Source organism: Heptranchias perlo, chromosome 16 (assembly GCF_035084215.1).
Source record: "Heptranchias perlo isolate sHepPer1 chromosome 16, sHepPer1.hap1, whole genome shotgun sequence".
Taxonomy (NCBI): domain Eukaryota; kingdom Metazoa; phylum Chordata; class Chondrichthyes; order Hexanchiformes; family Hexanchidae; genus Heptranchias; species Heptranchias perlo.
In genome coordinates, this window is record NC_090340.1 from 44,882,633 (window position 1) to 44,954,721 (window position 72,089).

The 72,089-nt window shown below is 42.2% G+C and overlaps 1 protein-coding gene across 1 annotated transcript; it reads right to left on the minus strand.

Annotated features, from left to right (window-relative positions):
• Positions 1-13,734: 13,734 nt before the first annotated feature.
• Positions 13,735-30,959, minus strand: dhodh (dihydroorotate dehydrogenase). Its single transcript, XM_067998061.1, has 9 exons — positions 30,822-30,959; positions 29,198-29,410; positions 25,741-25,940; positions 25,130-25,212; positions 22,411-22,598; positions 19,658-19,771; positions 19,078-19,231; positions 17,429-17,588; positions 13,735-16,585 (listed from the first exon to the last, which is right to left on the minus strand). The coding sequence occupies exons 1-9, from the start codon at positions 30,840-30,842 to the stop codon at positions 16,453-16,455; spliced, it is 1,266 nt and encodes a 421-aa protein (XP_067854162.1). The 5' UTR covers positions 30,843-30,959; the 3' UTR covers positions 13,735-16,452.
• Positions 30,960-72,089: the final 41,130 nt, after the last annotated feature.

Consider the following 72,089-nt stretch of genomic DNA (forward strand, 5'->3'; position numbering starts at 1 on the left):
GGTTTCTGAATAATAACAAATCACTTGACCTAACTATTGCTGTTGGCTCATCAACCCATTTATAATCAAATCTGTTTTATTTTCTAGCTGTTTTAAAACTCAGTTGAGTACTTGAGACAGTGATATTCAGTAAATCTTGTGTTTTGCTCATTTTTTCAAACTGATGATAAGCTCCTCCTGGTATCCTCATCTCACCAGGTTCTAAAACATTTAGATATGTGGTTTTGAACATTATTCTGCTGTTATGCTTTATATATTATTTTAATTGTCAGTATAAATATGTAAATATGGTAACTCTTCCATCCATGTCTATTTCTCAAATAAACCCCAGGCAGTTCTGCATTTCCAAGAGTGTTAGTGGCCCATACATTAACCAGCTCATTGTTTCTTCAAATCTCTTGACCCAGAAAATGGAATGGCATTGAAAATAGTTTCCATTTTAATCCTACATTGCTGGTATAGATTTTGTAGAATTTACAGATAGGTTCATGATTCCTTATGGTTGAATAGCTTGCCAACGCTCACTAAGACCAAGGATGGACGCTTGGGCAAGATACTGGAGATCCACCAACCTATATAAAATTGCTCTCACCAAAACGATCACCATTCAGGAGAGAGGGATACAACAAAAACTCTAGTGGAGAGAAAGTTAGCTTTCAGTCCTTTCCCAATTGTGCAAATTTGTTCCAATTTATTAATGGGTTAAAACTGCAAAAGGAACAGTTATTAAAAATCCTTAGATTTTTAAAATGAATTGATCTATGATTGTCCTATCCTTCTGGTTAGAGGTTCAATTCTCACAGCTGTTCCCTGCTTTTAGACAGACTGGAAGCCTGAGGCTCAATGCTTCTACTAAGTGTCTACCATCTGTGACTGGAGCAAAAGCAACAGTGGTTTAAAGTGTCCTATGAAGTGACCTATGTGATTTCTCATTTTATTTTTTATTGCCCCCACCCATGCCACTTAACAGTCACCAGTAAGATGGTGATAAGACAATTGGCTCCTAGACTTCTGCACGTGCCCTTCCTGAATTAGTTACCACAGTTTTAAAATGTCAGTCATGGGTCAGTGGTAGCACACTCACCTCCGAGTCAGAAGGCTGTGGGCTAATTGTCCGACTCCAGAGACTTGAGCACATAATCTGGGATGACATCACAGTGTAGTACCGATGCAAAAGAAAATCGGACAGAGTGCAAAACTAGCTGCCGATTTACTGTTTTGCGTTACCACTCAAGATGTATTTATACCCCATTATGTCCCAAGACACCAGCATAAAGCCTTTGTCCAAAATTCCTTTGTCTGCTACTTTGGCAAAGTGTTAATACATTTATTATAAACTGGTTAGCACTTCTGCTAAAATAGCAAAGAGAGAAACCTGAGATGAGTGTGTCCCACAGCACAATTTCAAGGTTAAAGAAAATAAGAGGGATGTCTTGCACTGGCTGCAACAGGTGTTAAGTGACCTCTGGAAGAGTATTACTTACACCAATAATGCTGAGACTGGGCTGCCAACTTGAGTCACTTGATTACCACACTGATGAACTAACATGATAAATTATCACGAGCGATAAAAATCTCACTGACTGATTATGTTTGCATGAACTAGGTCATTGTATTGTCGCCTAAGGGACTCTTACATTTTTACTTTATGACTGAAAAATCACAGAATTCAGGATGACTTTTGCTATGCAGTCATGTTTCAGTATCTGCCTCCTTTACTAGGAAGCAGTTCTGTCTGTCACTCTCCAGAGAGTGACTAAGAGAGTGAGGTAAGTGGTTCGAAAAAAATTCTTTACAGCAAACTCCTTCCCACTGCCCAACAGGTAAGATCTTCTTTTCCTGTTGGCAGGTCAAAAATAACAATAATAATGTGCGCTTTTAATGCCAAAAATATCTTAAGGTACTTTGCAGAGGGGGAGGGGGGAAATAGACAAAAGGAAGAGTGTCTATTGACACCACCGTGTCAGCTGATGAGTTGGAGATTTGGCGGGACTTATAGCAGTCTATTTTACAGCAAACAAAATGTACTTACTCAGCAAACAGAGTCTATTTAAAGAGGCTCTACGAACTACAGCAAAAAGAACTTATGACCAAAACTACAGCAACATCCCCCGATAGAAGCAGGGTGATTTCTCCAGCAAAATGCAGTGATTGGAGGATAGTTACATAATACAAATTATGTGCGTAAAATAAATCACAACCACTTACAGCAGTGCGGTCTCCAGGCGTAATTAATGGGGGAATAACCCAATCATCTCCATTCTGGCCTGGAATAGTGGTGTCATTATATGCAACCCAAAAAGAATAAAGAAACACATCCTAAGTCATGGTGGAAGAGTTTGAAGATGTGACCAAAACCTTGGTCGAAATGATGGGTTTTGAGAAGGTTTTTAATAGTAGAGCAATGGTTTGGGGAGTAAAGGCTCTGCCACGAATAGTGCGGCAAAGGGACAGGGAGAATGCACAAAGGTCCAGGGTTGGAGGACCAAAGGTGTAGGGATATAAGCCTGGAGGAGGTTGCAGACACAGGGTTGGCCAAGGCCATTGATAGATTTGAAAGTGAAAACAATGATGGTAAATTTAATACACTGGAGTTCAGGGAGCCAGTGTCGGCCAGTGAAGACGGAGATGATGGATGAGCAGGACACCATACAGCCGAGTTTTGAACAAATTGGAGTTATGGAGGGTAGAGGAAAGGATGCCTACACCTAAATCCAGCATCAATTCACTTAACAGCCTATTTATTGAGAGACACAAGTCAGGCTAGAAGGCCTTTCTGAAAGAGTAATCAACTCTCTGATAAACTCACACAGAGATTTTACCCGATAAGTTTACACCAGTAAATGGATAGTTTTTAATACTTCATGTACTGAGCAAAGAGTTGACCATATCTCATGTAATATTAATATGATTCAGAATGATTTACAGCATTTATTTGATTTTTACTTAAAATCAAGTTTGATTAGAGCTCATGTTGGCTTAATTTGGCTTTTCACAAACCCGTTTCCTTTGCGGCTTTAGTTCAACAATTGATGTCACATTTAATAAAGGTGATTGGGAAGTTATGCCTGGTTAGAGCTCAATTAGTTATGAATTGGGACCATAGTTTTGAACTACAAAAATTGGTGAATTCATCTTTTAAACCCGTGAGTTTTTTTTAATTCATTCATGGGATGTGGGCGTCAGTGGCAGGGCTAACATTTATTGCCCCTATCCCTAATTACCCTTGAGAAGGTAGTGGTGAGCCACCTTCTTGAACTGCTGCAGTCCATGTGGTAAAGATACTCCCACTGTGCTGTTAGGTAGGGAGTTCCAGGATTTTGACCCAGTTTCGATGAAGGAACAGCGATATATTTCCAAGTCTTGCGTGACTTGGAGGGGAACGTGCACCTGCTGCTCTTGTACTTCTAGGTGGTAGAGGTCACAGGTTTGGGAGGTGCTGTTGAGGAAACCTTGGCAAGTTGCTGCAGTGCATCTTGTAGATGGTACACACCGCAGCCACGGTGCACCGGTGGTGGAGGGAGTGAATGTTTAAGGTGGTGGATGGGCTGCCAATCAAGCGGGTTGCTTTGTCCTGAATGGTGTTGAGCTGCACTCATCCAGGCAAATGGAGTGTATTTCATCACACCCCTGACTTAGGATCATAGAATCATAGAAAGTTTACAGCACGGAAGGAGGCCATTCGGCCCACCAAGTCCGTGCCGGCTCTATGCAAGAACAATCCAGCTAGTCCCACTCCCCCGCCCTATCCCCGTAGCCCTGCAAGTTTTTTCCTTTCAGGTACTTATCCAGTTCCCTTTTGAAAGCCATGATTGAATCTGCCTCCACCACCACCCCCCGGCAATGCATTCCAGATCCTAACCACTCGCTGTGTAAAAAGGTTTTTCCTCATGTCACCTTTGGTTCTTTTGCCAATCACCTTAAATCTATGTCCTCTGGTTCTTGACCCTTCCGCCAATGGGAACAATTTCTCTCTATCTATTCTGTCTAGACCCTTCATGATTTTAAATACCTCTATCAAATCTCCTCTCAATCTTCTCTGTTCCAAGGAGAACAACCCCAGCTTCTCCAGTCTATCCACGCAACTACAGTCACTCATTCCTGGAATCGTTCTAGTAAATGTTTTCTGCACCCTCTCTAAATCTTTCCTAAAGTGCGGCGCCCAGAACTGGACATAATACTCCAGTTGTGGTTGAACCAGTGTTTTATAAAGGTTCATCATGACTTCTTTGCTTTTTTACTCTATGTCTCTATTTATAAAGCTCAATATCCCATATGCTTTTTAACTGCTTTCTTAACCTGTGCACAGATACCCCCAGATCCGTCTGTTCCTGTACCCCTATTAGAATTGTGCCCTCTAGTTTATATTGCCTCTCCTTGTTCTTCCTACCGAAATGTTGAAGCCCATGGAATAAAAGGGGGCAGTAGCAGCATGGATACAAAATTGGTTAAGTAACAGGAAGCAGAGAATAGTGATGAACAGTTGCTTTTCGTTGCTTTCGGAAAGATTTTTCTGCTTTAAATTTAATCTGCCACGTGTCCGCCCATTCCATCAGCCTGTCTATATCCTCTTGAAGGCTATCACTATCCTCCTCACTGTTCACTACACTTCCAAGTTTTGTGTCATCTGCAAATTTGGAAATTGTGCCCTGTATACCCATATCCAAGTCATTAATATATATCAAGAAAAGCAATGGTCCCAGTACCAACCCTGAGGAACACGACTGTACACCTCCCTCCAGTCTGAAAAGCAACTGTTCATCACTATTCTCTGCTTCCTGTTACTTAACCAATTTTGTATCCATGCTGCTACTGCCCCCTTTTATTCCATGGGCTTCAATTTATATGATAAGCCTATTATGTGGCACTTTATCAAACGCCTTTTGAAAGTCCATATACACCACATCAACTTCATTGCCCTCATCGACCCTCTCTGTTACCTCATCAAAAAACTCTACCAAGTTAGTTAAACGTGATTTGCCTTTAACAAATCCGTGCTGGCTTTCCCTAATCAATCCACACTTGTCCAAGTGACTGCTAATTCTGTCCCGGATTATCATTTCTAAAAGTTTCCCCATCACCGAGGTTAAACTGACTGACCTGTGGTTGCTGGGTTTAGCCTTACACCCTTTTTTGAACAAGGGTGTAACATTTGCAATTCTCCAGTCCTCTGGCACCACCCCCTTATCTAAGAATGTTTGGAAGATTATGGCCAGTACCTCCACAATTTCCACCCTTACTTCCCTCAGCAACCTAGGATGCATCCCATCCGGATCGGGTGAGTTATCTACTTTAAGTACAGCTAGCCTTTCTGGTACCTCCTCTTTATCAATTATTAGCCCATCCAGTATCTCAACTACATCTTCTTTTACTGAGACTCTGGCAGAATCTTCTTCCTTGGTAAAGACAGATGCAAAGTACTCATTTAGTACCTCGGCCATGACCCTCTGCCTCCATGACTAGATCTCCTTTTTGATCCCTGATTGGCCCCATCCCTCCTCTTACTACCCGTTTACTGTTTACGTGCCTATAGAAGCCTTTTGGATTCCCTTTTGTGTTTGCCGCCAGTCTATTCTCATACTCTCTCTTTGCCCCTCTTATTTCCTTTTTACTTCCCCTCTGAACTTTCTATATTCAGCCTGGTTCTCACTTGTGTTATTAACCTGACATCTGTCATAGGCCCCTTTTTTCTGCTTCATCTTGCTCTATCTCTTTTGTCATCCAGGGAGCTCTGGCTTTAATTGGCCTACCTTTCTCCCTCTTGGGAATGTACCTAGACTGTACCTGAACCATCTCCTCCTTAAAGGCTGCCCATTGTTCAATTACTGTTTTGCCTGCCAATCTTTGATTCCAATTTACCCGGGCCAGATCAGTTCTCATCCCATTGAAATTGGCCCTCCTCCAATTGGGTATTTTTACTTTAGAGTGGTCTATGTCCTTTTCCATTGCTATTCTATACCTTATGATACTATGACCGTTGTTCCCTAAATGTTCCCCCACTGATACTTGCTCCACTTGGCCCGCCTCATTCCTCAGAACCAAATCCAGCAATGCATCCTTCCTCGTTGGGCCACAAACGTACTGGTCAAGAAAGTTCTCCTCAACACACATCAAAAATTCCTCCCACTCTTTGCCCCTTATATTATTACTATCCCAGTCTATATTAGGATAGTTGAAGTCCTCCATTATCACTATTCCATGGCTTTTGCACCTCTCTGTAATTTCCCTGCAAATGTGCTCCTCTATCTCCTTCCGACTGGTTGGTGGCCTATAGAATAGTAGTGTAATGGCACCTCTATTGTTTCTTAACTCTAACCAAATAGCTTTTGTCCTTGACCCCTCCAGGACATCCTCTCACTCCAGCACTGCAATATTCTCCTTAATCAATACTGCCACCTTTCTTTCCTTCCCTATCTTTCCTGAACACCTTGTATCCAGGGATATTTACTACCCAATCCTGCCCTTTTTTGAGCCAGGTCTCAGTTATCGCCACTACATCATATTCCCATGTGGCTATTTGCACCTGCAGCTCTCCAACCTTATTTACCACATTTCGTGCATTTATGCACATGCACTCTAAACCTATCTTAGACTTTCTTGTACTCTGTCTTAGTCTGTTCCCATCTTCTACCGTACCATTTCTTGCTGTAGTGCTATCTTTCTCTCCCAATCCTTTGTGCACCTTGTTTCTCCTTTCCAATGTTACAAACGACAGCACCTCCCAAACCTGTGACATCTACCACCTAGAAGGACAAGAGCAGCAGGCACAAGGAAAAAACACCATCTGCACGTTCCCCTCCAACTCACACACCGTCCCGACTTGGAAATATATCGCCGTTCCTTCATCATCGCTGGGTCAAAATCCTGGAACTCCCTACCTAACAGCACTGTGGGAGAACCTTCACGACACGGACTGCAGTGGTTCAAGAAGGTGGCTCACCACCACCTTCTCAAGGGCAATTAGGGACGGGCAATAAATGCTGGCCTTGCCAGTGACGCCCACATCCCGTGAACGAATAAAAAATAAATCCTGGTGCCCATCCCCCTGCCAATTTAGTTTACCCCCCCCCCCCCCACCAATCCCACAGCACTGGACATTGGCCCCACCTCTGTGGAGGTGCAACCTGTCCGGCCTGAATTGGTCCCAGTGCCCCAGGAATTTAAAGCCCTCCCTCCTGCACCATCTCTCCAGCCACGCATTTATCTGCTCTATCCTCCTATTTCTACACTTGCTAGCGTGTGGCACCAGAAGTAATCCGGAGATTACTACCTTTGAGGTACTGCTTCTTAATCTCTTTCCTAACTCCTTAAAATCTGCCTGCTGTACCTCATCCCTCCTTCTACCTATGTTGTTGGTACCGATATGGACCACGACCTCTGGCTGTCACCCTCCCCCTCCAGAATGTTCTGCAGCTGCTCAGTGACATCCTTGACCCTGGCACAAGGGAGGCAACATACCATCCTGGAATTACGTCTGCGGCAGCAGAAATGCCTGTCTGCTCCCCTAACTATAGAATCGCCTAACACTATTGATCTCTTGATCGTTCTCCTCCCCCCCTGTACAGCTAAGCCAACCATGGTGCTGTGGTCTTGGCTCTGGCTGCATTGCCCAGAGGAACCCTCTCCCCCAACAGTATTCAGACTCATTAGAGAGTGAGAAGCCCTCAGGAGACTCCTGAATTACCTGCCTGGTCCTCCTTGTCTGTCTGGCAGTCACCCAGTCCCTCTTTGCCTGCACTTTCTTAAGCTGTGGGGTGACCACCTCCTGAAACGTGCTATCCATGTAGATCTCAGTCTCGCGGGTACACTGCAGTGACGCCAGCTGTTGCTCAAAGGTCTGAAACCCTGAGCTCGAGCTCCTCCAGCTGACGACACTTCCTGCACCTGTGGTTGTCCAGGACATGGGAAGTATCCTGGAATTCCCACAAGATGTTCATTCCATGGGAATAAGGTGCCCTGCCATGCCTCGATTTATTAGATTATTAACTAAACTTAACAAAAATAAACTTAAAGACTTTAAAAAAACACTCACCAGCTACTCAGCAATCAGCTCCTTCCCTTGTGCTGATGTCAATTTGTTTTTTTCTCTCTCCCTGATGGGCGGAATCCTTTTTATGGGCCGTTCCCTCTCCTCTGCTCCGCTGCCTCAGCTGCTCTCAGGCCTCCGACTCCCGCCTTTTTATGGGCTGCTTCCTCTCCTCCGCTTCTCCGCCTAAGCCTTGTAGATAGTGGAAAGGCTTTAGGGAGTCAGGGGGTGAGTCACTCACCGCAGAATACCCAGCCTCTGACCTGCTCTTATAGCCACAGTATTTATGTGGCCGGTCCAGTTAAGCTTCTGGTCAATGGTGACCCCCAGGATGTTGATGGTGGGGGATTCGGCGATGGTAATGCCGTTAAATGTCAAGGGGAGGTGGTTAGACTCTCTCTTGTTGGAGACGGTCATTGCCTGGCACTTATCTGGCGCGAATGTTACTTGCCACTTATCACCCAAGCCTGGATGTTGTCCAGGTCTTGCTGCATGCGGGCACGGACTGCTTCATTATCTGAGGGGTTGCGAATGGTACTGAACACTGTGCAATGATCAGCGAACATCCCCACTTCTGACCTTATGATGGAGGGAAGGTCATTGATGAAGCAGCTGAAGATGGTTGGGCCTAGGACACTGCCCTGAGGAACTCCTGCAGTAATGTCCCAGGGCTGAAATGATTGGCCTCCAACAACCACTACCATCTTCCTTTGTGCCAGGTACGACTCCAGCCACTGGAGAGTTTTCCCCCTGATTCCCAGTGGGTTAGTGTGAACTAAAATTCCTTTCATGGAATGGTTACTTTTGGTAATCATTTCTTCACAGAGTTGGTGAATTACAAGCTCTGATTATAGATATGCTATGGTTTCCTGACCACTAGTTATAAAAACTCATCCGAAATTTCTTCCTAAAATTACCTCCTGTTTAGGATAGGAGATTATCATCCCCTCCTTGCAAACAGAAGTCACACTGTCGACTTCATTTTTTAGATGTGTATAGAGTTCTACATCTTTACATCAAATGTACTGAATCATTTCATAACTGTTAGCTTATGGTTCAACAACTATGGGTAAGCCATTAAACAAACAGCATATCGCAAAATTGATGGTGGAATGCATTCTCCACTGCTACAGCCTTGTGGACAGTAAGTGGTATGAAGGCTCACTTCACACACTTTTCCTAGTTTTGTTCAATCATATTACTATTGAAGTTGCCTGTAAGGCTGCTATATAGAAAAATACACCCACATGCCAAAAGATTACTCAATGCATTTGACAGCTTCTCAGGATCTCCCCTTGGACATATTTGTTGTCTCAGTCAGTGCTGAAAGACCACTACTCCTCCTGAATGTTTCTACTTTGGTATACTCCTGTGGTGGGTGGTGGGTGGAGAATGCAGAATGAAGAAGAAAGAGGGATGACCTACTTTCTATAATGTCTGCTTCATTCTTGAAATTATGCATTCTCCACTTGCACCACTCCCTCCATCCACCCCCACAGGCTGTGAGCAGAGTTTGTTTAAAATCATGGTGTAAAAACATAAGAACATAAGAAATAGGAGCAGGAGTAGGCCAATCGGCCCCTCGAGCCTGCTTCGCCATTCAATAAGATCATGGCTGATCTGAACCTAACCTCAAATCTAAATTCATGTCCAATTTCCTGCCCGCTCCCCGTAACCCCTAATTCCCTTTACTTCTAGAAAACTGTCTATTTCTGTTTTAAATTTATTTAATGATGTAGCTTCCACAGCTTCCTGGGGCAGCAAATTCCACAGACCTACTACCCTCTGAGTGAAGAAGTTTCTATTCATCTCAGTTTTGAAAGAGCAGCCCCTTATTCTAAGATTATGCCCCCTAGTTCTAGTTTCACCCATCCTTGGGAACATCCTTACCGCATCCACCCGATCAAGCCCCTTCACAATCTTATATGTTTCAATAAGATCGCCTCTCATTCTTCTGAACTCCAATGAGTAGAGTCCCAATCTACTCAACCTCTCCTCATATGTCCACCCCCTCATCCCCGGGATTAACCGAGTGAACCTTCTTTGTACTGCCTCGAGAGCAAGTATGTCTTTTCTTAAGTATGGACACCAAAACTGTATGCAGTATTCCAGGTGCGGTCTCACCAATACCTTATATAACTGCAGCAATACCTCCCTGTTTTTATATTCTATCCCCCGAGCAATAAAAGCCAACGTTCCGTTGGCCTTCTTGATCACCTGCTGCACCTGCATACTAACTTTTTGATTTTCTTGAACTAGGACCCCCAGATCCCTTTGTACTGCAGTACTTTCCAGTTTCTCGCCATTAAGATAATAACTTGCTCTCCGATTTTTCCTGCGAAAGTGCATAACCTCACATTTTCCAATATTGTATTGCATCTGCCAAATCTCCGCCCACTCACCCAGCCTGTCTATATCCCCTTGCAGGTTTTTTATGTCCTCCTCACTCTACTTTCCCTCCCATCTTTGTATCATCTGCAAACTTTGATATGTTACACTCAGTCCCCTTCTCCAAATTGTTAATATAGATTGTAAAGAGTTGGGGACCCAGCACCGACCCCTGCGGAACACCACTGGCTATTGGTTGCCAGTCCGAGAATGAACCATTTATCCCAACTCTCTGCTTCCTGTTAGATAACCAATCCTCCACCCATGCCAGAATATTACCCCCAATCCAGTGATTCTTTATCTTGAGCAATAATCTTTTATGTGGCACCTTGTCGAATGCCTTCTGGAAGTCTAAATGCACTACGTCCACTGGTTCCCCTTTATCCACCCTGTACGTTATGTCCTCAAAGAACGCAAGCAAATTTGTCAGACATGACTTCCCCTTCGTAAAGCTATGCTGACTTTGTCCTATTAAATTATGTTTATCCAAATGTTCTGCTACTGTCTCCTTAATAATAGACTCCAAAATTTTACCCACCACAGATGTTAGGCTAACTGGTCTATAATTTCCAGCCTTCTGCCTACTACCCTTTTTAAATAAGGGTGTTACATTAGCAGTTTTCCAATCTGCCGGGACCTTTGCCGAATCCAGAGAATTTTGGAAAATTATTACCAAAGCATCCACAATCCCTACTGCCATTTCCCTCAAGACCCTAGGATGGAAGCCATCAGCTCCAGGGGATTTATCCGCCTTGAGTCCCATTAATTTACTGAGTACCAATTCCTTAGTGATTTTAATCATATTTAGCTCCTCCCCCCCTAGAGCCCCCTGTTTGTCCAGTGTTGGGATATTCTTAGTGTCCTCTACTGTAAAGACTGAAACAAAATATTTGTTCAGCATTTTTGCCATCTCCATGTTTCCCACCATTAATTTCCCAGTCTCATCCTCTAAGGGACCTATGTTTGCCTTAGCCACCCTTTTTCTTTTTATATAACTGTCGAAACTCTTGCTATCTGTTTTTATATTTTTTGCTAATTTATTTTCATAATCTATCTTCCCTTTCTTAATCAATCATTTCGTTACTTTTTGCTGTCTTTTGAAGACTTCCCAATTTTCTATCCTCCTACTAAGTTTGGCTACCTTATAGGTCCTTGTTTTTAGTCGGATACTATCCTTAATTTCTTTACTTAGCCACGGATGGCTGTCATTTCTTTTACACCCTTTTTTCCTCAGTGGAATATATATTTTTTGAAAGTTGTAAAATAACTCCTTAAATGAACACCACTGCTCATGTACCGTCTTACCCTTTAATCTATTTTCCCAGTCCACTTTAATCAATTCCGCTCTCATGCCATCATAGTCTCCTTTATTCAAGCTCAGTACGCTTGTTTGAGAACCAACCTTCTCACCCTCTAATTGGATATGGAATGTAACCATGTTATGGTCACTCATTCCAAGGGGATCCTTAACTAGGACATTATTAATTAATCCTGGCTCATTACACAGGACCAGGTCCAAGGTTGCTTGCCCCCTTGTAGGATCAGTTACATACTGCTCAAGAAATCCATCCCTAGTACACTGAATAAACTCTTCCTCAAGGCTGCCCTGCCCAATTTGATTTGTCCAGTTAATATGATAGTTAAAATCCCCCATAATTATAGCTGTTCCCTTATTACATGCCCTGACTATTTCCTGATTAGTACTTCTTCCAGCAGAGTTGCAACTATTAGGAGGCCTATATACTACGCCCACTAGTGTTTTTTCCCCCTTATTATTCCTTATCTCTACCCAAACTGTTTCATTATCCTGATCCTTTGTCCCAATATCATTTCTCTGTATTACAGTGATTCCTTCCTTTATTAACATAGCCACCCCACCTCCCCTTCCTTCCTGCCTGTCCTTCCTGATTGTTAAATACCCTGGCATATTTAATTCCCAGTTGTTGTCACCCTGCAGCCATGTTTCTGTAATGGCCACAAGATCATACCCATACGTAGTTATTTGTGCCGTTAACTCGTCCATTTTGTTACGAATGCTACGTGCATTCAGATAAAGAACTTTCAAATAGGTTTTGTGACACTTAGTTCCTGCTTTTTCCTTTTTTAACACTTTACCTTTTACTCCATACCTTCTGTCCCTTCCTGACACGCTTTCCTCTGTCTCCCTGCTCAGGTTCCCAACCCCCTGCCACAGCTTTGATGCTGGGTTAATCGCCTTACGACTTCTAGTTTTTATTTTATCTGTCGTGCCTAAAATACACTTTCTTTCTGCTGCTCTATGCTTTTCCCTTTCACTTGTTCTTGAACAACTGTTTGTACTATTTGTATTGTAGATTTCCCCTGGGTCTTCCCCTCTCTTGCTGCTCTCAACTTTATTCCCTTCTGACTCCCCGCTCAGGTTCCCATCCCTCTGCCACTCTAGTTTAAACCTTCCCCAACAGCACTAGCAAACACCCCGCGAGGACATTGGTCCCGGTCCTGCTCGGGTGTAACCCGTCACGCTTGTACAGGTCCCACCTTATATGTACCTATATATATCCGAATACTGTGGCACAGGCCAAAATAAATGGAGGATCAGGTACGCTAACTGCCCTTTTATTGGAAGTACAAGTAGGCAATCACGTATCAACAACAACTATGTAACCCCTTGGACTGATTCCAATCTTGACTTTGAGTTTCATGGTGATTCAGTATCTTGTATTACCTGGCTTTGATGTACAAAGTAAGCTGTAAATAAATATGACTAAATGGTTTTAGCGATACATGTTGGTCTGTTAGTTAAGCATTTTCCACCTTTTGCAAAAGACAGGAGAACATAATGCTGCTCGATACTGCTTGAAGTGGTCGTCACATCTGGCAATGGGCAATCAGGTCAGCTGTGAGCCATTGGGACTCAAGCTTGAGGCTGTGGGAGGCAAAGGGGATAAGAGACTGGGATCTGGTGAGGGTGAGGAAGTTGATGGGGACGCAAGGCAGTTCTTGAGCAAGGGGCTGATGTCATGTGGGTGGCAGACCAGAGGACAGAGAGCTGTAGAGATTATTAGGGAGAGAGCTACAGAGATTATTAGGCAGAGAGCTACATGGTAATGTTTTTCAAGATCAGAGGATGAAGGTAGAGTCATTGGAGGAAACTAATATGTGTGTGTGTGTGTGACGCACGTACGCGCGCGTGCATGAATTTTAAACGTTTCTATCTTTGGTGAAACATGCATTCTCAGTAAAGTGTAAGGTTCTCATCATTTGCCTTTGACACATGCCATACCTGAGCAGTGAGGGATAGTTAGTATCCTTGGAAGCAATATGAAAGACATCCGTTCCCCAGCTTTGCTATCTGTCACTTTAATAAAGACACACATTAAAAACAAAAAGAAACATATTGGACAGACTGTAATCAAATTGAGGACGCTTTGCTTCAGCCTGTTGTTGGCACAAGTTCCATTCAAGTCTGTGACATGAGTCTGATAGCAAGGTATTTAGTAAATGTCAGCTAAATATGCATTACCCTAATTAACCAATTTATCCATGTCCTTGCCAATATTTACAAGACCTCATTAGCTATTTATATAATCAGCAATTCATATTTCAAGATCACCTGTCGCTTCCATCTTTTGTAATTGTGGAAATCTTAACCAAATTATTTTAACCTATGCTAACTTTTCCCAGATGCTCCTCAGAGTCATCATATGTAGTTATATGAGAGGTGGCAATGGTGTTGATGCTACGAAATTTGCTAGTGTGCTAAGGATGTTTTTTGGGTTATGTTGCAACATTTATAACTGACATTTAAAAAAAAACATCACTTTTGGCCCAGCAGCAACAGAATCTAATTACCATTGATAGTTCTTGATGCATAATTAGAGTTGTCAAGTTTCTATATAAATTGCCAGTCCACAGATAACTACCATCAGTATTTCTGGAATATATGTGAAGAATAGATCAACCTAAAGCAGTACCAGGATCCCTGTCAAAGCACATATCTAATTACCAGCAGAGTATATTGAAGTGCTGTCAAAATATTCTGGAATTATCCACCTTCTGTTCTAAAATGATTGCACATTGATTCTTCTTTCAGACCGATTGGTGAGACATTATGCTTCAACAGGGGAACCACTGACATTACTTCACATAAATCGCTGCAGAGGAGTCTAACATTTCACTTATCTTTTACCTAGAGTTTTAAATGGCAGCAGGCAAGAGACAGAGAAATGGTGCGTGGATTTTTTTTTAAGTGGATGGTTTATTTTATTCTAAAACTAAATTTCAGGAATTGAGTAGCTGACTTACATTTACGATATTGTTGTTTGTTTTACAGTGCCTGGAAGACACTTATTTTTGGGGAAAGGAACGAAAATTAAAATCACTTTTTATTTTCTTAGGAACAGGAGTCAGTTATTCAGCCCTTCGAGCCTGTTCCACCATTCGATGAGATCATGGCTGATCTGTACCCTAAATCCATTTACCTGGCATGGCTCCATATCCCTTAGTATCTTGGCTAACAAAAGTTTATCGATCTCAGATTTAAGATTATTAATTGAGCTAGCATCTACTGCTTTTTGTGGGAGAGTGTTCCACATTTCTACCACCCTTTGAGTGAAGAAGTGTTTCCTAACTTCTCTCCTGAATGGTCTGGCTTTGATTTTAAGGTTATGCCCTCTTGTCCTAGACTCCCCATCAGCAGAAAAGGTTTCTCTCTATCTGCCCTATCAATTCCTTTCAAAATCCTAAAAACCTCAATCAAATTACTCTATATTCCAGGGCTTACAAGCCTAGTTTATGTAATCTCACCTCATAATTTAACCGTTGGAGCCCTGGTAACATTCTGGTGAATCTGCGCTGCACTCCTTCCAAGGCCAATATATCCTAAGGTGCAGTGGCCAGAAGTGTACACAGTACTCCAGATGTGATCTAACCAGGGCTTTGTATAGCTGTAGCAAAACCTCCTCCCCTTTATAATCTAGCCCTTTAGATATAAAGGCCAAAATTCCATCAGCTTTTTTGATTATTTTTTGTACCTGACCCCTAAATTTCTTTGGATCCCCACTGTTCGAGGCTGCTTCCTTAGCCTGGACCTCTCCAGTTGGGCCCACTACCATTTATCTGGTGGCCGGTATGCCTCATCTCATTCAGCTCGAGTCCAACTACTACAGCGACTGAACCAGAGAAGTGGGAAATCCTGGTGCAGGAAATCTGCCCCCAGCCCCAGCCCCTTGGCAAGATTTGCCTTGTGACTGGAGATTCCACCCCTTATAAGGCTGGCTGCAAAACCCCAGAAATGGCAGAGACCTGGCACAACTGGGTTGCTGCTGGTTTCCAGTAGGTTCTGTTGGACCCCCACCTGAGTTATGGCAAAAGGCCAGTAGAACCCCCCCCCAGATTTACAAGGACACCAAGTACAATAGAAAAGGTTAATCCTGAGCACCATTTCAAGTTAAACTACAACTGCAGGACAAGGAGACAAGTTGAGGATTGCTATAAAGTGATTAGTGCTTGGAATGGCCTTCCACATACAATGGTGGATAAACTCTGGCTGCTGTAATGGGGAGAATCACAAGTTTCTATTGAGGTATGAGCTACATCAGCTTCTCTCATCTGCACTTGTCTTTGTGATATAATTGTGACATATCGTTATTTATTTATGGAACTGCAGTAAGTTACATCCACAGATTTATTTATGTAACTATGGTACAAGGAATACAAATTTATTTACCATCTCCCTGTGGTGGGTGAGGAGTACATTATTTATGTAGTCAATCTATTTTTCAAAATGTTTGGTCACACGAGACCCACTTCTACATTTTATAATTCCTTGGAGTGACTTGGTGGTCCAGACACAACAGATTGTAAACTGATCTCATGACATTAACTGGCACAAAGCTTCAGTCTTTAGTGATCACCAAGAGCTTATCCCGATGTTGCTGTGAAGCCATTAGGTCTTCTCATTCTGCTTGGTCATCAGTTTGAACACCAGCAGTAGATGTCAACTATCACCTGGGTTCATGCCCTAATCATCTCGTAGCTCCTCTTTCGTCAGCACGTAACTACGCAGTAGGTGTCTTGATTGCAGCAGCAGGTACAACTCGAACGCCGTCCTTTACGAGTGCTGGTAGCTGTTTCTCTTGAGGCCTGTGATCTGCACCCACTGCTTCAGCAATACTGGAAAATCCTTGTTCCCTTTCAAGAAAAAAAAACTGAATATGAAGTATCACTATTGATGAACTGAGGCTTTGCTTACAGAAGCCCTCTTAGCCCAAGGCTGCAAAATCATGTGTGTTGAAATAGGAACAATTTCAATCATTGGAATTTGATATATGAAAGAATATCTGATTGAACCCATTTATCCCTCGCCTGTCCCAAATAGTATGACAAAGATGGCAGTATTTGATTATAAGATGCCTGTCTTTGCACAGCACCACCCCACAATGATCCATTAGAAGTAGGGAGCTCAGGGGCATGAAGGACTGAGCCCATGACTCGGCAGAGGGTTATGAATCTTTGGAATTCTCTACCCCAGAGGGCTGTGGATGCTGAGTCATTGAATATATTCAAGGCTGAGAGATAGATTTTTGGACTCTAGGGGTATCAAGGAATATGGGGATCAGGCAGGAAAGCGGAGTTGAGGTCGAAGATCAGCCACGATCTGACTGAATGGCGGAGTAGACTCGAGGAGCCATACGGCCTACTCCTGATCTTATTTCTTATGCCGCACACCTTGTGTCAGTGTAGCACTGGTATAATATTGATATTGCCTTCATACTAGTTACAACTGATAACGTAAATGAGTTTCTCATTTCTCTTGTGTAGAACTCCACTGCAACCTGCTTCACTAGTTTCAACAGATATTCTGCTCCAATAAGTTTACATTCTCAGCAAATGTATTTTCCAAAGCCGGAAACGTTCCTCTCATCCAACAAACAGTTCATGCCAAAATCATGAACGTAGTTTGTGAGAGGGCCTGGAGCCATTTTTTGTGTTACTGCAAGGTGAGCAGAATTTGGAACAGTAGTGCACGCTTACTTTAACAGCTGCTCCAGTTCACGTTTGATTTTGTTTACCACAGGGGGTCCTTGATATGTGAAGACCGTGTACAACTGGATCAAAGTGGCTCCTGCGCGGATCTTCTCAAGGACATCAGCTCCGCTGCTGATTCCACCCACCCCAATAATAGGAACTCTTCCTGGAGAAGAAAACATCAGCAGTAAGGTCCCTCACATTCGACTTGTACTAGAGGGGGTGGTAACTATGTCACAAATCAAAGTAACTAAAGACTGACAATACTCCACCACTACAGTGGGCCAGAGATTTTTTAAAAATTATATAAATTCAACAGTACAGGGGTAAGTATATTTTCCCAAATATATCAACCACCAGTAGAAATTTCTTGTGTGTATGCTTATACAGGTTAAAGATAAAGGAATTAGAAACGGACTACTGAGTCCATCTATTGAACAGCTGAGCCATATAGACCAGGAAGGACCCAGGTTTGATCCTCTGTCTGTGATAAGTTAGCTGATCTCAACTGTGGTGATGGTAAGGGAGTTACAATTGGCCTCATTGCCCCTGGGGTCGGGGAGAAAAAATCCCATTCCTCATCACCATAGTGACCCTTGCTGGAAGCATAAGCACACGGATGCCGCGTCAAAGCCAGTTCTGATGTCCCCATGGTCAAACCTTCTGATACACTTTGTCAAGGACCAATCATGAATAACAGCCATTTGAGCAAAGTTTTGGAGGACACCTGGCACCTGTAGAACTGCACCCCAATGTGGAGTCAACATTTTCAGGAGAAGGGAGAAAAATGGCAGAGAAAATGGACAAGACAGAAAAAAAGTATCCCTTCTACTGCCCAATCCAATGCTATTTCCCACCTGTACTATCGTGTTATTCCATTACCCACATCCTCAACTCTTAGTTAGAGGCAGCTGGATTAGTTCCAATTGTGTGAAATTGAGAGAAGTTTTCCATACCATTTCATGAGCCCTTGTAAACGGTTGGTGAATTCCCAAATTTCACTTGTGAACCTTGCCCAAGTTGAAAGAGCAAACTTTAATCTCTCACTCTAGATTGGATTTCAACTTAGACCCCAGAAGTGAAAGGACGATTTAATATGAAGGTTGTGTCCAACCTGAGACAATAGTAAAAGTGACCACTAAAAGGGCACTTTGGTGGAGGATGAGATGCTGAGTTGGAGTTTCCATGGGCAGCTCTAATCCAACTTTACTCAGCTGCCCCAGCAGTACATTGAGATACTTTCTTTGTTGACCTGTTGCTGAGGACATTGCAATCTTCTGTGCAGAGCATGCTCTGTGAAGGCTACTGTGAAACTATATCATTTAGTTAGCCCACAGAACCTCCGTACATATTACTGCATTACCAAGGATTTATTAGGCCCCACTGCAGTTTAAAATAGTGATTTGATGTTGCCCTTTAAGTTCATTATTATGATTTTTAAAAAATGAAGTTCAACGTGTTCTTTAAAAAAGTTTGCTATTTGGAGCAAAATCATGAAGTTGTGTACAAGCAGAGCGAATCTTTCCCCTTTATATTTATTGGTGTGTCAGTACCAGAGTTGAAGCCCCAGTAACAGGCCTCCTATCCCCAGTGTTGAATTTGAACTCCCAGTCACTGTGTCCAATCATTTGTGATTCAGTGTGGCCGAAGAATACCTTTGGTTAGTGAATACAGCTCATTCACAGTCTGTGTTGACATTTCCTTCAGTGGCGCTCCACTCAAGCCCCCAGGCTGAGTCCGTAGTGGGTCCTGAAGAGACAGCGGCCTGCTGACTGTAGTGTTCGTCACGATAAGCCCATCAACTCCCAGCTGCAAATCGGAACAGAGTACATTAACTGGAAGGTTGCACACTGAAGCTGGATAGTCAGAATAATGCAGTGACTCAGCAGCCCCAGATCTCATACTGTTTCACCACATTTTACAGAACTCACAGATACAAAGAAAAACACACTTGCAAATCTAGTCCCAACAGTCTGAATCTTGAAATGCAATATCAGTCTCAGCCACACCCTCTGAATAAGGACTCATTACCCCTACTTTATATAACCAGAGTGCAGCAACTCAAATGGAAAGCTCATCTTTTCCAGCCCCAATTTCAAATCATTCAAAATCCAAAGTCCTAGGAGCAAATAGGCTCATTTTAACACATACAGATCTGTGATCAGGCTGTACATATGGAAAATGAGCTTGGATGCATTTGAGGTTCGATTGCTCTCTATCTTGTGTTGTCCTCACCTCTGTCACAACACTGGCAATGTCTTTTTTATCTTGAGCGGTCAGATCTGGAGCAATTTTTAAAAGTACAGCTGGTTTCCGATTGACTTTCAGAGCATCTCTTTCCTTCATTACCTGAAAAAGAAATTTAGGATAACAGCTACAGGCCCAGTCTCGAGGGTGTAAAATCATAACCAACTAGGTGTTATCGAAATGTCAGAGACCAAGTATCTTAACAGCACAAACAGATCACCGCTGTAAAGAAACAGAATCAGGGTGCCCACATTTTCTTTTAAAAGTAAGAGAATATATATTCACTTGTCAGCATTAGCTCAAGTACAGCATTAAATACAAACCACCATTGGGCAGGAATAAAACTATCAATTTTGACAGATACTTTCTTTTTTAAAGGGAGAATGCAAGACTTGCATTTACATAGCACCTTTCACAACCTCAAGACATCGCAAAGTGCTTTACAGCCAATTAAGTACTTTGAAAGTGTAGTCAGAGTTGTAATGTAGGTAACGCAGCGGCCAATTTGTGCACAAACAGCAATGTGATTGTGAGCAGGTAATGGGCCAGAATTTACTGTGATCAGTGAACGAACGGCACCTTGCCCGTGACCAAATACTCTCCATGAGCTTTTGCGCTGGAAGTTACTGTAAGTTAGAGATCCAAACAGCGCGGTGTCCTTTACAGGGCATCTGGGACCTGTGTGAACAGGGGAAGCAACTGTGTGTCTCCTTAACCAGATTGAAAAATCATTAATGAGCTGGGCAGAGTCTGAACCAGGAAGTGTAAGTTACAATAGTGAATTCAATGTTAAGTCAGGTACAGAAAGCGAAATAAAGAGAGGGAAAGAAAGATTGGATTGAGAGAGAGCGAGAGAGAAAAAGACAGAAAGAAAAAGCAAATGTATTTACATTTAAAAAAAAATCTCCAACAACAATTAAAAGCTGAAGGAATGAGACTCCACAAAGTTAATTTTCAGTGCCAGAGAAGTTGTTTGGCAGTAATTAAGACTTATCACGTTGTTAAAAGGGACACGATGTACAAATCTCCAGAGAAAGGCGTGCCCAACGTGGCCCTCATCCTGACGGCCACCTTTGTGTGCGGCTGCATCAAGCTGTGCTTAGACCCTCGGTACGCAAACACAAAGTGTCACTACGTGCTGAGGTTCTATCTGTCCCCGGTGTTGAGAAGGATGGGCCTGGCCACGCTGCCACGGAATGTTCCGTCCAGTTGGACCGTTCCGCCCCACCTGTCCTTCGTGGAAAAGTCTATGCAAAAAAACACCTTTGAACAGAATGCGATCAGCAAGTGGTCCGCACGTTAACGTCCTCAAGACCCTGCGGGAAAAGGAGATGGTGGATCCTGTTGGTTGGTTCCCCGAACAGACTGTCAATGTCATTTGGCAGAACGCCTCATCGCCAGAGCTTTCAAACAAGCACCAAGACCTAGCTTGGCTGGTGGTGAGAAGGGCCCTTCCAGTCAGATCCTTCATGCACTCCCGGACTCTCAGCGCCACCGCGCGCTGTCCCAGAGGAGGCTGCGGAGAAGACGAGGCCGTCACCCATCTTCTTCTGGAATGTGCCTTTGCAAAGAAGGTCTGGAGATGCAGTGGTATCTGTCCAGGTTCGTCCCGAGCAGTTCCGTAACACAGGACTCTGTGCTCTACGGGCTGTTCCTGGGGACGCACACTGAGACGGACATCAACTGCTGCTGGAAGACCATCAACTCGGTGAAAGACACCCTTTGGTCTGCCCGAAACTTGCTGGTCTTCCAGTGCAAAGAGCTGTCCTTGACCGAGTGTTGCAGACTGGCACATTCCAAGGTCCAGGACTACGTGCTCAGGGACGCACTGAGGCTGGGTGCGGCCGCTGCAAAGGTTCTGTGGGGAAAGGCAACCGTTTAGAGCCTTCCCGCCATTGTATACCGAGGCAGAATGTAAAATTCAAATTGATGCAACGTAACTGTAATGAATCTGTAATGGACCTGTCATGAGTGTAATGCAATGAGGCACCCTAGAGTGCCATGAACTGTAATTATGTACAATGTGTTCATTGAACTGTACTTGATGTAACCTGCAAATTGTATAATCTGCATTGTGTACGTTTGGAATGTGATAAGACAACCATATTGTATGTATTTTTGCAACTTTTATGAATAAAGTATATTTTTTGAAAAAAAAAGGGTGCTTAGACTGGAATGGACATGCCCTAACTTTTTGTGGTGAGTTTAGTCCATATCTACCCTGTCAGTACAGGAACTTCATGCCGTTCAATGTATTTGAATGGTGAGTCAGCCAGCGAGATGCAGTCTTCACAAAGCTGATGGAGGGGCAGCGCATCTCGGACAGCATCTTCCCCATTCTCGCGTTTAACTGCGCTTGCTGCCCGATTTGTGCATAAATAACGATGAGCGCTGTTAGTCTCACCATTATTTTCACAGTAAATTCTAGGCCAATCTGTTTTAGTGATGTTGGTTGAGGAATAAATATTGGCCAGGGCACCACAGAGAGAACTCCACTTGAGGGGGAAGACAGGGCCTCGATTTAATTCTAATGCGAAAGATGGCACGTCCGACAGTGCAGCACTCCACTGGAGTGTTAGCCTAAATCTTGTGCTCAAATCTCTGGAGTGGGACTTGAACCCACAACCTTCTGACTCCAAGGCGAGAGCGCTGCCACTGAGCCACAGCTAATGACAGACTAAGGGGATTATGGTTTTAGCCACTTGACCGGATGCACCAAATTAAGAAAGCCAGTTGCTGACCTTTTCCAACAGGTTGCGCAGCTCCTCCTTGCCCTGAAGATCTCTTAAACCTGGAGTGTTGGGACTGGACACGTTCACAACCAGGTAGTCAGCTAGTGGGCCCAGCTCCCGGACTCCTTCCACATAATCGGCTGCAGCGTCCCTGGAGAGCTTGTTCTTCCCGAGATTTATACCCAAAGGTCTCCCCGCTTCCAAAACAAAAAAAATCAATTTACACAAGGAGATTTCACTACAATAATTTACAAGGAATTACATTTTTTATAGTTGTCAATCTCAGCTGGTTTTGAAAGTAAAGGAATGAAACAGGTTATAACCAGATTCTCTAGTGCTCCACAACTCCAAAGCCATGGAAGTTGCTGGAGTTTCTTCACTGACATTTTATTCCTTAAATTTTCCTTCCTTCAATGGTTTCCTGCATTGTAACTGTATTGGAACCAATGCCCGGTGTTCTGATTCCAAATTACATCAGTGTCACCAATCTTCTAATCCCCATTAAACTCTTTCATCCCTAAACGTTTCACATTTTGCTGTATTTAAGCATGCAAGGTGTGAAATGCATGAGGATTATGTAACTCCACTGATTTGCACTCTTTAACCAACTGGCTTTGCAGAAGCATTAAATCCCATTTAGCGGTAAAGAAAGAACTTGCATTTATATAGGACCTCTCATGTCCTCAAGACATCCTAAAAGATTTTACAGACAATGAATTAATTTCGAAGTGTAGTTATTTTTGCTTTGTAGAAAAAACATGGCAGCGAGGTCCTACAAACAAATCTGTTTTGGTGATCTTAGTTGAGGGATAGGACACCAGGACAACGCCCCTATTCTTCAAATAGTGCCATGGGATATTTTTACATCCACTTGAACAGGCAAATGGGCCTTGGTTCAACATCTCATTTGAAGGACAGGACCTCTGACAGTGTTACACTCCCTCGGCACTGCACCTAATGATTAACCCAGGTAATATGCTCAAATCCGGGAGTGGGGCTTGAACCCATGGCCTTCTAGCTCATAAGCAAGGGTGCTACCACCAACGCCAAGTAAACGTGCACAGTGTGAAATTGATGAGAATTAACAAACTGCACATCAATGGAGATTAAAAGATCCATCCTGATTTACATCGAGTTACATCAGAGAAACTACAGCACAGAAACAGGCCATTCAGCCCAACTGATCTATGCTGGCGTTTATGCTCCACATGAGCCTCCTCCCTCCCTACTTCATCTAATTCTATCAGGATTACCCTTCTATTCCTTTCTCCCTCATGTGCTTGTCTAGCTTCCCCTTAAATTTATCAATGCTAATTGCCTCAACTACTCCTTGTGGTAGCACATTCCACATTCTTACCACTCTTTGGGTAAAGAAGTTTCTCCCGAATTCTCTTATTAGCGACTATTTTGTATTAATGACCTCTAGTTCTGGTCTCCCCCACAAGTGGAAACATTTTCTCTATGTCTACCCTACCAAACCCTATCATTATCTTAAAGACCTCTATCAGGTCACCCCTCAGCCTTCTCTTTTCTAGAGAAAGAGTCTCAGCCTGTTCAGCCTTTCCTGATAAGGATATCCTCTGAGTTCTGGTATCATCCTTGTGAATCTTTGTTGCATCCTCTCCAGTGCCTCTATATCCTTTTTATAATATGGAGACTGTGCACAATACTCCAAGCGTGGTCTAACCAAGGTTCTATACAAGTTTAACATATCTTCTTTGCTTTTCAATTCTATCCCTCTAGAAATGAACCTTAGTGCTTGATTTGCCTTATTAACCTGCGTCACCACCTTTAGTGATTTGTGTATCTGTACCCCTAGATCCCTTTGCCACTCTCTCCTGTTTAGACTATTATCCAAGCAGTATGTGGCCTCCTTATTCTCCCTACCAAAATGCACCGCCTCACACTTATCGATATTGAGATTCATTTGCCAATTACACGCTGATTCTGCAAGTTTATTAATGACTTTTGCATTAACTACACCCCCCAATTTGGTGTCAACCGCAAATTTTGAAATTGTACTTCCAATTCCCGAATCCAAATCGTTAATGTAAATTGTGAACAATTTATTGTGAACGCCAATATCAGGTATTAGATACCTACAAAACAATTAGTTGCCACTTAATTAACTGTCTCACTTGGTGAGGTGAAAAGTTAGGTAAGATAAAAAGTTAACAGACTCCTAGATGTTAAATGGCAACAGAAAATGCTGGAAGCGCTCAGCAGGTCAGGCAGCACCTGTGGAGAGGGAAACAGAGTTAACGTTTCAGGTCAATGACCTTTCAATTCTGATAAAGAGTCCACACCTGAAATATTAACTTGTCTATTCTCTCCACAGACACGGACTGACCTGCTGAGTGTTTCCAGCGTTTTTTGTCTTTGCTTCAGATCTCCAGCATCTGCAGTTAGATCTTTTGTGTATTGTGTAAAATGACTGAAATCTAGTGCCACCATCTGGCCTGAAACTGTATTACATCCAAGGCTGCACATTTCCCACAGAATTGTTGATCAAATTTAACAATCCACATGTTCTAAAAAGACAAATTTTGCAAGTTATGCACAGACCTCATAGAAAAATAAAGCTGGACAAGGATTAGTGTCAAACGTGTTCAGCTTATTTTAAAACAAAACAGAATAAACTAAAAAAATACTGAGTGAAGCAGGTTTGATAAACAAAAAAAAGTGCATTACAAATTAGCCACTGTACTCAAATTCTCCCAACTCTTACCTTTCGTAAGCTGCTCCTGGATTTCTGACCGAGCTCGAAGCCTCTGCTGTACTGCAAAATGCCCGTGACTATTAAAACCGTACCTGGTTAAAAACAACATATTTAAAAAGACAAAGGCAAAATACTGCGGATGCTGGAAATCTGAAATAAAAACAGAAAATACTGGAGAAGCTCAGCAAGTCAGGCAGCATCTGTGGAGAAATTAGATTTGTGGTCTAAGGCTCTCCACTCAAAACATTAACTTGTCTTCATTCTTCTCAGATAAAGGCAGAAGTCCTGTACATTTCCAGCACGTTCCATTTTTAATCAAGCTCTGTTTTTCCCCTAGTTCATCTTCCACAAATATAGCAAAAATACCAACTGCCCATGTCCTGCTTCCAGGTCCATTTTCTGCAAGTGAGCAATACTTTTAAAATAGATGCACTGTGGATGATGTCCATGTAATCTCGTGCGGTTTAAACAAGAGATGTGACCTGCGTCAGTGGTTTCTGGAAATTCATTCACTTTCTGAGGTGAAAGCTGATCATTTACTCCAGCCTGAGGTCACTCAGGTCCTCCCCCAAAATATCTTCTACAAACTATAAGGCAAGAATTTATACTCACAGCCCTACCTGTTGATGACAGCCTGATCAGACTCCAGTCTGAAGACCCTGGGTCTGGGATTTCCATCCTGGGGTTGTGGAGTGACACTTCCTACTTCCACGAATCCGAACCCCATCTTGTAAAGGCCATCCACTGCCTCCCCATGTTTGTCGAAACCTGCTGCAATTCCCACTGGGTTCTTGAATTTTTGGCCAAATACATTTACCTCCTGAAACAGTCAGTGATCACTGGTGAATGACGGAAACCCAACATTCAGCAGCTAGAGTTATTTGAAACATTTAGTGCTGCCAACCCTTCAGGATTCTCCTGGAGTCTCCAGGAATTAAAGATTAATCTCCTGGATATTGCTACAAGCAACCCAGGAGGAAAATCACAGGGGCATTAAAAAAAGTGTTTTTTTTCCTCATTTTTTTTGAACACTTTCAATTATTAGTTATAAAAATATTGGAGATGGGGAAAAAAAGGTTGTTTGACTGGGCAGGGTGATGGGAGGTGGAGGTCATGTGATTAAACCTTCAGTAATAAATCCAGAGGTGGCAACCTTACATCGAATGCAAGTCGTTCTTCCAAGCATTATAGGTAGGTTATCCTTACCAAGAACTAGTAGGAACTCTTGCATGAATCATTGCCTTTAGTGCGGATGTTTTTGAGGGCACTATTTTCCACATTATCTCCCTCTCCAACAGTCATTCACTCTCAGCCGTGGTAGTAGGCAATTGACTCAGAACTTCCAGTGTTGTGTCCCTGCTCACTAGTCAATTTTCCTCACAAGCATTTCAAAAGGAACAGGTTGCATTTCAAAAATGAAATTGTTGGTGAGCTTACAGTTTATGTCTATGGCAAGTTGAATCAGTAATCGGAGGGCAGAGTCAAGCAGGTGATCTCACACGCTTTCTAACAGTCGATGAAAAAAAATTTTTTAAAATTGCTTAAGGCAGGTTGCCGTCCCCTTCGGAGAAGAAAGTGCTGAACAGTGGAAAAAATGATTTCTGCTCTAGAAAAAAATGAGGGACATTTTCTGAGCAGCAGGGAATCTAATGTTAGATTCCTATGCAAATTCAATTAAATCTGATATTTATTTTCCACATTAAACAGTGTTATATACAGATATCAATGCACATTAAGCCATGCTACAGTGTCTCTATTCAAACTGATTTTCCCTCACAATTAAAACGGAGACTGAAAAAGTCCTCAATGTTCACAAATTATACTAGTTTCAAAACTACCAGGTTGCAATTTGCAGAAAGAGGTTTATATTTTATCAATTAAAATCACTGCAATCTCCATCCTCTACTGTCAGAAAACTTAGGGGTATATTTTCTTCCATTTGCTAATGTTTGTGAACAGTAGGCATGGTGTTCCCCACTTTATACTCACAGTTACTTTCTTGCTAAGATTAGTGAATAGAAGAAAATATAGAGTCATAGACGTTTACAACATGGAAACAGGCCCTTCGGCCCAACATGTCCATGTCGCCCAGTTGATACCACTAAGCTAGTCCCAATTGCCTGCACTTGGCCCATATCCCTCTATACCCATCTTACCCATGTAACTGTCCAAATGCGTTTTAAAAGACAAAATTGTACCCGCCTCTACTACTGCCTCTGGCAGCTCGTTCCAGACACTCACCACCCTTTGAGTGAAAAAATTGCCCCTCTGGACCTTTTTGTATCTCTCCCCTCTCACCTTAAATCTATGTCCCCTCGTTATAGACTCCCCTACCTTTGGGAAAAGATTTTGACTATCTACCTTATCTATGCCCCTCATTATTTTATAGACTTCTATAAGATCACCCCTAAACCTCCTACTCTCCAGGGAAAAAAGTCCCAGTCTATCCAACCTCTCCCTATAAGTCAAACCATCAAGTCCCGGTAGCATCCTAGTAAATCTTTTCTGCACTCTTTCTAGTTTAATAATATCCTTTCTATAATAGGGTGACCAGAACTGTACACAGTATTCCAAGTGTGGCCTTACTAATGTCCTGTACAACTTCAACAAAACATCCCAACTCCTATATTCAATGTTCTGACCAATGAAACCAAGCATGCCGAATGCCTTCTTCACTACCCTATCCACCTGTGACTCCACTTTCAAGGAGCTATGAACCTGTACTCCCAGATCTCTTTGTTCTATAACTCTCCCCAACGCCCTACCATTAACGGAGTAGGTCCTGGCCCGATTCGATCTACCAAAATGCATCACCTCACATTTATCTAAATTAAACTCCATCTGCCATTCATCGGCCCACTGGCCCAATTTATCAAGATCCCGTTGCAATCCTAGATAACCTTCTTCACTGTCCACAATGCCACCAATCTTGGTGTCATCTGCAAACTTACTAACCATGCCTCTTAAATTCTCATCCAAATCATTAATATAAATAACAAACAACAGCGGACCCAGCACCGATCCCTGAGGCACACCACTAGTCACAGGCCTCCAGTTTGAAAAACAACCCTCTACAACCACCCTCTGTCTTCTGTCGTCAAGCCAATTTTGTATCCAATTGGCTACCTCACCTTGGATCCCGTGAGATTTAACCTTATGTAACAACCTGCCATGCGGTACCTTGTCAAAGGCTTTGCTGAAGTCCATGTAGACCACGTCTACTGCACAGCCCTCATCTATCTTCTTGGTTACCCCTTTGAAAAACTCAATCAAATTCGTGAGACATGATTTTCCTCTCACAAAACCATGCTGACTGTTCCTAATCAGTCCCTGCCTCTCCAAATGCCTGTAGATCCTGTCTCTCAGAATACCCTCTAACAACTTACCCACTACAGATGTCAGGCTCACCGGTCTGTAGTTCCCAGGCTTTTCCCTGCCGCCCTTCTTAAACAAATGCACAACATTTGCTACCCTCCAATCTTCAGGCACCTCACCTGTAGCTGTCGATGATTCAGGGGACCCGCAATTTCCTCCCTAACCTCCCATAACGTCCTGGGATACATTTCATCAGGTCCCGGAGATTTATCTACCTTGATGCGCATTAAGACGTCCAGCACCTCCCTCTCTGTAATATGTACACCACAGAATTTGAAAATATTTTCATTTACAAAGCAGGATTTTAGCAAGGATGGAACTGCATGGTTATTTCAACAGGGGGTTCATAAAGAGATAAGACTGCATGTGATTAACTGAGGGCAAGTCTCATGCTCATTAAAAGAAATTGTCCTCAGATTATTCATGATTCTCAGTACAAAGTGACAGCAGCAATGAGGAGAAATGGAAGACTGTGAGAAGAGCCAGGCAATAATTGGAAACATAACAACAAGGAAGTGGATGATTGAAAGACCAAAGATTAGCAAGAACACTATACGCAGCAAACTCAAAACACCTTTTGTAAAACCAATGAAATTTATGCATCCACTTGACTTATTGCACAGATTCAACTCCCCTTTGGGAGTGTTCAGAATGTTTTGGTGGTGAGGGGTGATGTGGATTGTGGCCTAATGAAGTGCTTACCAGGGCAGAGGAATCCTTGCATTTTGCCCAAGGGATTAATCCCCACGAAATAAACCGGATGGCAAGAGTATGTGCTGTTTCTGGGTCCACAAACCTCTGCATAGCGGGCATCAGGTGTTTAGCGTAAAACTTCTCATCCCCAATTGCTGTGCAATAAGCGAAAAACAGACAAGTGCCACCGCCCAGCACTCTAACAGCCTCTCTTAAACGTCTCTGTAGGGAGGAAGAACAATACAATACTGAAATTGAAACTAAAATGAGAGTACCTCTACCACTGTTAACTAATGGCAGGCACTGGAAATATTTCCAGGATGGTTTGAACTAAGAATATGGCTTTCAGTGGTCCATTTTGTATACAACTGACATTTATACAGCATGTATATGAATATCGTAGAGAACTTTACAAGGTGGAGAGAGACATTAAGCAGAAAAAGGAGGAATTTGGGAATAGTCACAGACAAGGTTTCTGAAGTCAGGGAGGACGATGGCAAGGTGAAGTGTTTTTTTTGGGAGGAGGGTGGGTAGAATTCTAGACAGCATGACTGAAAGGTCAGCCTTATTTGGTAGAATGGAGACAGCACGGAATAAGCAGTAAACCAGAGGCAGAGGGTGTGGGCTGGGATGTACGGCCGAAGAAGATTGCCTATATTCAGTGGGGTGGGCTGCGGAAGGATTTGAAGATGGGGACAAGGATTCTGAAGAGGAGTCGCTAGGGTACAGGGAACCAGTGCAGCTTGACAAATTCAGGGATGATCAGTGTTTGGGACTTTGGTTGTTTTGAGAGCAATGTTCCAGAGGTGGAAGAATGTGCTCTTATATATTTCATTTCACAGCCATTCAGCAAGTGTGTGAGTGAAGAAAAAAAATATGCACACTGTACAAAATCCAGGCTGATCAGACAAGATACCGTTTTCTATGATAAAGGTTGCGATCAAAATTCTAAAACGGGGATCCCAGGCTTCAGAATCATTGTTTTTATTACAACTTTTTAAGACTTTTGCAAAATGCACATAAATGTAAGTGTCCAACAAGAGATACAAATGCAACATCAACTTTAAAAGAAATCACACGTATTCATGTAATAATTAACACAATAAAACCCAATTTCCTGTAGTAGCATTATGATAATTGTAAACAATTTTACAACACCAAGTTATAGTCCAACGATTTTTATTTGAAATCTACAAGGTTGTCAACCCCAGTCCATCACCAGCATCTCCACATCATAGCATTATGATAGATTATAGACATTGGATGGATCTTTAAATAAGATTTTTTCCAGCTCTCTTGGACGTTTGTTTAGGCAAAAGAAATGAGGTAAAGTTGATCGTGCAGAAACTATAAACGAGTTTATTATTTACTGCCCGCTCTAATACAATACTAATGAGTAGCAGCAGAACCCAAAATCCAGTATCACTGCTGGCAGTGTGCGAGGTGACTAATATCGGGGAAACACAGGAGATGAGACTTAAGACAGAATGCAGCACACTGCACAGCCCGAACACATGGACTGCACAGGGTGGAACAGACTGGGGAGGGGGGGTGAAACAGACTGGGGGGAGTCCCGGGAGATGCTCGCCCTCCACAATGTTACAATGTGCCGACCCTCCACTCACGCTCCTACCTTCAGTGTCCTACCGGCCATCCCGCTGTCAGGGGCAGCTCATCGGTTTCCTGTGGTACCGGAACAGGCGGGCCCGGAGAAATCAGTTGCACGGGAAGTATTGTAAAGCATGAGAGCGGTCAGGGGGCGCCACAGCACCAGCATAGAGTCAGTACTTTACACCGTGCACCCTGCTGTAGAGTCAGTACTTTACACCGTGCACCCTGCTGTAGAGTCAGTACTTTACACCGTGCACCCTGCTGTAGAGTCAGTACTTTACACCGTGCACCCTGCTGTAGAGTCAGTACTTTACACCGTGCACCCTGCTGTAGAGTCAGTACTTTACACCGTGCACCCTGCTGTAGAGTCAGTACTTTACACCGTGCTCACTGAATAGGCAATGAAGTGCTTTTTTTAAAAAAAAGTGAATATTCATACTGATACACAAATTAGAATCGGAGCTGCTGGAAGAACCATTTGTTCTTTCCTCTCTTGTGCCTTGCCCCAAACTCTACTTTAGCTTCCCATTTCAAAGCCGGATCCCTCATAACCCAAAGGAATTTATTTGCTGATTGTGCAGTTTTATGTTTTAACGAGATTTGTAAAAAAAAGTTAAATGACACTCAAGGAAAGCTTTACAAAATCCTGACGGCTGGCAGTTCCTTCTACGAAAATAATTATAAATATAATTCATCTTTTAAATAAACTTTACAAACTATTATCCTATGAATTGGGTTCTTCGGATGCCTCTTAAATCCTGCAATACTTAGCAGAAAGCGGCCCAGGATAATGTGGGAGTGCTGAGAACTAAGGTCAGCCTGGACCTCAAGTAGAATTTTCGAACATTATATACCCTTTTGGTGTGGAGACCTGAACCACACACAGCTCACAGGAAAGGTAAAAAGCTAAACGCTGAAATTCTGAAACAAAAACAGAAAATGCTGAAAACACAGCAGGTCTGTAGTGAGAGCAGATATTCATCAGAAGGATGAAATGGGTTGTGGACTGAGGAAGGATACCTTAACAAAACAGCGACAACAACTTGCATTTATAGAGCGCCTTTAATGTAGTAAAACGTCCCAAGGCGCTTCGCAGGAGCGTAATCAAACAAAAAATATTCACCGAGTCAAAGAAGGAGACATTAGGACAGGTGACCAAACGCTTGGTCAAAGAGGTAGGTTTTAAGCAGAGTCTTAAAGGAGGAGAGAGAGAGGTAAAGAGGTTTGGGGAGTGAATTCCAGAGCTCAGGGCCTAGATGGCTGAAGGCACAGCCACCAATGGTGGGGTGAAGGAAGTGGGGGATGGACAAGAGGCCAGACACTCTTCAACTTCTCACCCCACTTGTCAGCTCAGCAGTGTTTCATGAGAAAAATCAGCTTTTTTTTTCCACTGGGGGCCTGTCAGAAATGTTACCTTCTCTCACACTAATTTGGAGCAGAAAAGTTTTAAGGTGAGCTGATGGTTTTGGAGTCACTGCGACAGATATGTTTATTTTGTGTTCATCATAAAAGAAGTAGTTTATGACAAATCAGTTGGTAAAATGCAGCTTTTAGTTTTACTTTTCATTTTCTGCAAAGGAACTTTCCAGGGTATGCGTTAGGGTTAGGGTCATCTTGTCTTATGTGAAGATGAATTTCAGTTAAGACTAATTATAGCCATTTTTCTTTGAGATGACAGGAGGAGGCCATTTGACCCATCATGCCTGTGCCAACTCTTTGAAAGAGCTATCCAATTAGTACCATTCCCCTGCCCTGTAAATGTTTTCCCCTTCAAGTATTTATCCAATTCCCTTTTGAAAGTTACTATTGATCTGCTTCCACCACCCTTTCAGGCAGTGCATTCTGGATCGTTACAACTTGCTGCAAAAGACTGCCACAAATCTGACACTTGAGGTTAAGCTACTCCCATGTAAAGAAATGGAAACCCCTGTGAAAACCAGATAGTGCTATAAGTACCTGAAAAAGAAGCCAGGCCAAAAGACTGAAACTTGAGACATGAGTTTGGCATGGATGTGCTTTATAGTGACAGATGCAAAGATTCTGGCTTAGAAGAAGAAATTCAGCTTAGATAAATATTATTAAACAGAATAAGTGAAATCTTGTTCAATATCAATCATAACTCCCAGACTCATTCTCTTTGGCTAGATTCATGTGTTTGTGGGAGTTGATGTAATTCTGGCAGTAACTAGGTGCTAATTGTACACAGCTGCCATTGAACCATTAGTCTGGCCTGTTCTGCATAGTAAGTGTTCAGTAATTAAGGCATCAATGAAATGTAAAAAGTAATAGTGAAAATTGACCAGGTTAACCAGAAATGGCCCTTCAGTTTCATGAATGCAAAGATTAAATAAAAATAAAATGTGATTGGGTAGCATCACTCTCATCATCTCTCCAATGGGAATAGTTCCACCCTGGCTGAGATCAGCCTTTGTAAGGAGGATGTTTTCTAGTATGAATGCATCAGCTGGCTTTTTTAAAACATTTCTGTTACTACATCTATGGAATTGCCAGGATTTGGGAATAAAATAAGAAGTGGGGTTGCAATAATGATGAGTTTTATTTAATTACTCCTTTCCTCTCTTCCTTCCCCGACTCTACCCTCACCCCCACTTAAGTCCAATTATCCCATCATTCTCTAACCCTGCTAGACCTAAATACTGTAACTGGTCTTAACTCCCCGTGTCCAATGCTACAGAAAATGGACTAGCACATTATAAAAATAATGGTCATTTTGCAGTGATTATCAAGGGTGTCAACTCAATGACTGTAAACAACTCAACTTTCCCTCTCATAGTTTATAATGTCATCTGAAGAACTTGATGATGTTACTCTAGTAACCATTCACAAGCATCTTTTATTCTCTATAAATCAGATAAGACCGAACATAATCTAGTAGTTATTTCTATTGTTGATTTGGAAATTTGATCTTTCGCTGACAAATGAGCACACATTATAAAAGTCACTTCCTGCCTTCAATCCTTCAGACAAAACAACGTTGTTAGATACAGTAGATGTCTAATGAACCAAATCTTGATGGAAGCCATGTTCTGCTCTCGTCTGACTTTATTCAGGATGAGTTTACAACTGTTTCTTTTGTTTTATTCAGTTTATCATATTGAGGCAATGCCCTGCTTGCAGCATCAGAAGGAATTTCAGAATTTGTGCTATGAGTTTATGGAACAACAGCTGAGCTTTGAGAATGCCCAGAAATGGTGTGAGCAAGGAGGTGGGCATCTCGCCATCATCCTGAATGAAGAAAAGTACGACTTTCTGCAGAACCACATGCCAGTAGATAAGAAGTGGTGGATTGGCTTAGTTTCATCGGCAAAAAAATCAAGTCAGGCACCAGATATAACAGGTAAGAGGCAGATAGTGAGCAGTAGAATGATTGGTGTAGAGGAACTTTCAGAATCTAAAGCCTCATTTGAGATCAGACTGACATTTACATTATAGTGGAAATATTGCAATGGGCAGGTGGGGTGGGGGTGCCCTTTTTATGGAGCGGGAGAAGGAACGAGTCAAATACGGGCAACAGTTTGCTTTTTTTTCTCTTTTTATTCTCTCAAATTCTTGATTATCACAGTACCAGAACAAGTAAGAGAATGAGATGTCCTCCTCCCAGACATCTACTGAGGGCATGTACAAATATTTTGTAAATTACTTTTTAATTTACCAAAATAAAATTAAAGTTTCTTTTCATTACTCTCCCGGTCAGTAAAATACAACAGGTTAACACCAACTTCAGTACTCACTACTGTGAATTTTAAGGAAATCTAGTTGTGATTTAAATTCATTTATGTTTTTAGAGGTTAATTTTCCATGCTCCAGCAGCTAACAAATTGAGGCTGTTAGCTGAGGTATGCATGGCTGAATTCATCTGTTGTGATGTGTTCTCATTTTTACAATACTTTAATTTATTCATACTCTCAGTGCTATCCTGGCTGTTTGGATCGGAGCGGATTCCCAGTGATGGGATTTCTGGAGAGGGGGCAAGTTTCTCATCCATGTGTGGCTACATTTCATGGAAGAGTGGGTACCAGCAGTGGGACAGCACCAGCTGCAACAAGGAATTTTCTTTCATCTGCGAATTTGGTAAGGAACACTTTTAATTTCCACACAAAATTGAACTGTCTTAAGAAAGGTATAATAATCAAATTGAACAGGCACATTTTTTCTAAAATACATTCATAATATAATTCCAACCTTTGGGAACTGAATGTCCTTGGTAGATTTCAAACTACACGGTTTCACCCTCACAACCACTGAACAGGTGCTTTCTTATTCCGCAGTTTGAAAGCAGGACTGGATCACAGAGTTTTTTTTTAACTCACAGTATTCTCCACACAAGCACATACAAATTTTTCATTTTTTTGGTGGCAGAAGGTTGTTGCACACTGCGTAACGAGCAGTGCCTTTTTCTGGAAAATTGCTTTGCTGCCTCATGGTTTGGAATGTTATTCCCCACAAGGCTGCTAACGTAAACAGAATCTTCCTATTGAGTATTTCACTGAGTATTTGAAGTCACAGCTCAGGCAGGTTGTAGATGCTGCAGACTGAAACACATTGCACAGAGAGTAGCATGGGAGTCAACTGATTTCCACATCACTTTCTGATCCCAGGCACGCTGAGTGGGAGAGGTGCAGAGCAAAGGTTAAGGCCCTTACCCACGGGGCAGTGAACTAGAAAGAGGAACCAATAGGTGAATTACCCGCGGCCACTCACTGCCCAGGTATTAACATGACGTGGAGATGCCGGTGATGGACTGGGGTGGACAAATGTAAGGAGTCGCACAACACCAGGTTATAGTCCAACAGCTTTATTTGAAATCACAAGCTTTCAGAGCTTTGCTCCTTCGTCAGGTGACGAAGGAGCAAAGCTCTGAAAGCTTGTGATTTCAAATAAAGCTGTCGGACTATAACCTGGTGTTGTACGACTCCTTACAGGTATTAACAGGCAGGTCTAGGAGCAGGATACTGATCCACCTTCTCTTCTAAGGACTAGTCGATTTGATGTGATGGGACAAATAAGGTAGCCAGTCCTCCAGGAATTAAAGAATAATCTCCTGGACACTGCTGCGAGCAACCCAGGAGAAAAATCATAGGGACATTAAAAAAAATTGTGTGTTTTTTCAGTTTCAAAACGGGTCCCCCTCCCTTTCAAATCTGCCACCATAACCCGTTCCTCAAAAAACCCAGCCTTGACCCTCTGTCCTGGCAAACTACCACCCCATCTCCAACATCCCTTTCCCCTCCAAAGTCCTTGAATGTGTTGTCGCCTCCTAAATCCGTGCCCGTCTTTCCCGCAACTCCATGTTTGAATCCTTCCAATCAGGTTTCCGCTCCTGCCGCAGAACTGAAATGGCCCTTATCAAAGTCACGAATGACATCTTATGTGACTGTGACCATCGTAAACTGTCCCTCCTCATCCTTCTTGACCTGTCTGCAGCCTGCAACATGGTTGACCACACCATCCTCCTCCAATGCCTCTCTTCCATTGTCCAGCTGGAAGGGACTGCGCTCGCCTGATTCCATTCTTATTTATCCAATCGTAGCCAGCGAATCACCTGGAATGGCTTCTCTTCCCTCTCCCACAACATTAACTCTAGAGCCCCCCAAGGATATATCCTTGGCCCCCTCCTATTTCTCATCTACATACTGCCCCTCAGCAACATCATCTGAAAACACAACGTCAGATTCCACATGTATGCGGACGACACCCAGCTCTCTCGACCCCTATCTCTCACCACTATCTCTCTCGACCCCTCCAATGTCTCACATTTGTCACACTGTTTATCCGATGATGAGCCAAAATTTCCTCCAGCTAAATATTGGGGAGACCGAAGCCATTGTCTTTGGTCCCTGCCGCACACTCCGTTCCCTAGCCACCGACTCCATCCCTCTCCCTGGCCACTGGCTGTGGCTGAACCAGACCGTTTGCAACCTTGGTGTCCTATTTGACCCTGAGATGAGCTTCCGACCATATATCCGTTCCATCACCAAGACAGCCTACTTCCATCTCCATAACATCGCTGGTCTCTGCTCCTGCCTCAGCTCATCTGCTGCTGAAACCCTCATCAATGCCTTTGTTACCTCTAAACTCGACTATTCAATTGCTCACCTGGCTGGCCTCCCATCTTCCACCCTCCATAAACTTGAGCTCATCCAAAACTCAGCTGCCTGTATCCTAAATCGCACCGATTCCTGTTCTCCCGTCACCCCTGTGCTCGCTGACCTACATTGGCTCCCGGTCCGGGAACGTCATTATTTTAAAATTCTCATCCTTGTTTTCAAATCCCTCCATGGCCTCGCTCCTCCCTATCTCTGTAACTTCCTCCAGCCCTACAACCCTCCGAGATCTCTGCGTTCCTTCAATTCTTGCCTCTTGTGCATCTCTGATTTTAATTGCTCCACCATTGGCGGCCTTCAGCTGCCTAAGCCCTGAGCTCTGGAATTCCCTCCCTAAACCTATACACCTCTCTACATCCCTCTCCTCCTTTAAGACGCTCTTTAAAACCTACCTCTTTGACCAAGCTTTTGGTCACCTGTCCTAATACCTCCTTATGTGGCTCGGTGTCAAATTTTGTTTGATAACGCTCCTGTGACGTGCCTTGGGATGTTTCACTATGTCAAAGGCGCTATATAAATGCAAATTGTTGTTCGAACAGTTTGTTTATTAGTTATAAAAATATTGGAGATGGGGAAAAAGGGCTGTTTGACTTGGGGAGAGGGGGGCTTGGAGGCAGGAGGTCATGTGATGAAACCTCCAAGAATATATCCAACCAGAGTTGGCAACCCTACAAATGTGAAACAAACAGCTGATAGTAGAAAATAAAACATTTCACATTGCAAATAATCTCATAGTGAGAATCTTGCACAGTGAAACATTGAATATCCCATTGCACAAACTTGATATCAAAAATACTCTTTTAATAACAGTATTCTGAAGTTCCCAAAATATTTGCTAATGTCTAAAAGATAAATACAATGGGGGTGAATTTCTGTGGGGGTTCTCCTGATCATCTGCCATAACTTAAGTTACCTTGGAGATAGTCCAATGGTAATTCACCAGGATAATATCTGGGATGAAGGGACTGAGTTATCACAAGAGAGTAGACAATTTTGGGTTTAATTTACATATAGGCCAGACCAGGTAAGGACGGCAGGTTTCCTTCCCTAAAGGACATTGGTGAACTGGTGGTTTTTATGACAATTCAATAGCTTCATGGTCACTTTTACTGTTTCCAGCCTTTTATTATATGTCAGAAAATACACAGCCTACAGTGTGTTACACCAGTAGCAGTTTGACCGATTGAGATGATCCTATCAATGGTTGGTGTATGTAGCCTCAAGATGTTTTACTGCCCTGGAAACACCCTACAGTGTGTGTTGTTCTTTACAATGTATAGAAATACTTATTTTAAATAGGTTAACACCTCTGCTGGCAGAGAGAGAAATTTCAAACAAACACAATCATAAAATAGGAGCCCATAGCATAATTTCAAGGCTATAGATTTTTCGATGTTCACTTTATCAATTTATAGTTTTGCCACAAAGGTTATCGTGATAGGCAGCAACAAACAGTCGCCATATAAAAGACACTGAGATTTATTCTAGCAGCTGATAGAGGGAAATACTATAGTCTGTATATATAGTGCCCTCTCCCTTCATAAAATTTAATCTAGCATGTCCCCACACTTCAAAAGTCATATTTTGTATGAAACATCAATAAATCAACTGAACAATCTTAAAAGCACTATACAAAAAGAAAGAGAAATCCAGTAATTTCCTACTGTTTTTTACCTAGACTCTCTCCAAAGAGAGGAGCCAAACAGCTGTTAATTTAGAGAAACTTTCTACTGCAAAAGCCTCTAATTGACATGAGGAATATGCCTATTTAGATCACTTCCCCACAGGGCGGATCTGAGCAGTGGCCTCATAGAAAAGTCCTGGTTAACAGATAAATATCATAATCATTTTCCATATCCCGTAAACAATGGTACAGGAGAGCAGCTATTCTTAATAAAGCCCTTTTTGTATTATCAATTTTAAGAATGAGCTTTTTAATCAGAGCAGTTAGCTCAAATGAATAGGAAGGAAAGTTTATACTCATCATACACTTAGATGGTTAATTATTATTTGAAACAGAAGATTCTCTAGTTACCATTCTCAAATTACAAATAATGTGCCTGGTGTTTTCATTCATTTGTAAGTGGCATTGAATGGTGCAGTCATATAATTTCCATTTTATTTAGCAAATATTGTTTATCTACCGTGAAGAATTAATCATTTAATTACATCCCGCTGCCCTACTAAAATGAATGTTTATTTACAAAGAATAATAATGGACAGTAAATATTAATAAACTGTGTACTTTACCAGGTTCTCGAAATATGAAGTGGAGCCTTTGTGGTTTGTTCAATGCTGTGTCTACGTTATTATGTTTACTTTTAGATTGCCATATTATTTAAACAATTTGCCCAATAATTATGAGCACACAATAATTGTCAACGCTCAGGATAAGAAATTATATTGAAGTGTTTCTCCTTAATTTGGGCTGTTCTGATACTAATGTCTTCAATATAATGCCCTGTTAATTCAGGTCTACAGCTGTCACAGGGACTGACCTCTTCAGGATTTAACGTCCTCACCATCTCATCAGAACGGCCCCATTACGTATCTTCTAAAATCTTATGTTCGGTTGACACTGGAGATGGTCAAGTGATTAATGCTGAGGTTCCAGAGCAGTGAGTACACTTACATTAGAAAAATAAGGCATTTCCTTCTTTTGAAAATGATTCTAAACTAATTAGACAAAAGTAAGGATTAAAAAAATAACACTTTTCTCGGTGTCTTATATAAATTGAGTGTAAAATGTGGGTAGCATTAACATAAATGGGGTTAAAAAGCATCTTGATTTCAAATAATAGTCTTGTTTCCATTGCCCTACTTAGGTTATAATCAAAAGGTAAAATCTGCTCAGTATCTTCTCAGACACCACAACTGTTACTCTTTGGGGGCATTTATACTCTAGCTACAGGTCTGAGCCCTTGCTTGGATCCTGCCTGGCTAAAACTCCAATTGTCTTGCCTAGGAGATAGTTCCTGGCCAATATTCTTCCTTCAATCAACAAAATCAAGATTGACTGATCAGTCTTCTCATTGACAGACAGGGAGAAAGGGTTAGGGTTAATGGATGATGCTCGGATTGGAGAAAGGTTGGAATTGGCGTGCCCCAGGGGTTAGTGCTGGGTCCACTTTTGTTCTCAGTGTATATTGATGATTTGGACTTGGACATATTTGCTGACAATATAAAAGTAGGGGGTTTGGCTAACAGTGAGGAGGACTGAAAAAGGCTTCAGGAGGGTGTATGAAAATATAAGACCTGGCGCAACTGGGCTTAGATCAGGTCATTACACAGGTCAAAGTGGTCCAGCAATGGGCCTGGAGGTTGAGGTGTGATACATTTTTTGTATGATCAGCATTGCAAAGCCACAAGAGAATGCAAAAATAGAACAGTGAGGCTCAACTGGACTAGGTTATGGGGCTAGTACCAAGGCTAGACATAAAATTGGGTGAAAGTTTCAAATTTTTGTAAAACACTTCAATATCACTTCATACTCAGACATGGGCTTTGAGAAATGCACTGCTGCAAAGGCAGCCAGTGGCCCAGGTGTGGAATTGCATGAAGCCATAAGCTCTCAGTACAAAATAGCATCTAACATACATGGCATTTAATATTGAAAACATCTATCACAGCCCCACAACAGGCATTACAGGTAAATGTGCACACTGTTAAAATGAAATTCTCATAAAGAACAAATGACAAAGGAGTTTTCAGTGTATTTTGAAATGGCACATAGTGAAATACCTGCTGATTTAATATGGAATAGATTTTCAGACAATCAACTGAATAAATAGCTTGTATTCTGTAATCTAACTTATTTAAAACATCCCTATCTCGTTTAAATATACAGAAGATACAAAATGGACAACAACAACTTGCATTTATATAGCACCTTTAGCGTAGTAAAAACATCCCAAGGTGCTTCACAGGAGCATTATCAGATAAATTTTACTGCCAACCCACATAAAGAGATATTTGGACAGGCTACCAAAAGCTTGGTCAAAGATATAGGTTTTAAGGAGCAACATAAAGGAGGAGAGAAAGGTCGAGAGGCGGAGAGGTTTAGGGAGGGAATTCCAGAGTTTAGGGCCTAGGCAGCAGAAGGTACAGTTGCCACTGGTGGAGCGATGAAAATCGGGGATGTGCAAAAGGCCAGAATTGGAGGCGTGCAGAGATCTTGGAGGGTTGTAAGAAAATAACCAGTTTGTTACACAATTGGTGAAGACTTGATGACTCACAGGTCAGTTACAAAGTCCTGTGTCATAAGTGCTTTTTACAGATATTCCATTGTTCCTTGTGTTTTCTCTTTACGTGAGATAGGTAGGGATCAGTTTGACATGTTATAAAATCATTCATTTTTTAACTTGGTATTTGTGCGAATTCTTACCAGAGTTGAAGGAGTACTAAATGTCCCCCTCCTGTCATCTGAGCTGGCTTTTTCACATCTCTCCAAAGGTCATTTTGAAAATCCCCCAAACTGCATTGAAGTATTAAATTCATGGTTCAGTCACACATTATTAGTTTCACCAGCAAGTTGGCTCTTTGACTTGATATGAGGACAAAAATTAGTTCTTCTTTTCAGCTACTGTACAGAGAAGTTTGACTCCAACTGGTACAATTCCAGACAGCAAGCTGTAAAACTGGTGCTGCTGCTGTGAAACAGTTGAGTATAATAGTTTTGTAAGCAGTCTCAAATGTTTTGTGAGGCAAAAAATGTAGCCTAGTAATAAGGAATAAAATTTATATTCCATAAATATCAGACAGTGTGAATTTATTCTGCACAGTAATTAGTTATGTTATAAAATCAGAATCACATCCTGAGAACTGGGCAAGATTTTGTTAACATTGGTTGTCACTCTGATATTAAGGACAATTTGTTATGGTACCATAAATGGAGTCGGTATCTGTGCATGTTGTGGCACAATATTGCTAGTGCCACATGTCATAACACAGTGTTGCCTATCCTGCATTTTATACCATTGATATAATTTTGTAGCGCACATAGTCAAAACAAAGGCACATGATGTTTCAGAGTATGCTGTATCAATGCAGATATAATTACCGATGTTGTACATGTTGATTACTGTATATATTTATATTAGATCATTCAGGATTTCACACAAGTACAGAGCATCTGGTGTTTACAATATCCGTATTGAATGTCAGACCAAGAATGGCTATCTGGTAGCTGAAAAAACTGTTTTTATTCAAGAGTCATCCAGTGATTTCAGTAGCATCCAGTGTTCCAGCTCAGACCAACCAGGTGCTATTCCTACTTGTAGAGTTCGATATGGAGATACATTGTTGATTCAAGTTGGAAAAGGTAGTGTTTGCAAATATTTGATGTCTATTATTATTTGAATTCTACTGCATTCTGATAATTTTCTATTATAACTTCAGGCTTTTTAGCTGCAGCTACAGTGTTCAAATCCTGGTTCTATATTACCTTTACACAATCAGAGTGAATCATCCAAAGTAAATTTGAAAACACCAACCTAGTTCGGGCTCTGTCAAAAATTTGGAACTCAACTCTGTTAGATGTTATCAGAATGAGAAAACTAGCATGAGGTATATTAGATAATATTGTTTACAGATAAATATGAATTTCAAATCTCAGCCCTCTTCTATGGCAAATCTGTTATGGTTAAGGATAAAGAACCAAAAAATTAATTTCACAATGAGCACCAAACAGTTTTTTAAAAAATCTATTTCGTACCCAGTCCTCTCCCATGTTGTCTGAGCTGCCCCAATATCTCCTACTCTTCTTATGTTTCCAAGATTCCTTTCAGTATTCCCTGGCTTATTCTCTGCATCCTTCTGTTTGAATCAAGGTCTCCTCCAAGCCTCTTCCTATTAGTTTTTTAAAGCATTGTTGATGCAGTTAAAAATAAATGTTTTATTCTCAGTGTCAGTGTTTGCAGTTAAGTGTAAAAGTGTGAAGGCCGTTACTATAGAACTGAAGTATGTTTCTCTTTATAGATTATCTCAGGAATCCAATTGAGTTTAGAAATACTTGTAGACAATGATCACAAAACTCATTTTAAAGTTTTCACAGGTGCCAATCTGATCTACACGGCATCAATTGGAAACATCACTCTCCACATGTCCACTGTACAACCAGGAATTATCTCTGTTGACAATGCCACTCAGCACCTTATTGGACCGGGTATACATCAAATAACCATTCATGAAGTGAATAACTTGACATTGAAACAGACATCTTGGAATATTAGCATTCATTTAATAGAGCCACATGTTGGTTTAGAAGTCACATTAGACTCAACTATTCTGACACCATTGAATGATCTTCCAATAAGTGTCACAATATTAGATGGTGGCCCAGCGAAGAGACAATTTGAACAAGTTACTGTGAATGCAAATGCCAATGCTGCATTGAGGCATTCAAAAGAAAAACAGGAAGTTTACAGCACTTTAATGAATTCTGCAGGTAAGAAGCTCTTTGGAGATTTGTATTTAGTATCCTCACAGCTTTATGCCATTTTACCATATGTTAAGAGGAGTAGCATATCTTTTATTTATATTTATCATCTAAAATATTACAATGGAATGATTTGTATACTGTGACAACACCATGCAGGTAAGGCATTGACTGAATATGCAGGACTTGTAGTTAACCTGTTATAACAAAATAATGATAATGCAATCTATATATGCATTTAAATGCATGATAGTAGCTGGGACAACAATAAATGACAGACAAAATTAATTTAAAATGACAAAGCAAGTAGAAATGGACAACAAAAAGCTTTACAGCTTCTCTGAAGGCTGTGCAGAAAAATGCATTGCCTGGTGCAGAAGTGAACCATATTACCAGGTAGATTTCATGTTTGATCCTCTGTTCTGACTTTGCTGATGCCGCAGGATCTTCAATTGGCCTCACCACCCCTTGGCTATGTGGGAAAACTAACCGGATTCCCACTCGTTGCTATGCACTGACCCTCGCTGGAAAGTGTACAATTATTGAAATTGGGTAAGGAGAGCATTGAATTCTGCTGGAATTGCTCCCAGAGTCAAATTGCCATATCCACAGGAATCACATGTTGGAGATTGGAGGCTACCATGTTGTAGCCCTATCTCTGCCCTATGCTCCCTTTGAGTGTGGTTTCCCTGCGGAGAATACGGGAGCACAAAACCCAACCGTTACATTATTTGGTAACTGTTAACCACTCTACTCTCCTGTGTTTTACAGGTGTATATCTGGTGAATGTTGCAAATTCCAATTCTTTTGCTAGTTTGGCTCTTTCTGTTGGAAATGTGACCATTGCATCCAGTGACTCTTATCGTGGCAGGCCCCAATACTGAAATAGCTCAGTTTAGGGATTTGAATTAACATGATTAATTTATATAGTCCTTGAGGTTTTACTGAGAAAAAAGTTTCTGGTATTTAGTAAACAGTGAGTATTCTTGTCAGTAAAAAAATCTCTAGGACATAAAGGAAACAATATAACAGATCAGTTACAAATTTTGTAGATGTTGTTAGAGAAAATTTATTTTGTAGAATATGTATCACAGAAGGTTGCCATTCGGCTCATTGCACCTGTGCCAGCTCTCTGAAAGAGTGATCTGTTTAGTCCCTGTCCCACTCTTTCTCCATAACCGTTGTTTAAAAAATATATTTTTCAAATATTTGGCGACTTCCATGTTAAAGGCTATTACGGATTCTGCTTCTACCATTGTTTCTGTTAGGGCATTCCAGGTCCTAGCAGCCCTCTCCATACATAAAAATGCCTAACTTTTCCTTTCATTCTTTCAGTGATAATTTTTTGCCCTTTGGTTACCGAATTACCAACCAGTATAAATTATTTTTCCCTTTTTACCTATTAGAAAACCTCCATAATGCTGCAACATTTGTTGCATTTTCAGTACTATCTTCAGAACATCTACAGGATCAGGACCTGTAAGTAAAGATAATGGGGGAAAAATTCGATAAGGGTCGGTTTTGGGCGGTGATGCGCTACCACCCTGCACCCGACGGACCCTGTGCAGGCAAGACGCAATTTTGGACCCAAGGGAGCACTTAGCTGCAATCAGCATTCCTTTCCAGGCCTTGCACATGGAATTAATGCAATTTACACTTTCCACCACCAGAGGGAACTCAATCTCTTAAAGGGAGGATGTTTCTTAGAAACCTCTTAAAGGTAGCTGGTACCTTTTATTTGATGGAGTCTGAACAGAGATCAGATATCGCACACGTAAAACACAGATGCAGATCCCATCCCTATGTTTACGCACTGATGAGTTATGTTAAAACATTGAATAAAGGTTGCGCACTACTAAATCCCACATCCTCCAATCTGCACACCAGACCTCACCAATCTGCCAATCTGAGTTTGTACCAGGCCTGCGAGAGTGCATGCACCAAGGTTCTCTGCTGATGCACAAGAGACCTTGGGTAAAAGAGGAGGACAGAAGGAGGGACACCCTATATCCGCAGGGGTGGGGGGCAAGAGGCCCTCCAGACATATACTCAAAAGACAGTGGGAGGCAGCGGAGGATGAAGTCAATGCCAGGCGCTCAGCATCATGAACATGGATGCAGTGCAGGAAGAAGTTCAATGCTTTGACATGAGTGGTCAAGGTGAGTGAGGTCAACTGTCAAGTGGCGTCTCCTACCAACTGTACCACGCACTACACCCCCCATTCCCCACATACCAATAAACTCTTTCCATCAGTACTCAACTCTTCCAATCAGATGCTTCCTCTCACCCTTACACATTACCACTGTTTCAAGCTGCCCACCACAACTCACAGGCCACACACACTGGCAGCTTTTCAATCATGACAGGCACATCACCCAGACACACGTCCCGTTTTCTTGCAGTAGAAGGTGGCGCGTATCAAGAGGCAGCAAGTGGCCGTGGCATTTAGCCCATTGAGCCTGTTCCACCATTACATGAGATCATGGTGGACCTGTGACCTAACTCCATATACCCGCCTTAGCCCCATATTCCTTAATACCCTTGGTTCACAGAAATCTTTCAATCTCAGATTTAACATTCACAAGTGAGCTAGCATCAACTGCCATCTGTAGAAGAGCGTTCCAAACGTCTCCCACCCTTTGCTTGTAGAAGCATTTCCTAACTTCACTCCTGCACGTCCTGGCTCTAAATGTTAGGCTATGTCCCCGCATCCTAGTATTGAAGTGTAGGAGACCTCCAAAAACAGTTACAAATGTCTCGGCAGCCAGAGGCAATAATCCAGCCACTAACCTGTAAATCCTGCATGGTCCCTTTAAATAACACCGGTGGGGGGTTCTCCAGGCACTCTAAGACACGTTCAAATGGTCGGGGTTAAGACTGTGTTGAGTCGAGCGTTAAGTCCCAAAATGGTGTTTATCACTTTAAATCAGCATTGCACACTGATGGAAGCCATTTTCGCCCTACTTTACATGATTCCAGCGTTTGTTATCTGCGCCTGTACAAACTCCTATACCAAGATGCCGTCTGGCGCGCGTCACGCTGGAAACGTGCGTGCGCATCTAAGACACCATCTTGGATGTCAGAGAGGCCATGTAGCGCAGAAACAACGGGCGCTACATGGCCCAATTTAGTGCGCCATGTTTGAACAGCCCAGTCGACCCCACAAAGACCTCCTCATTAATATCTGGGGACTGGTGCCTGGTGTTGGTGACATAATCATACTCACAGAATCATAGCTATCAGCCAATATCCCAGATTCCTCCATCACCATCCCTGGGTATGTCCTATCCCACCAACAGGACAGACCCACCAAAGGTGGGGGTACAGTGGTACGCAGTCAGATGGGAGTGGCTCTGGGAGTCCTCAACATTGGCTCTGGGCCTCAAGAAGTCTCATGGCTTCAAGTCAAATATAGGCAAGGAAACTGGCTGCTGATTACGACCTACTTTCCTCCTCAGTTGATGAATCAGTACACCTCCATGTTGAACAACACTTGAGGAAGCACTGAGGGCAGCAAGGACACAGAATGTACTCTGGGTAGGGTACTTCATTGTCCATCGCCGAGTGGCTCAGTAGTACCACCATTGACTGAGTACCGAGTCCTGAAGGACATAGGTGCTAGACTGGACTTGCTGTAGGTGGTGAGAGAGCCAACACGAATAACATACTTGACCTCATCTTCATCAATCTACCTGTCGCAGATGGGTCTATGATGGTATTGGTAGGATTGACCAGCACACAGTCCATTTGGAGACCACATCCCAACTTCACGCTGAGGATGTCCTGCATTGTGTCATGTGGCAATAACACCGTGCTAAGTGGGATAGATTAAGAACAGGTTTAGCAGCCCAAAACTGGGCATCCACGAGGCGCTGTGAGCCATCAGCAACAGCAAATTGTACTCCACTACAATCTGTAAACGCATGGTCCTGTATATCCCTTACTCGAACACCATCAAATCAGGTGACCAACCCTGGTTCAAAGAGGAGTGTAGATGAGCAAGCTTGGTACAGCAACAGGAGTACCTGAAAGTGAGGTGCCAACCTGGTGAAGCTACAGCACAGGATTACATGCTAAACAGCGGAAGCAGCATGCTATAGGCAGAGCTAAGCAAATCCCACAATAAACATATCAGGTCAAAGCTCTGTAGTCCAGCCACATCCAGTCGCAATTAAGTAATGATGTGGAGATGCCGGTGATGAACTGGTTTTTTTTTTTGGTTGGTTGTATATTCGGTGGCCTCGTAGGTAACACCTCTATGTCTGCACACTGTGATTGCCTTGGCAACGGGCAGTTGGAAAGACTATCTGTAATCACCAGGTATTGTTCTGTGATTTATAAATGCGAAGGGTTCAAGGATTTCATTTCCACATTCAACTGAGGAAGGAGGAAGCCTCCGAAAGCTTGTGAATTTCAAATAAAATTGTTGGACTATAACTTGGTGTTGTAAAATTGTTAGCAATTAAGTAACTAACAGGAGGAGGTGGCTCCATAAACGTCCCCATTGGTGGAGCCCAGCGTGTGAATGCAAAAGACAAGGCTGGACTGTTTGCAACCATCTTCAACCAGAAGTGCGGAGTGGTTGAACCTTTTCGGTCTCCTCCTGCGGTCACCATAATCTTAAGCCAATTCCATTCACTCCATGCAACATCAAGAAACAGCTGAGTGCACTGGAAAAAGTAAAGGCTACAGGCCCCGACTGTAGTTCTAAAGACCCGTGCTCCACACCTAGCCACACCTTTAGCCAAGCTGTTTCAGTACAGCTCCAACACTGACATACACTCGACAATGTGGAAAATTGCCCAGGTATGTCCTATTCATAAAAAGCAGGACAAATCCAACCCGGCCAGTTACCGCCCTATTAGCAAAGTGATGGAAGGAGTCATTAACAGTGCTATCAAGCAGTACTTACTCACCAATAACCTGCTCACCGATGCTCAGTTTGAGTTCCAGCAGGACCACTCAGCTCCAGACCTCATTACAGCCTTGGTCCAAACATGAACAAAAGAGTTTAATTCCAGAGGCGAGGTAAGAGTGATTGCCCTTGACATGAAGGCAGCATTCGATCAGGCTCACCTCCTGACTCCCCAAAGCCTCTCCACCACCTACTAGGCTCAAGTCAGGAGTGTGATGGAATATTCTACACTTGCCTGGATGGGTGCAGCTCAAAGCTCGACACTATCCAGGACAAAACAGTCCACTTGATTAGCACTCCATCCACCAACTTAAACATTCACTCACTCCACCAGCAGCGCACCATTGTTGCCACGTGTACTATATTACAGGATGCACTGCAGCAAGTCACCAACGCGTCTTTGGCAGCACTGCCCAAATCTGTGACCTCCACCACCTAGGATGACAAGGGCAACAGGTGCAATGGGAACACCATCATCTCCAAGTTCCTCTTAAGTCACAGCGTTCTGACTTGGACATATATCCTTCATCGTCAATGGGTCAAAATTCTGGATCTCCCTACCTAACAGCATTGTGGGAATACATTCACCAAGCGGACTGCAGCAGTTCAAGAAGAAGACCCACTACCATCTTCTGAAGGGCAACTGAGGGTGGGCAATAAATGCCGGCCTTGCCAGCGATGTCCATATCTTTAGAATGAATAAATATTTTTTTTTAATTGGAAGCAATTTGACTAGGTTCACTTGGATGTACTGCAAATTTAGATGTATTGCACATGTTCAGTTAGACATTTTCTCTTTTTGTATTTTTGCCTGTTCTGAGCACATCCTCTGCTATTTTGTTACTAAGACTTTATAGGTTTGCGTTACCATGTTATTATGATTGCAAAGTCATATTTCACCACAAGATGTTTATATACGGCATACAGAATCAATAGGATATGTTTTTCTGTCTTCTATTTTGATAAATTGATTTTAGTGACAGATTATTTCTAAATAAAATGCTATACACATTCAACATATAATATGCATGTTGGGCTGGTACTTCATTTACATTTTTTATCTCTTTCATTTACTTTTACAGGTCCTCTCATAAGGAAACTTCAATTAATTAGGGTAAGTCATTTTAATAAGTAAATGTACATTATTAGATTACTCCTGGAGGAAATTTCAGGTGTGTATAAGTAATGTTAATGCCCTACTTGCAATGGGGTTACTGAAGTTTTGCCAGCCAACACCATTTTTCAATCATGTCTTATTGCTTATGTTGGCAGAATATCCTAATTGATTGTGGGAGAGGGAAGATTAAAACCCACCCCTGGTTTTGTCCATCAAAATAAGTGTTGCTTGGTGATGGTATTCCTCAGAAGTGTCATGAGCCACGTGTGCAGGGGGTAGCCCTTGTTCCCGAGGAGCCAGCCCTTAAGGGTGTTCAGTATGTGGAAGAGGGGTGGGATGTTGGATTCCCTCAGGATGAAGGAATTGTGGCAGCTGCCAGGGAATCTGGTGCACACGTGAAGGAATCTTTTGCTGTGGTCACAAACGAGCTGAGTGTTGATGGAGCAGTCCTGGCTCATGTGGAGGTGCTCGTATTGCTATATGGGTGCAATCGATTACACCCTGCACCCGTGGGGAGCCAGCCACAGAGTGGAATCCTACTGCCCTCTTTGTCTGGCTGAGGTCGCCTATGGGGAAGTTGACATACTGCGAGGCTCTGCGAGACAAGCCGTCGGTGACCTGCCTTATGCACTTGTGTGCAGATGACTGAGAGACCCCGGCGATGTCCCCAGTGGGACCCTGGAATGATCCGGAGGCGAAGAAGTTGAGGGCAATAGTGACTTTGACAGTGACGGGTAATGAGATGCCGCCAGGTCTAGTTGGGAGCAGCTCGGCATGGAGGAGGCTGCAGATGCCTGCGACTACCTGGCGACTGACTCTGAGCCTCCGTATGCACTGCTCCTCAGAGAGGTCCAGGAAGCTGAGCCTCGGTCTGTAGACCCTGTGGCGAGGGTAGTGCCTCCTACGACGTCGCTCTCTCTGTTATTGCCCTCTGTGCTCTTGTACAGGTGCCTGTGGTGCAGCACTGTGTTGTGGACCTGCAAGTGGTGCAAGTGCACGCCATGCCTAGCGAGGCTGGTGATGTTGCTCGTCCTTGGACGTAATGGCGAATGCAGCCATGTTGCCCCCCCCCCCATCCTGATGATGTGAGTTTGAGGGGGTCTGAAAAGTTGTTAAATATGTGTGAACAGAAGAATTGTGAGTGGAAATTAAGAATTTTCAGTGAAAACACAGATCTTGCAGCCAGAAGTTTGTGTGAAAGAACTGAATGCCCTGCAGCAAGAACTCACCTTTTCTCCCCGTCTGTCAAACAAGCATTTGAATGTGCAACGGGCTGCTGGCTGAAATATGTCTGGTAGAATATGGAGTGTTTCCAACAGCACGGGAAACATGCTGAGGATGTTTCAAAATTGGACCCCTGCCTCAATGTGCACAAAATTAAGTACTTCAAGTACTTCAAGTATGTACATAAGTCTCTTAACTATCATCCCGCCGGCTTTAATTGCGCGAACCCAGAAGCGTCAGTGGGGAACCCGAAAGTCTGCGGGTTGGAGCCGGGTTCCGAACCCGCTCGGGATTTCCCCGATTCTCAGAGCCCCCCGTCCCCTACGCACCCACTACTCCATTCCAAAATCGACCCCCAGAACTTTTTCATTTAAATAAAGGATTTATTACTTCCCAGAATTTTAAAAATACGTCAATAACTTACGCTGAAAACTTTCTTTAAAGTCAAAGCATTGAATTTTGAGAGATGAAACGAACCATTCTCTCCACGGATTCACACAGCAGATTATTCCTTCCCATTACCATGTGGTAGAAAGTCTTCAGTTCATACACATTTCTCTCCTGTATAAATGTAGCTAGATTTTGTTTTCAAATAATTAAGTTACCATTTTTTTTTTACCCGTCCCACTTTCCCCATGCCATCCTACACATTTTCAATATCCTTCTCCAAGAAGGCGAGGTTGGTTCAAACCATATGTGTTTGGTCAGCTCACCACAAGTGAGCTTAAGCAATGCGGGGGGCGCGGTGGCGGTGGGGGGGCAGGATCTTCCAGAGTAGGCAGTTTTCCTTCAAACCAACAGATCACCTGATTGAGCCTGGCTGAGATTCACATCTCAGGGAAGCCCAAATGTGAATTTCAGTCGGGACTTGTATTTAAACTGAGGTCTCAGAATCACTGGTCAGTTAATGGGTCGCCTGGCAAAACATGACGCTTTACTTTGGAAAAATTATTTATGTTTGTCATATAATTCAGTTTGCATAGGCCCATGCAATGTGACTTTCACACTTTGATGAAATTATGATGATCCATATTATGCGTTTTGCTTACTGTACATTTATGAATTTCAGCAAATAAAGAATATATTTGAAATTTTTGTTTTCTTACAGTTAAGAAGACAATTGAAACCATCATTGCATGAAAGTGACAAATATCCCCGACAAAGATCCACCACTAACCGCCCTTCCTTACCAAAATCTACCACCAAAGGCCTTATTCCTGCAATGTCATCATCTGCAGGTATTTCCATCCAAACAGTTACACCTACCTTAAACTATCCTTCACAAATATCCTTGAGTACAGGAATTCCCACAGCATTTGCTTCAACTAAAGGGACACGGGGCCCCTGATATTTGTGGGGGGGGGGGGTGCGGGGGAGGCTGAAAACGGCCGAAGAACCCGGCGAGGCAGCAACAGTCAATTTTAAATTGGGCTGTAGGAGGGTTATTATTGAGGTCGGGGTGGCATTGAACTATACAGCACAGAAGGAGGCCATTCGGCCCATTGTGTCTGTGCCGGCTCTTTGAAAGAGCTATCCAATTATTCCCACTCCCCTGCTCTTTCTCCATAGCCCTGTAAATTTCTCCTTTTCAAGTATATATCTAATTCTCTTTTGAAAGACACTATTGAATCTGCTTCCACCCCCTTTTCAGGTAATGCATTCCAGATCTTAACAACCTGCTGTGTAAAAAAAATTCTCCTCATTTCCCCCCTGCAATTTTTGCCAATCACCTTAAATCTGTGTCCTCTGGTTACCGAACCTCCTGCCACTGTAAACAGTTTCTCCCCATCTACTCTATCAAAACCCCAATAATTTTGAACATCTCTATCAAATTTCCCCTTAACCTTCTCTAGTCTCTCCACATAACTGAAGTCCGTTATCCCTGGTACCATTCTGATAAATCTCCTCTGCACCCTCTCCAACCTTCCTGAAGTTTGGTGCCCAGAATTGGACACAATACTCCAGCTGAGGCCCAACCAGCGATTTATAAAGGTTTAGCAAAACTTCCTTGCTTTTATACTCAAAGGCCCGATATTTATGGGCAGAGATGAGGGGTGCCTGTCAGCGGCCATGAAGCTCGGAAATACTGGGAAGGCGGAGGTCCTCCCAAACTTGATGCGAGATTGAGAGGCTGGCCTGCTGCCAGGTGGGAAAGCCTGCAGTACAAGGCAGTGGCTGGGGACTGCTGGGGATGGTCCTCAGCAATCGAGAAGATTGAGGGTCTTTGGGGGGTGGGGGCTCGGAATGTGGCAGATAGGTTAGGAGGAGGGACAGATCGTGGGGGGCAGGAGAGATCGCTGGGGAGACGATCGCAGGGTTCGGGGGGGATGATTGGATAGCAGGGAGGGGACAGATCATGGGGGCGGAGAGATCACGGGGGGAGATCGTGGAGTGGGGGAGAGATTAGCTAGCAATGGGGGGGAGATCGCGGGGGACGGAGAGATCGCAAGGGGCGGGTGCAGAGAGATCACAGGGGGCGGAGAGATCGCCTGGGGTGGAGAGATTGAATAGCGAGAGGGGAGTCAGATTTTCTTGAGGAGCTGGGGGAAGCACTCCTGCTCCTCCTGGCCCACAAGCGTGCTGAAAAAACACTTACCTGCTGGATCTGGTCGATCCCGCCTCCCTTTCGCTACCGGGTTTCCCGAGCCCTGGGAAACCCGTGTTGGAGGCGTTAATTCCAAATCGCTAACAAAATCTGAGGAATGGAGTCTCATTTAAATATTATAAATACCGTCCTGCCTCTCCAGAGCAGGTTACTCGGTCACACCCCAATACCGCCACGGTTAAACCAGAAGTAGGCGTGTTCGCGGCAGATTGGAAGTTGGGTTTCCCATTTTTCACAATTTAACCCCCCCCTCGACACTGACCCTCCCGTCCGGGGTGGGGGGGGGATTAAAATTCTCCCTTATGTCTCTATTTATAAAGCCAAGGGTACAAATGCTTTTTTAACAGCTTTATCAACTTGTCCTGCCACCATCAAGGATTTGTGTATGTGAACCCCAGTTCTCTCTGTTCCTGCACCCCCTTTAAAATTGTACCATTTAGTTTATATTGCCTCTCCTCATTTTTCCTTCCAAAATGCATCTCTTCACACTTCTGTGCTTTAATTTTCATCTGCCATTTGTCTTCTCATTTCACCAGTCTGTCTATGTCCTCCTGAAGTCTGCTACTATCCTCTTCACAGTTTACTACATTTTTAAGCTTTGTGTCATCTGCAAACTTTGAAATTATGTCCCCTATACCCAAGTCCAGGTCATTGATATATATCAAAAAGAGCAGTGGTCCTAACACCAACCCCTGGGGGACACCACTGTATATTTCTCTCCAGTCTGATAACCAACCATTCATCACTACTCTCTGCTTTTTGTCTCTTAGCCAATTTCATATCCACGTAGCCACCACCCTTTTAATCCCATGGGCTTCAATCTTGCTAATAAGTCTGTTATGTGGCACTTTATCAAACACCTTTTGAAAGTCCAGATATACAACATCAACTGCACTACCCTCATCAACCCTCTCCATTACTTCATCAAAAAACTCGATTAAGTTTGTCAGACACGATTTGCCTTTAACAAATCACTGCAATATTTTCTTTTTCCCCAGCACATTCCACAGTGACAGATTTAGATGTTACTGCGAATAACCTTCCATTAGATGTCTTCATATCTTGGACACTTAAGGGCTCTTTTGAGGTAAGTGATATAGCTTCATTCTTGTGTAATTTATTTTCATGAATAGTGCTAAGGCCATTTTTTGCCCCATTCACCATGAATAGGAAGGAATGTCAGCCTATTGTATTAGAACATAAAATGCAGAGCTAGAAAAGGCCATTCAACCCATCAAGCCCACTCCATCCAGAGTCCACAGGTGACTATTCTATCGTGGACATCCCTCGCAAACCACTGTTAATCTCTATTTTAGGGAACAGTAGTACTTCTAACTCCCCAATCTCTGGGAGTGTGTATCCGCTCTTTTATGCAGAAAAAACTTTTTTCCCCCCAATTCTAGCCTTGCTCGAGGCTTGTGAATTTTGTATTTGTGTCCTCTAATCTTTTGCTTGATGTTTCAGTTAAATAGCTTGTTTATTTCCACATCATCTATACCTTTGATTATTTTGAAGTCCTGTCTCGTGTTTCCCCTCAGTCTTTTCTCCAGCAAAAATAAATTTGTCCACTTGTGTCTTTCTTCATAACTTAGTTCTCTAAGGCCTGCAATCATCTTGGTCCCTTTTCTATGAACTCATTCTATTATGCTTATATCTTTTTTTTTAGGTAGGGCGACCAGAACTGGCCTCAAGATTGATCTGTACAATATCAGTATAATTTGTAATTTGTAGCACAGTACTCAATTTGCCTTATTGGCTTAGACTGACCAGATGTTTTAAGAGTTTAATCAATGATCACTCTTAATTTGTTTGCCTTTTCAGTTTGCTAATGGAATAACAAAATAGGACCCTTTCATTTAATGCACATTCACTGTTCCTATAAATGCATTACCCTACATTTATCCACATTAAAATCCATCTGCCATTTCTTAGCCTATCCACTTAATTAAATTTAATGACACTGCTGCAGAAACCAATGTTCCATATCATTCATGGATATTGTACGTAGCAGGGGTCCTGGAACAGATCCCCGTGGAACTCCATTGGTTACTCTTTTCCAGTATTTGTTCTGGGGAGTGTTGGACTGTAGATGGGTTAGTTTTGATTTGTCAGCATAACTGGTTTCACTGCTTGTTTTATATGACTGTTTGAGGGAAATCCAAATCCCATTGTCTATGATTCTATGCCAAGTGCAGGAAATTGGGACTAGCTTAGTGGTATAAACTGGGCGACATGGACATGTTGGGCCGAAGGGCCTGTTTCCATGTTGTAACTTCTATGATTCTATGATTCTAATAGACTATTAAGGTCACAAAGCCACCATCAATATCATCCCTGAAATTAGTAGGGGGGCTGTAAAATAAATGAGGCAACAAAACCCACTTAAGAGGTAATTTCTCTGGCATTTGTGGAGGCAGTACCATCCCTGGGTTACAATATCTAGGTAGAAGCTGCCACATCTCTTGTGTCCCCCAGCTGGCTCAGTTAATCCTGCACATGCCAGCATTACAGTCCTCTGGCCTGGACACATCTTCCCTGACCAATTTGGAATGTACGTCAGCCAGAAAACAATGTCAAAAACTGAATTGATAATGACACAATTCATGCACAAATTTGCACATACACAGATGCTGTTATGCTGTTCTGGTGCTTTAGAATCGGTCTCACAATGTAAATAGAGTGAATTGCAGAGCAAGAATATCAACAATGACAATTAAAAAAAACTTTTTATATGCTATCACATCAGCTGTGTGGGTGTGATCAGTTCTGTCTTTTTAAATCAATGTTGAGTTGCATGTACTAGCATGGACAAGGACACATTCAGCTTTACTCACCCACTGACGTGCATCTCCTCCTCAGTAGTCCGTGGAACACAGATAGAGCTGGAAGTCGTGAAGAACTTCTTTACCAGTTTCCTTCTCTTAACTGTGGAATAGTTGTAACGAGGGACAAGGGAAAAAAGTAGAAATCTGGGGAAAATGACATGATTTCTAATGAATGTGTTTCCGTTTCTCCTGAAATCATTTGGATCTTGATAAGCTGGCAGATGAGATAATGGTGAACTTCTCCTATGCAGTAAGAAGTGCAGGTGACTTGACAAAAGTAGAACAAGCATCAGCAGTTCTGGATCAACTGAGCAGTACCCGCAGTAAACTAACATTTACAGCTCAGGTAAGTAGGATTGAGTGTGCTCGGTTATTGTAAAGTGAAGAATTTAAATTGGAATTTATTAAGTTCAATACCGCAATTAAATTAAAGGTCTCCAGTAAAATCATTCTCAATGTAAAAGCTTGGCCAAACAAAAAAAGTGCTTTGTAAACATAATTGGATGTAACAGAAGTGGCTGTACAAGCCTATCTGCTACAAATCTGCATCAGTTATGTCATGAAATAGGGAAAATGTCTTGTGAGGGACTGATGGGGCATGGGTTAAACAGACTCAAGTTTTAATCCAGCCCAGGCTGATAGGATGAAAGTGTCCTCGGTGAACAATAAGGGTCCAATGCTCAATGAGTTTGGATGGTCTCATTCCAGTCCTTAGTGAACAGGCCACAGCACAAAACCACTACAAATTCAGCAATAGCTGGCACTTAGCGTCCAACATTCCTCTTCCCCAAAAATAAGATAAATGCCTGTTTTTCTGTGAAACGAGTGAGCCTTTAATGACATTACTGGGGTCATGTGACATTGAAATGTACAGTTTCTGAGCGTGCAATTTCATTAACATCAATGAAAAAATAGCATGACATACCCACAATAATAATCCATTCTCAAGCAACTAACAAGCCACTTAAACCAGTATAAATGTCAAAAAGTTAGTTAAACCAGCTATGGTATTTGCCACATTTGATGAAAATGATTGAAGGGCAAATGAAAAAGAGCTGATTTAATAACAAGGCCCTTTAATAGCAGAATGGGCCTATTTTCACTGGAAATTAGAAGAATCAGAGGTGATCTCATTGAAACATATGAAATTCTTAGAGGGCTTGACAGGGCAGATGCTGAGAGGATGTTTCCCTTGGCCAGAGAGTCTAGAACTAGGGGTCATAGTCGCAAGCTAAGGGATCGGCCATTTAGGACCGAGATGAGGAACAATTTCTTCATTCAGAGGGTTGTGAATCTTTGGAATTCTCTACCCCAGAGGGCTGTGGGTGCTCAGTCATTGAGTATATTCAAGACTCAGATCAATGGATATTTGGACTCTAAGGGAATCAAGGATATGGGAATCGGGTGGGAAAGTGGAGATGAGGTCGAAGATCAGCCATGATCTTATTGAATGGTGGAGCAGGCTCGAGGGGGCGTATGGCCTACTCCTGTTCCTATTTCTTATGTACTTATGTACTTATGTTCAAGTGCTGGTAATGGAGAATTGTATGGACAGTTTTGGTGCGTAGGTGCAGCCCCTAAATATGCAAAGAAGGGGTAAATGTACAAGCAAGACAGTATATCACTGAGGGAGTGAATACTGTCTCAGTGACTCAAAGGACCTGGCTGGAAGGTTGGAGGAAGTTGTATAACTTAAAAGAAGAACACAAAGACTGAGTATTCCTATAAATGAAGGAATACATATATGAAGGAAAGTGATAGTTAAAGATATATGCAAAAAGTCACTGCACTGACATAGAAAAGTATTAGCAAGGATGTAGCAACTGTGGGGATGAAGTTCTGCCCCCAGTGCAAGTAAGGTTTTTGTGCTGAATTGCTGCCACAAATTGCCCCAGTGCAGAAGTGCACTGACTGTCCCAAAACGTGTGCACCAGCAAGCAGCAATTCTGTCCATTAAGTCCGAAGTGAAGGGATGTGCGCACTTAAAGATAAGTGTCTGTATATGGGAACATGGGATGGGTGCAAGAAGATATGCTCAATTTGGCAGATCAGGGCACCCTCCCCAGAGGACACCAGTGCACCATTCATGGCAGCAGGTTAATGCTGTGAATATTACCTACAGAACCTACAGAACCTGGGACCAGATGGAAGAGTCTGGCAAGGAAATATACCATGGTGGGGGGTGGTGGGGGGAGGGCAAGGGTTGCTTGTCACATAGTGTTGTTTCACATGTACTTCTCATCCATGCCAAACCTACACACAATCTTGCAGCTTGTTCTTTGCATCTTGTGCATACCCATGCCTCAGGATGGGGCACCTGCGAGGTATAATATGAAACATTCTGTCACATTCACATCAGGCCATAACACCTGAAGCTATTTTAGAACAACCTACTTGATTGATGCACAGTAATTTACTGACACCCAGGCTGGGTTGCAGGTTGTACATGTCCCTGTCACTGCTCATGTGCTTCTTCAACTTCCAACCGTTCAAGGTGACTTTTCTGTTGGGACAACCAGATGCTACCTGGAGAGCTCAACCCCAACCTGGAGAGGAGCATCCCTCGTGACATGTTCAAGTAGCTTTGGTGGGATCAATGGGTAATGGTGGATCTGTGCCACCCATCTCGGAATCATGGTGCTGGGGTGGGTGGTAACCTTTCATTATAAACAACAACTTACATTTGTATAGCACCTTTAACGTAGTAAAAATCTCCATTCAATAGATCCAAAGCATAAGGAGAATCTCTTTGTTTCTAAGTTTACAAAAGAACAAACAAAATGATGAGTGCTAAGAATGAAACATCAATTTCAACCACAGCCATACATCACCCTTCTCGGTGATGTGCAGCTTTTGTATGATACGTAGACCATGTGCTGTAATTGGCTCCTTGTTAGTAAGGATTGTAAAAATTGCTTGATGTAAAAATGAGTATCACAGCATCTCCATGTCCTTCATAACATCCCAGGTCTAGCTGGACCAAAATGAACCTTTCACTTAGTTCCATGTACAATTAAAAAAGCTCTTGATGGAAATATCTGAGCGATGAGTAAAATGTTCCCTTTATCCAGTAGTTGCTAGTAAAGCCCATGTTGTAGAACGTCTAGGAGTAGGATCAGTGTACAGTTCCCTCGGTTTAGAAATGCATGTATATAGGCTTTTACAGAGACATACAGGGGTAGATTTTGATCTCAGCCCATTTTCAGGTCCAGACTCATCCGTCTGGGATGCCTAAAAAAAGAGCTGCATGAAATTGTCAGTGGGACCAATGCCTGAGCAGATTGGGCACAGCCTGCCCCGTTGCTAAATTGGTATGCTTTGCACCTGTTTTAAGCCCAAAATCATATTCCTGGTGTACCAAACTTGTTAATTATCAGTTTTTGGCTGTAAGCTTTTGAACATATGTTTAGAAGTGCTGAATGCAGTGTATGACATTTGTATTAATTGCTTAACTCACTGGGCTGAATGAGGACAGTTAGAATATTTGATAGACCTTTCTGCTGCAAAACTGGCAAGTGCTACATCTGTTTGATTCAGTCCTGTGTTAAACAATAAACATGTATCCTCTAATCCAGTCTACTACCTTCTAATAAATAAAAAATCTATTACATAATAAATAGTCATGTGATAAAACCTAAATGTTTGAAAGCTACAGTAAGCACTGGATCGAATCTCATAATTAACTTGCATCTGGTATCTTATTTTATTCTCAGTATTAGGTTCTGTATATGTGCTTAAACTGAGGAAGTTGTTAAGCTGATGATCACTATAGAAATGAGCCAATATTTGAGAACAGAGCAGGTTGTGTTAATGATGGATAAACTGGTGTTCATTTTGTTTAGCATTTCAGCATAGAGCTACAGCCATACAGCTCCCTTATAAGTGATATATATTTCCTACATATGTGATGTCCAGTCCTTGTATGATACATAGAAAGTGCACTGTAATTGGGCTCCAACTAATGTTTATCTGTTTTTATCTCCACATTTATTGGTGCAGATGGGAATCATTATAGCTCCCTTACATACAGTTCAGAATGTCAACAGTTCAAGGAGATAGCATGATCTAAATATTTATTCAGCATGACATTATATGGATTCATTTCATTCATTTGGACTCTTCAACCTTCTCTGCAGGTAAATGCCAGTGAGGTGCTTCTGTTCCTGAGTGCACAGTTGTTGTATCTACAAGATAAAGGCAATGACTCTTCTGAAAGAATAATCTCAGCTGCCGATTCTCTGTTTCATACAACTGATCACTTGTTAGAAGCTTTGGAGTCAGAGCCTCCAGCAACCACCTACATTACTGAAATGGTAAAAAAATCTGTGCGAGTGCTGTTCACATTGTGTGTGACTAAGGATAGAGAAGGAATGTGTATGGGGGAATACAAACATATAATCAATAAAACTTGCATTCATATAGTCCTTTTATTATGCTGAAATATCTCAAAATGCTTCACACGATGAACTATTTTTGAAATGCACAGCCTGATATGTGGCAAAATGCAATACTTTAATATAAATCTACCTCACACTTTCCCTCTCCTTTAATATATTAACAAATGGACGATTCAAAGAGAACATTACAAATTTCTGTAATTTGAGTATCTTAAGTAATAAACTGCTACAAGATAAAGTATGATTTGCAAAATGGCTGAAGTTAAAATTATTAACATTCTGAAGGATTTTGTTTTTGTTCCATGGAATACACCATGTAATCCTGCCAAACACCTGCCTAACTGTTCCTATAAAATCATTACCCCAATAATATGTCGTAACACCAGTCCATTGTACGCTCGAGCACCTCTGGCTTAACTGCAAACATGAAGAAGGAGATTGTAACCGTCAAATTCCAGCAATGTTTCTACTCATGGTGGGCTCATTGGTTGAACTTGGAGACCTTGTGGACGGCAGTTGCAGTTAAATCAGCAGATTCAAATATCTAGCACTTTGCCAACCTGCAGTGATCAATGGGGGGGTTCCATGGATAATGGGAAATGTGATAAACAGTACGACATAAATGCACATCTTCTCTGTTACACACTTTAATTATAATTTCTGATTCATGTTTATATATTTCTATGTGTTTCAAGTCATACAAGAGCATTCATTAGGCTGTATTTTAATAAATTGCAGCACCTCAAAATCATGAAGTTTAACTTAATGAATTACTTTGTTATGAATTTAGAATTCAGATCTGCTAGAATTTTTCCGAATTCACCGCATTCAAGCCCGTTTGGTTTGGATGGCCTGTGCTGGCTCTCTGAGGTTATTTCCCCTGATTTCATCAATTTGGGCTCTCCAATTTTATCTGCAGATAAAAGTCAATGAAGTGCTCTGTTCTTCAGCAACTTGCTATATCTACATAATTCAGATGATAGCATTCCTGCCAAGAGACTAAAAAATCCTGACAATGTACAACTGAAAGTTTGGGCTGGAATAATCCCAATCCAGAGTTTATGTTCAGATTTCCCATTTAATGGAAAGTTGTTTTAGCCCAGCTGTACAACCAACATCTATAATCTGACAATGAGCTGAGTGCTGAAAATACACAGCAGACATATTAAGAAGACTCTTATCCCAATTCATTAAAAAAACAAGACTCTGTTATCCCTGTCCATAAAAAGACAAGGGCTGAAGTTTGGATTTAGATTGTTTCCCAAATTTTCTGCTGTGCATTATCAAGATTTATGAGTCACTACATCTGTGCTAGAAATTGCAGTTAACTCAGCTGGTCAGCACCAGGTAAACTAAAACGAGGTGGATTCACAACAATCCAGCGACCCTGATACCAACTAACAGTATTTGCACCTGAAGCTATAAACTATGAAGAAGTACACCAGCTCTTCCATATTGACTGATATAGATGAAATGAAGAAAAACGTTTTGAAAATGCTAGAAGAAATAATGATTATCATCGATATTTTTATTAGAAGATGAAAATGACAAGCAGCCTGATACAGTCTCTGGAGAAAATACAAACTGTGCTTTTGACCACAATAAAGGAAGGAGATAAACCAGTCATTATACAAGGATTGAAAGTTAGCATGTATCTGAGCAGGTAATTCATTGCCATTGGTACCGAGAGTTAAAGCCTTAAAAAGAATGTAAGGGGGTGATTTTAAACCCCAAGAACGGGTGGGTTGGGGGCGGGTGGAAGTTGAAAATAGTTGTCTTTTTGGGTCGCAACCGCAAAATTTTCGGACTTTGCATTCTCAGTAGGAAGCCTGTACTTTTACGTGCCGACATTAAACCCGAAAATAAAGCCGGGTTGCGACCCAAAAAACAACTATTTTCAACTCCCACTTGCCCCCACCCACCCATTCTTGGGGTTTAAAATCATCCCCTAATTGTTTACCACAAACTGAAATTTTTGAGGGTAATTTTGTGAGGCTTTGCTCCAGATGTGCAACCTCACTAGATGGGAACATGAGTTGGAGATAGAATTATAACATTATTGGGACAATTCGGCCACCCGTTGGGAGCCTTACCTCACAAAATAACCGCTTAAAAGCCTTATTTTTGGTTACCCAGTTGCACTCAATTATTAATGTAACAACACATAGACCACTGGGCAACATGGTGAAACATGGACCTTATTTGCAAGCCATTTTTTGTTCTTTTACAGGCTGGAATAGTGGACAGACACTTAAAACATATGTATAACATTCCTCTGCAATTTTAGCAGAGGTGTTAAACTATTTAAATTAAATAGGGTAACATGTCCATTAAAAGAGCAGATAGAAGAATGTCATACAAACATGTTAAGTGTTTGTCTGCAAATATTGTCAATGGTAATTTCTAGCTTTATATTATTTTGAGTGGATTCTTCCTGAATGCTAGTACTATACCAGTCATTCAAACTTGATTCTTCCTGAATAATCATTATACATTTTTGATTTTAATCGTCTTTGGCCCCAACCAAGTTGTGTGAACAATGTAGTGTCTTGGTCATGTTTGGTTAATAATATGTACCTATAATTTCTCCAGTATTGTCCCAATACTTCTCATGAAAGAGGTGACTTATGCTGGGATATAGTTCTATTGATACTGGTAGTTCTCTGGTTGTTTGCACAAATGGCCATTCTCCATATGTGCCCCTACACAGTAAGTGTTGCTTAGCAGTTTGACTGGGGGAGATTGAATGGACTGCATTTTAGGAAGCAATAGTATTATACTCTTTATAAAGAAAAATAATTTTTATTTATATCATGCTTTTCATGATCTCACAATGTCCCAAAGCTATTCACAACCAATAAATTACTATTGAAGTGTAGTCACTGTTATTTTGTAAGGAAACCAGGTAATCAAATTGAACGCAGCAAGGTCCCAGAAACAACAATGAGCGAAATGACCAATTAATCTGTTTTTGGTGGTGTTAGCTGAGGAATAAATGTTGGCTAGGACACCAGGAGAATCCTCTGCCCTTCTTCAAATAGTGCCATGGGATCTTTTACCTTCACCTGACCAGGCAGATGGGACCTCGGTTTAAACTCTCATGTGAAAGACAGCACTTCTGACAGTGCAGCACTCCCTCAACATTGCACTGAAGTGCCAGCCTAGATTATGTGCTGAAGTCCTGGAGTGGGGATTGAACTCATGGTTGGGGGATTTTTAAGTAGTGCCTGAAATGGGCTCAGAGTCGGTGGAGCGGCCGCTTTGTTCGTGCCGGCATGAAGTCTGAGCCATTTTGAGGCCTGGGCCTCATTAGCATGCTGCCGGCAAGTTGCAGGTGCCAAGACGGCACCCCGCTGCAGCTTGCCATTTCTGGGAGGGCACTTATAGAAAAAATTAAAAAGTTTTCTGGGTCGTTTTGTGAGCGGCTTCCAGCGGTCCCTTTGAGGACTTCTGGTTAGGCCACTCAATGCCTTGTATAATTGAGCGGAGCATGCACGTTTCTATTTGTATCTGAAAATTGCAATCAGGGTCTTATAACCAGTGTCGGACTCCGACTTTGCAAATTTAAGCAGCCTCCCACCTGTTTCAGGTGGGCAGATTGCCAGCCCAATTACAGGTCTGCCTGAAAATTGAATTATATGGGCCTTGGGCTTTAATAGGATGGCCAAGCTCCCTCCCACCCAATTTCCAATTGCTGGCCACCCACTTTTCAGACAAGAAACCGATAGCCAACAGTTGAAATTCTTCTGACTCAGAGGCAAGATGGACTACTACTGAAGCTGATGCTGCTAACATAATATTGACCCATTTGTATTAGTAACATAATTTCCCATTGATTTCTGTATAGGAAATAATAATTACAATTTATTTCATACTCTGGGTTTGATGGACATATTTTGGTTCAGATGAAATTGAGGCCAGCTTGCTGCCCTATGGTATTATGTATAACTGATATTTTACCATTATATGATCTGGAAGGTAACCTATGTTTTCATCACAGGAACAGATCAAATGACTTACCAAGTAGCACAATTTCTACCCCAGGACCTGGTCATGCTAGTTTTACTCTCCCTTCTGAAAATGCTTTAAAGCACATCATAGATACGGATCCATTAGTTCAAATAAAGGTGAGTAGTGACATTTTCTTCATAGTATAACACACTGAACAATCATTAGTTGTATTAAGTACTTCTCAGATTACAAGCCAAAATCAAATACAATACAAGTTGCTGTAAGGGCACAAATGACATTTGTTGAATCCATTGGTTGAATCCATTGTGCTTTAGAAACACAGTAGAGAAGTGATTAGTCAAGGCCTTGGCAGGTATTGGTGGAAAATGGGTTCTGCTGACTGATGCTAAAAGTTGGTCTTCAAAACCTTCAATTCAAGACTGTATTGACAAAAAGGATTAAGTGACATAAGCACCTTTGGCCTCAGGACTGTAATCAAATTAAATAACTGAGATGATTACCTCTTGTTTCTATAGCTTTTAAGGCTTGCAAGTGAAATATATTCTGTATAAATGATATGTACATAAGTGTACAAGCACAAGAAAACTGGTGAATTCAGTTCAGAAGCAACAAATATATATACTGAAAATATTAGATATTTTCATTGGTGCTCTTGGTTAAATTCAGTGCAAGGTTCATATCTGACATGTCATCCAGAGGATGTGGATCATCTTCGCTGTCCCAGCCCCTGATATTGCAGGCAATTCTTCAAACTATATTGCCGCATGGTCCAGTGTGGAACAGTGCAATCGAGAGGTTTGGCTGAAGTTTCAGGTATCAGCCTAGTGTGACACAGAATTTATACCAAGCGGTTGATTTGTACAGATTTGTAAAATATCCCGGGAGATTTATGCAGATTCACAGTTAATTTCTTCAAACCCAGAGAAATTTGAAGACAAATTTCTGCCACACCAGCAAAGACAATCCACAATCTTCCAGAATCGCTTGGGAGACTTGTAAAGTGGAACAGCGACGTTGCTTATTTATTGTGTGGTCACTTCTGTCTGTTTTTCAGATGGTTGGTTTTGGATTCAATCCCTTTGCATCGTTTGGAGGGAAACCAGTCACCGGAGACGTAGGTGGTTTGTCTCTGCTGTTCTCTAATAACACTGAAGTAGCAGTCTACAATTTATCAGAGAACATAGAGGTAATCTCTGTTAGTGTTCAGGCTGTTTCCCAACATCTTTACCTTGGGTTCACAGCAAAAGATGTAATTTTCATAGGCAGATTGAATTTCCTTTGAATGAAATCTGCACCGTTGTACGTCGTGATTGAGACTAACATTTATGTCTTGATTACAGAATGCACTGGAAACCACAGGGATGCCCATCAGTTTAGTCCAAAGGGTGGCGAGTACCATTATATTCTGGCTAAAACTAATATTCAGATGTATCTAAAAGATAATTACATTGAAGCAGAAAAAGTATAATAAGAAGCTTCCGGCATACTTTTGCCATAAGTTGAACAGGAGTGTAGTTAAAGACTTGGGAATTAGGACCAGGACCCATATAAGCCAGATCCAGGCCTTCACTGGGGCAGAACATTGACCGCAATTGAAATTGTATCTTGTCAAATTCTGGAATATCTGTCAATGCTTTCAAATAATGTATGGCCTGATTTTTATTAGAACAAAGCTCCTTTAGTGGTTCAGCAATAGAGATAATAAATGTCATCCACTTCTCCCAATCTGTGGAATCCGATGCATTAGCATTTCAGAGAAGGATTAGAGAGCCATCAACCTCACTTTGACCCGAGCAGTTTCTCAGTACAACCAGTGGTACTAACAGTAAAGGCTGACCGCCTCTCATTGGGGTTGATTTTGACACTTGGGCGACTGACCAACGGAGCACGGTGGCCGGTCCACCCGTACTCATGGCAAAGAGGCAGTCGTGATTTTGAGGCCGCGGAGCTCCAAATGAGCAATTCACAGGATTAAGGCTGGCGATATTTGGCCCGCCCAGTCGATGGCTAGGTAAATGCAGTGGGCAGGGGATTGCGATCCCGGAGGAGTGGCAGCGGCCCAGATTATTTTGGTGGGGCCTGGAAGAGTCCCACAAAGTAATTCCAAACTTAGCTTTGCCGGGCCAGTGAAACTGGTTGGAGCGTACACAGCACACGCTCCAACCAGTTCAGAACTAAAATGGCAATCGGAGGGGAGAGGTGGTCAATTTCCATATTAAAAGGGGCTGACTGCCTGAACTAGGTGGGTGGTTTGGGAGCCAAGTGTTGGGCCCCTTTCAAAATGGCGCTGGCAGCATCATGAGTGTTAATGGGGCAGTAAGGCTATCGACCCCATTTTGAGGCCCCGTTAACGCAAGACGTAGCTATTGAAAGGTCAGCCCCGCTGAAACTGTGGATCTGTCTGGATAGTTTTGCGTATTAGTCATTCCTTTGACACAGAGACAAAGGAACTTTTTTTCAGCTACAGCGAGCAGAAGCCAATTTTTAAATCACATTTACTCTATCAAAAACCATAAGTACAGAATTTTTCCCTATTTTACACAGGGTGAAAACTCTACTTTTGTCACGATCCCATTACAGAATAAATGGCAGCATGCACTTTACAATGTGCAGGTGGCTGACATGTTTGGGTTTATAACGACACTCATTGCACTTCAGAGTAGTTCATTGTTTGAAGTTTTTAAAGATGTTTTGATGTGATAATGCAATTTTATTATTCCCGAGTGAATTTTTCCATATGAGCCCGAAAGCAATTAAACAACAGAGAATTGAGGTCAGCATTCATAAATATCGTACTGGGCCTACCACACAGGATTTCCCAATGGTTAGCGCTAATAACTTAATCATAGCAAACTTCCACCCATATAAGGCTTAGTCCAGGGAGTTCGCCAAAAGGCGACCGGGGTGGGGGTGGTTATGCGCGTGAGTATAAGAAAAAGGATGGCACTGCCAAATTTAGAGCCCCCTAGTTGTCTAGAAGTTTACAGGGCAAGATAAAGCAGAAAAAGAAAGCTTATGACTGTCACAGAAAACTAAATACTGCAGAAAGCCTAGAGGAGTATAGAAAGTATAGGGATGACGTAAAAAAGGAAATAAGGAAAGCAAAGAGAGGGCATGAAAAAATATTAGCTGGTAAGATTAAAGAAAAAGATATTTTATCAGTACATTAAGAACAAGAGGATAGCTAAGGAAAAGGTGGGACCTATCAGGGATGATAGGGGTAACTTGTGTGTAGAAGCAGAGGATGTGGGTTGGGTTTTAAATGAATATTTTGTCTCCGTATCACAAAGGAAAGGGATGATCCGGATGTAGTAGTTAAAGAGGAGAGGTGTGAAACATTGGATAAGGTAAACATAACGAGAGAGGAAGTACTAGAGGGACTGACTGGAATCCTTGTAAGTTGATAAGTCACCAGGGCCGGATGGATTGTTTCCTAGGCTATTGAAGGAAGCCAGGGAGGAAATAATGGATGCTCTGAGGATCATTTTCCAATCATCACTAGATACAGGGGAGGTATTGGAGGACTGGAAGATTGCAAACATAGTACCATTGTTTAAAAAGGGTATGAGGGAAAGGCCGAACAATTATAGGCCAGTCAGTCTTACCTCAGTGGTGGGCAAACTATTAGAATCAATACTGAGAGATAGGATAAACTGTCACTTGGAAAGGCATGGTTTAATCAGGGATAGTCAGCATGGATTTGTTCAGGGAAGGTCATGCCTTACAAATCTGATTGAATTCTTTGAGGAAGTGACAAGGAGGATTGATGAGGTAGTGCAGTGGATGTTGTCTACATGGATTTTAGTAAGGCATTTGACAAGGTCCCATATGGCAGACTGGTCAGAAAGGTAAAAGCCCATGGGATACAGGGAAATGTGGCGAATTGGATCCAAAATTGGCTCAGTAACAGGAAACAAAGGGTAATAGTCGATGGATGTCTTTGCGAATGGAAATCCATTTCCAGTGGTGTGCCACAGGGCTCAGTGTTGGGTCCCTTGCTGTTTGTGGTATATATTAATGATTTGGACTTGAATGTAGGGGGCATGATTGGGAAATTTGCAGATGACATAAAAATTGGCCATGTAGTTGATAGTGAAGAGGATGGCTGTAGACTCCAAGAAGATATCAATGGGTTGGTGGAGTGGGCGGAAAAGTGGTAAATGGAGTTCAACCCAGAGAAATGTGAGGTAATGCACTTAGGGAGGGCAAACAATAAAAGGGAATACGCAGTAAATGGGAATATATTGAGAGGGGTAGAGGACGTGAGAGACCTTGGAGTGCATGTGCACAGGTCCCTGAAGGTGGCAGTGCAGGTAGATAAGGTTGTGAAGAAGGCATACGGAATGCTCTCCGTTATTAGCCGAGGTATAGAATACAAAAGCAGAGATGTAATGATGGAACTGTATAAAACACTGGTAAGGCCACAGCTGGAGTACTGTGTGCAGTTCTGGTCACCACATTGCAGGAAGGACGTAATTGCTCTGGAGAGAGTGCAGAGAAGATTTACAAGAATGTTGCCAGGGCTTGAAAATTGTAGTCAAGAGGAGAGATTGGATAGGCTGGGGTTGATTTCCATAGAGCAGAGGAGGCTGAGGGGAGATTTGATTGAGGTGCACAAAATTATGAGGGGACTAGATAGAGTAGACAGGAAGTACCTGTTTCCCCTGGCGGAGAGTTCAAGAACTGGAGGACATGGATTTAAGCTGATTGGTGGAAGGATTAGAGGGGACATGAGGAAAAACTTTTTTACCCAGAGGGTGGTGGGTGTATGGAATTTGCTGCCCGAATTGGTGGTAGAGGCAGTTGACCCTCAACTCTTTTAAAAAGTACCTGGACCTGCACCTAAAGTGCTGTAAGCTGCAGGGCTACGGACCGGGTGCTGGAAGGTGGGATTAGAATGGGCACCAGGTCGTTCTTCGAGCCGGCGCGGACACGATGGGCCGAATGGCCCCCTTCTGTGCTGTATCTTTTCTATGGTTCTAAATTTAAAGGGATATGGCCACTTAAAGGTAAGTGGTCTCATCGAAGGGGGGAAAATGTTTCAGCCTTCTCCATAGGCTGCAAATATTTTAAATGTATTTTTCAGCCTTTCCAAAGGCATGGAGCAAAAGAAGTGGCTGGCCAAAACCCACGGGGATGAGCAGTAAATATACTCTGTGGCCATATGATGAAGCAGTGCAACACTCAAATCTTCTGTCCGATGGATGGTGAATTGGAGGTGCAACTGCATGAGGTGAATATAAGGAATGTTCCTCAGTTTGGCACGAAGGGCAATATCCCCACAGAATAATACTGCAGCTTTCCCAGCAGGAGGTTGCGGTCAGGGTCAATGCTGTGTACATTATCCCCCACTGTGTTAGCCAATGAGTTGGAGGCGGGGTGGGGCAGGACTCACAGCAAACAATGTCCATTTAATCAGCAAACAGAGTTGATTTTAACAGCACGCTACAACAAACAGTCTACAGAATCTATTTAAAAAGAGTATGAACTACAGCAAACAAAACTCATGACCGAAGCAGAGTGATTTCATCTCCCGATAAAAGCAGGGTGATTTCTCCAGCAAAATGCAGTGAGTGGAGGATAGTTACAAATTATGTGCATAAAATCAATCCCAGTCATTTACAGCAGTGCGTGCTCCAGGCGTGATTGACGGGGGAATTACCCAATCATCTCCATTCTGGCAAGGAATAGTGATGTCACTATATACAGCCACATTACCCACACAATCCAGGAACAGGTGGGGATGAAGATGGTTCACCTTAAAAAAGCTGACAAATAAAGATAACCCAATAGTATTATTTACCAGTTAATACCATAAGGTGTTGCTTGTTTGATATATGTATGGACAACACCTTGGCTAATAATATAGATGATCCCCATAATAACCTGGAAGGACGCAATGGCAAAAGGAAGTGGAGGGAAACGGTGATCTTGATTGCCACTAATAATGCTATCCCTACTATGGTGCCAGTTAACTGCAGGTATCCTATTTGCTGATGGCATAGATCTTCGATGAGCTCGTAAAGCCAGTTCTCTTTGATCATTGCCGGGTAAGTGTGGCAGGACCTGCAGATATGGTTGGTGGCATAATGTTTGGTGTGGACAATCTGCATCTGATGCTGATCTCCCTGGATATGCCTTCTTTCGTCTTCTACCATCTGAACCATGAAATACTGTATTTATGGCACTTCATTAATTCTGACTTGACTTGCTGATGACCGTGGATCATCATTTAGATGCCCTGTTGCTCTCTGAGTTCCAGTGAGAGTTTATAGTTTACGCTTATAGGAGTGAGCAATAAATACTGCTTTGGCAGCGTCAACCACATCCCAAGATCAAAAAAACATTTGCATTGTGAGAGCTCTTTTTTCATGTCCCTTATTTTTTCATCTCTTCCTAGTCTTCTGAAGTCTTACAAATGCTTCAAGTGCACTTAGCTTTCCAATGGGCCAGCAGACAATTCAGCTATTTTAGACTCCACTGAAAACTGTTATGAGAAAAAAAGTTCTTTAAAAAAATTAAAAACACATAATTTTTTGTATAAAAATGGCAACAAAATTAATAACAAAGATTAAAAATATTCTGTAAAAGTGGAAAATAAAAAACATTGCTAAAAACCCTCTAAGAGCTGCATTGCCCAATGAGCTTCCCGGGACTTTCTGCGGATATGCAAAGGGATAACCTAATGCAATCCCATCCTAAACAGAGGGAAAATCAAGTTAGTTTCATTTATATGCATTGCTGTATTCACTGCTAACTCTCCCCATTAATTTCCGGTGGGCATTGGATGAATACAGCCTTTGTTTTTTAAAAAAAAACTAATTGGAGATGATCCAGGGGCATGTGGGATGTGATGGAAATACTTAAGTCCAAATAAACAAAAGGAGCACATACCCAACAGATAGGAATAGTAAATCCATAAAAAATGAAAGCACTATAATTACTATTGGGCCAGATTTTGCTTTATAATAACGGCGAGGCTAACAGCGCTCACCGTTACTCGTGCAAATCGGACAACTTCTGGCAACTGCACGTGCCCAGTTAAATGTGGAAATCCGGAAGTTGCTGTACCAGATGCGTTGCTCCTCCAAAAGCTGGGTGAATACGGCATCTCGCCGTCTGGCTCATCATTCAAATGCATTGAACAGTGTGAAATTCCTGTTCTTACTGGCACAAACTAATCGCATCAAAAAATGTTAAGTCAAGTCATTTCAAATCTAAGTGCCCTTTTAACTGTGTGGTGAGTCTGAATTCCTGCCAAACAACCTCCCTGGCATTGAAAATTAACTTTTATGAGTGTGGAGTCTCATTCCTTCAGATTGTAATTGTTGTTGGACATTTAAAACAAAAAATTAAATACTTTTAAAACTTTTTCTTTCTGTCTCTTTTATCTCTGTCTCTTAATTCAATCTTTCTTACCCTCTCTTTATTTTGCTTCCTGAACCTGATTTGACATTGAATTCACTATTCTAACCTACACTTCCTGGGTCTGACTCTGCGCTGTTATTAACGATTCTTCAATCTGATTGGTTAAGGAGATACACAGCTGCTTGCCCTGTTCATACAGGTCTCAGATGCCCTGTAGAGGGCACCGTGCTTTTTGGCTCTCTAATTTAGAGGAACATGCCTTGCAAAAGCTCCTAGAAAGTCTATGGGCAAGTGCAAGTCTAACGA

What these genes read in the sequence shown, in the direction of transcription:
- dhodh (XM_067998061.1), bottom strand. Translation starts at nt 30,842, where the DNA reads ATGGCCGGTAGGACACTGAAG. An exon ending in TGGCCGGTAGGACACTGAAG is followed by an intron (nt 29,411 to 30,821) that starts GTAGGAGCGTGA and finishes TCCTCCCTACAG; the next exon opens with AGACGTTTAAGAGAGGCTGT. An exon ending in CCAGGAGCAGCTTACGAAAG is followed by an intron (nt 22,599 to 25,129) that starts GTAAGAGTTGGG and finishes TTGTTTTGGAAG; the next exon opens with CGGGGAGACCTTTGGGTATA.